The sequence below is a fragment of the Biomphalaria glabrata genome, chromosome 6 (genome assembly GCF_947242115.1).
Source record: "Biomphalaria glabrata chromosome 6, xgBioGlab47.1, whole genome shotgun sequence".
NCBI classification, from domain to species: domain Eukaryota; kingdom Metazoa; phylum Mollusca; class Gastropoda; family Planorbidae; genus Biomphalaria; species Biomphalaria glabrata.
Window position 1 is genome coordinate 49,022,454 of NC_074716.1, and position 60,415 is coordinate 49,082,868.

General features: G+C 37.2%; 1 protein-coding gene across 1 annotated transcript; it reads left to right on the top strand.

Moving 5' to 3' along the window:
- Nucleotides 1–40,804: 40,804 nt before the first annotated feature.
- Nucleotides 40,805–43,779, top strand: LOC129926886 (uncharacterized protein DDB_G0287625-like). Its single transcript, XM_056033361.1, has 2 exons — nt 40,805–40,822; nt 43,054–43,779. The coding sequence occupies exons 1-2, from the start codon at nt 40,805–40,807 to the stop codon at nt 43,777–43,779; spliced, it is 744 nt and encodes a 247-aa protein (XP_055889336.1).
- Nucleotides 43,780–60,415: the final 16,636 nt, after the last annotated feature.

Sequence of the window (60,415 nt, forward strand, 5' to 3'; positions counted from 1 at the left end):
GGTACGGTTCTCAGATAAAGTCCTCTGGTCAGGTTCCAAGGTTCCGGTTCCACTTGATGATCTGTTAGTATGGTGCTGGCTTCTGTCTTCAGGTCAGGAACATAAGTCAATACTGAGACAAGCTGGTGGTGCTGTCTCAAGAGAGGTAAAAAAAAATGACTAAGTCCAACTCTCTCTTTTGATGAATATAAATTAGTCAACTTTACAAGTTGAAGAGATGGTCACGCAGTGTGGTAGTAGGGTATACCATCACTCGTGTGTAGATTAGATTCCAAGCTCAGCAACACTGCAACAGTCAATTAATAGCTTGAAAAACAAACATGACAAGGTGACTCGATCCAACGGTCAGCTTGTTACGGCTTGTAGATACTAGATATGTAGACTCAGATGACTTTCCGTACTCACAATAAACAGATAAACCTGACAAAATGAGGTATCTTCACTCTTGAGTAGTCTTGAGGTATATATATTTAGATAGAGGTATACTGACGACGGACTGCCCTAGATCACTTACACGGACGAAATAGTTCTGGATTCAGACACAATAGATATAGTCAATATAGATCTATATATAGATCCAGGTTCAATCTAAAAATATCTAACCTGGCTGACAAAGCTAGACGCTGGTAACGGTTTCGAATTTTCTCTAATAGAAAGTCTAGATCCACTGGAACAAAGATGCCAAAATCCAGCTGCAGTCCAGATAATTAGCACAGACGTAGGGTAGATCTAGTAGAAACAAACGAATGTTAATCCAGTACTTCTCCAGTGTACTTCGCCAAGTGTAGAATTGTAGATAGATATATCCAGAACACGAAGTTAACTAGATTGTAGATCAAAATGACGCCCTGGCCGTCGTGGGTCGCCACATCTGTTGATGGTCTATTTTGTTGATGAGTATATATATGTTAATGGTGCATGCGAGTCCATATGACACAACAACAGAATGAATCAAGAATATACTTAATAACGCAGGCTGGTAACTTCAACAATTTAATAAACAATAAAAAGGGCACAGTCCTCTGTCGTCGCTAGCCTAGCGTCGTCCTCTTAGGCGTCTTGTCCGTTATTCTTCTTGTTCATAATCCTACTCTGTTCTTACTCGTCACATTACTTAGGAAAAACCCGATTCACATCAACTTCTACGCATCTTGTGTCATTACAGGATCATGGCAGTTTATGGGTTAAAACAGTTAACGATGTCTTAAGTTCTTTCGAAGACCTTCTTACAAGGAAAAAACACAGGACAAAGGCAGAGAAGCAGTCGAATCAAATAAACTGACCTGAACAAGGTTGAAAGTAAACCTTTTAACCACTTCATCAATAAATCTATTTGTATGAACACAGGGTATGATTTCAGTGGCACACCCGACAAATTCTAGGACTCACCTACTTCACTAAGTTTACAACTTAATCTGTGTCCATCACATAGTCCGTTCAACTTACTGTCAAGGTATCAAATCTGTGTCTGTAGAGCAGCGGTTCTCAATCTTTTAAGCTCGGCGACCCCTTTTTACAATATACCACTCTGCCGCGACCCCCCCCCCCCCTTATAGACACACACAGCAATAGAAGAATAGACAATAACAATCCTTATTTTTGATGGTCTTAGGCGACCCCTGGCAAATCGTCAATCGACCCCCAAGGGGGTCGCGACCCACAGGTTGAGAACCCCTGCTGTAGAGTTTGTATTGATCAGAAGATTGGTTGCTTGTTTCTGCACGCGTTGTATTAGTATTGAGTTCAGTAGACATACCTATCAAGACGATTAAAATAAAGTAAATCTACAGTTGTATATAAAATACGCTTAACCCCGAACGGAAACAGTATAGTCTCACTGACTTAGTCGCTATAATAAAAGATGTTTCTTCTATAAAAGCCTTGCTTCGACTGTCTGTCTCGTTTTGAGTTCATGTCGTCATAATTGCGCGTTCACTAGCAGTCACCTAAAGTGCGTCTCTACATTACATGCATTGTTTGATTGTAAGGCTTTCCTTAGACTTCCTCCTACCTGCTATGTTTGTTATACACTAAATACGAACAAACTCATCAAAGGAATACCCCCCACTTCCCTCCTAAGAAAGAAGTTTAAATCAGAGAAAAGCAGATAGGCCTCTCAAATTACAAAATGTTAATTAAAGTTAAGATGTTTTCTGAGTTAATTACAAAATGATCTGTTCTCCATGTTCGCTAGAAACGAGCCAGTTTTACTAGTTCATTTCAGAGTTACTATCATGTTACAAGCTATCTCCAGTGCATAAGTGCATAGATTAATTCATCAAATTAATCACATTCAGTGCACACGTGTACTCTATAAGAACATTAAATGAACGCATGTATTTACTGAACGCAAATTTAATGAATACATACATTCTAGGAATGTGAAGTGTTTGGCCGAGAGGCTTAAACCACTCGGCTACCTATGATCAAGACGAGTCGAGTTCGACACCCGGCTCCAGCAGTGTTGTGTTTACTGGGCGTTTCATATATTGCTCATAGTATACCATCCAGCCCCAAAACAATATATTGCTCATAGTATACCATCCAGCCCAAAAAAATATATTGCTCATAGTAGGCTATACCATCCAGCCCGAAAAAAATATATTGCTCATAGTAGGCTATACCATCCAGCCCCAAAAAATATATTGCTCATAGTATACCATCCAGCCCCAAAAAATATATTGCTCATAGTAGGCTATACCATCCAGCCCAAAAAAATATATTGCTCATAGTAGGCTATACCATCCAGCCCCAAAAAATATATTGTTCATAGTATACCATCCAGCCCAAAAAAATATATTGCTCATAGTATACCATCAAGCCCCAAAAAATTTATTGCTCATAGTAGGCTATACCATCCAGACCCAAAAATATATTGCCCATAGTATACCATCCAGCCCCAAAAAATATATTGCTCATAGTATACCATCCAGCCAAAAAAAATATATTGCTCATAGTATACCATCCAGCCCAAAAAATATATTGCTCATAGTATACCATCCAGCCCAAAAAATATATTGCTCATAGTATACCATCCAGCCCAAAAAAATATATTGCTCATAGTATACCATCCAGCCCAAAAAAATATATTGCCCATAGTAGGCTATACCACCCAGCCCAAAAAATGTATTGCTCATAGTAGGCTATACCATCCAGCCCAAAAATATATTGCTCATAGTATACCATCCAGCCCCAAAAAATATATTGCTCATAGTAGGCTATACCATCCAGACCCAAAAATATATTGGCCATAGTATACCATCCAGCCCCAAAAAATATATTGCTCATAGTATACCATCCAGCCCAAAAAAATATATTGCTCATAGTATACCATCCAGCCCAAAAAATATATTGCTCATAGTATACCATCCAGCCCCAAAAAATATATTGCTCATAGTAGGCTATACCATCCAGCCCCAAAAAAATATATTGCTCATAGTATACCATCCAGCCAAAAAAAATATATTGCTCATAGTAGGCTATACTATCAAGCCCCAAAAAATATATTGCTCATAGTATACCATCCAGCCCAAAAAAATATATTGCTCATAGTAGGCTATACCATCCAGCCCAAAAAAATATATTGCTCATAGTATACCATCCAGCCCCAAAAAATATATTGCTCATAGTAGGCTATACCATCCAGCCCCAAAAAATATATTGCTCATAGTATACCATCCAGCCCAAAAAAATATATTGCTCATAGTATACCATCCAGCCCCAAAAAATTTATTGCTCATAGTAGGCTATACCATCCAGCCCCAAAAAATATATTGCTCATAGTATACCATCCAGCCCAAAAAAATATATTGCTCATAGTATACCATCCAGCCACAAAAAATATATTGCTCATAGTATACCATCCAGCCCAAAAAAATATATTGCTCATAGTAGGCTATACCACCCAGCCCAAAAAATTTATTGCTCATAGTAGGCTATACCATCCAGCCCAAAAAAATATATTGCTCATAGTATACCATCCAGCCCCCCAAAAATATATTGCTCATAGTATACCATCCAGCCCAAAAAAATATATTGCCCATAGTAGGCTATACCACCCAGCCCAAAAAATGTATTGCTCATAATAGGCTATACCATCCAGCCCAAAAAAATATATTGCTCATAGTATACCATCCAGCCCCAAAAAATATATTGCTCATAGTAGGCTATACCATCCAGCCCCAAAAAATATATTGCTCATAGTATACCATCCAGCCCAAAAAAATATATTGCTCATAGTATACCATCCAGCCCCAAAAAATTTATTGCTCATAGTAGGCTATACCATCCAGCCCCAAAAAATATATTGCTCATAGTATACCATCCAGCCCAAAAAAATATATTGCTCATAGTATACCATCCAGCCACAAAAAATATATTGCTCATAGTATACCATCCAGCCCAAAAAAATATATTGCTCATAGTAGGCTATACCACCCAGCCCAAAAAATTTATTGCTCATAGTAGGCTATACCATCCAGCCCAAAAAAATATATTGCTCATAGTATACCATCCAGCCCCCCAAAAATATATTGCTCATAGTATACCATCCAGCCCAAAAAAATATATTGCCCATAGTAGGCTATACCACCCAGCCCAAAAAATGTATTGCTCATAATAGGCTATACCATCCAGCCCAAAAATATATTGCTCATAGTATACCATCCAGCCCCAAAAAATATATTGCTCATAGTAGGCTATACCATCCAGACCCAAAAATATATTGCCCATAGTATACCATCCAGCCCCAAAAAATATATTGCTCATAGTATACCATCCAGCCCAAAAAAATATATTGCTCATAGTATACCATCCAGCCCAAAAAATATATTGCTCATAGTATACCATCCAGCCAAAAAAAATATATTGCTCATAGTAGGCTATACCATCCAGCCCCCAAAAATATATTGCTCATAGTATACCATCCAGCCAAAAAAAATATATTGCCCATAGTAGGCTATACCACCCAGCCCAAAAAATGTATTGCTCATAATAGGCTATACCATCCAGCCCAAAAATATATTGCTCATAGTATACCATCCAGCCCAAAAAAATATATTGCCCATAGTAGGCTATACCATCCAGCCCCAAAAAAATATATTGCCCATAGTAGGCTATACCACCCAGCCCAAAAAATGTATTGCTCATAATAGGCTATACCATCCAGCCCAAAAATATATTGCTCATAGTATACCATCCAGCCCCAAAAAATATATTGCTCATAGTAGGCTATACCATCCAGACCCAAAAATATATTGCCCATAGTATACCATCCAGCCCCAAAAAATATATTGCTCATAGTATACCATCCAGCCCAAAAAAATATATTGCTCATAGTATACCATCCAGCCCAAAAAATATATTGCTCATAGTATACCATCCAGACCAAAAAAATATATTGCTCATAGTAGGCTATACCATCCAGCCCCCAAAAAATAGATTGCTCATAGTAGGCTATACCATCCAGCCCCAAAAAATATATTGCTAATAGTAGGCTATACCATCCAGCCCAAAAAAATATATTGCCCATAGTATACCGAAGATCTGTTTCATAGACAGCGGGATACACATTAGAGGCCAAAAGAAAAAAATCCACTGCCAAAGTGTTACGGAGTGTATGTGTGTTAGTGTGTTTCTATGGTGATTGTGGGAAGAGGTTAGCGATTGAATGTGAATGATGCACCATAGCTGGCATTGTCGTCATTGGTTTTAGTTAGGAGAGGAACGTGAGACTGGAAGGATGTGTTATTATAGCGAGTTAGAATTCCTTACAAGATATAATTACTAAAAACTTCTTCCTTTTGAGGCGCAGTGGCTGAGAGGTAAAACGCAAGGCTTCCGAATCGGGGGTTCCGGGTTCAAATCCTTGTGATGACTAGGTAACATTTTCACTTTCCTACTTCCTCTATTTTATCCCAGGTTGATTTTGTTTATATTATAATAAAAGTTGTATTTAATTTTGTTCCGTAAGAAGTTACTCAAGTCATTTCAAATTGTATTAGTTAAGACATTTTATCGATTGCGATTACAGCGGTTTTGGTTTGTCTTCACGAAGACATACGTAGTCAGTGAAAAGTGTATCTCATTTGGCTACCGGAGGACAATGGCTGCGTCTTCGCTGGATGTGTGGATGTGGCAAAATATGTAGGTTGCAGCTGGAGCTTCGTATCCACGTGAATTAATGCAATCTTCGGACTCGAATACAAGCTTTATATATTCTGCCTTTGTAAACCAATAGGAAGTCATATATATATATATATATATATATATATATATATATATATATATATATATATATATATACATATAAATTATAACTTAAAAAAAAAGCTCTTCCAAACTTGATTATTTAAAAGTTTAATTTTTGCCCACGTGTTCCAGTAACTAAGGTTACACTATACCACAGCCGTCTACTAAAGTACAAGATACACAATAGTTGGGGAGGTTGACCCCGATGGGACACAACACTAGGCAGTGACGAGGCAACTAAACAATTCGATTGGATCAATTCTAATTAACATATTTGTACATCGTCTCGTGATGAATGAATTTTGTTGTTGTCCTCTTTGAGTGTGCACTTAAATGTGTCGTTGTAATGTGCGGTTGTCACTGGGTTTGGGGATGATGGGGGTAGGGACACAGTGTCCAAATGTATTGTCTGTCATCAGTGGCGGACTGGCTATATGAGCATTTGGGCAAATGCCCGGTGGGTCGATACTTAAATGGGCCGGTAGGCCACCGAAAGTGCCGCATGGATGCCACTATGTATTAAATTGTCAAAGGTTTTATAATATTCGTTTATAAAAGCGGCATCGTGTTTAAAAGAAATCTCTCTACAGTGTAATACTAATTTGATCTAACACATTTTCCGAAATAATGTAATAGCCTACATCCGTGGACAGTGCTACTAGTAGGCTTTATCTTTATATGACCTACACACTTAGCGATTGAAAAAGCAACATAAGGCCTATATTTCTGATCAAAATATAGAGCTTATTGTATCCATGTGTACAGTTATCGATACTCAAACTCAACATACCGATTTTGAGGACATGCATGCCTATATTTGGATGCCCATCAAATAATATGCCATTTATGGGCCTGATTGAATAGAAATGCCCGGGCCGATTTAAACACCCAGTCCGCCCCTGTCTGTCATTGATTAGAGTTACATCGCAATAAGGCCACAAATAAATCACAATTAAATCACAAATAAATCACACAAATAAATCACAAATAAATCACACAAATAAATCACAAATAAATCACAATTAAATCACAAATAAATCACACAAATAAATCACAATTAAATCACAAATAAATCACAAATAATTCACAAATAAATCACAATAAAATCAAAATTAAACGAAATTTGACAACGTTCCCTAGCCAACGACTAGCTCTGATACCATGTGACAGAACTTCAGATGTCTCTTCCAACTCATTCACAATCTTCCTTTCGCTCTATTTAAAAAAAAAAGAAAGTTAACTACGAGTATGTTTATTATTACTATTTATATTCAAACTTTATGAACCAATTATATGTCAATTATATGTCAAATATGTAAAATGCAAAATAACCAACAATAGACGGTATAAATTATGAGAGGCGTATGTTAGTAAGTTATCAATTAAAAAGACGTAATGATTGTTTATATGAAAGGATGGAAACCATGACCTATATAGGCTTACAAATTCCAGGTCAGTTATGTCAATCTTTTTTAAAAGACCCCACTTAGCCGTACCCTCCACCCCCCCTTCTCTCTCTCTCTCTCTCTCTCTCTCTCTCTCTCTCTCTCTCTCTCTCTCTCTCTCCATTCCACGATGTCTCTTATTCTAACTTAGAGCAGCAATTCTTTCAAAACAGAACTAGAACAAGAGATGCTCAAATGTTTTTTGTAATTGAGCCATTCTGAACGTGTCAACCCCAAGTGCCAGAAATGTGCCGTGCCAGGGCGGCCAGTTCCCTGTGGGGTGGCGCCAGAGTAGCTAACTAATGGATCACTTTCCAAACGTCGCGTAGAGTTTCTTGTAGTCATTAAAAACAAAAGGATCTCAAATGTGTTCTGTGAGAGAAAACGGAACACATTTTTTTTTGTTGTTTTCAAGTAAATTAAAAATGTGTTCTCACTCGATGTAAGATTTTCTTGCTTTCTTCTAGTGTTTATTTTTTTAATTGATTTTGTGACCCAAAATCACATTTACAGACCTATAAGGCGTGTATTTATTTAGACTGGACGCGAAGATCCTTAAACACTAGAAAAGAAATCCTAAAACAGAGTGTTAGTTTGTAAAGTAGTTATAAGACGCAAAGATGTTGGTTTTTTTTCAGACCTAACCTATATAAGATATAATATGCATGATATAGGTCTAAGTTAGGTTAAAGCTATGAGGACGTTTAATGTTTAGATCCAGAATCTAGATATAGATCAACACAAATTATTGTTTAAGTACAATCTGGCCGCGCTCATTGTTCTGTGGAAGGGAATAGAAGAGATCGTGAGAGAATGAAAACAATGCACAATCCCGAATGTCTCCATTAAAGTGTAAAATAAATTACATAAACGTTCCGGAACATTTGGCGCACCGTCTTCAAAGTCTGGAGCTATAGACCTATCTTGAAACTAGAATCTGTCTTTTAATGTTGCCTTGTTAAGACCAACAAGAGAAACATGTTATCTGATACCCGAATGTAAAAAAGAAAATCATGAAAAATGCGAACTCCAAAAGTTATGGAATAAAAGAGCGAAGTTTTCGGTGTTATCATTTAAGGCAGTGTTTCCCAAACTGTATTCCGCGGAGCCCCAGTGTTCCACGAGGTCTGAATAGAACTACTGGACTAATTAACAATTAGGCCATCACTTGAGTTAGTCTCTCCTAAAAAAAAAAGCAAAGTGGTCCGCTAAATACTCAGAGTGTGCGAAGTGTTCCGTTCAGGAAAAAAGTTTAGGAAGCGTTGATTTAGGGAAACAGTATCATTAGACATAAAACTGAATTTCTTGCGCCTGTCTAGACACGACTATTCACCTTTTATATTGTAATTCATAGGCCATTCTTTGTATCTGATTCAACGTGAGCTTATTTATATTTAATATGAAAGACCACGTTTTCTGGTTAAATTTACATGGCCTTTTTTGTATTAAAGTTGATATGATCTTAATTGTGATGCAGTTTGTTTGACCATATTTACATTCAGGGTTTATATAACAGGCATTAAGGCAGCAGAAAATTGAAATGGAAGATCTAAATTTCTCAGGTGATAGAGTGTTAATTATTCAATCAGTTATTGATCGAATGATCTAGCCATGCGCACAGAACCCCGACGAGCATACAGACGAGCATATAAAAGCATCCTTTTTCAATAAGGGCTTTTAGGTTATAAGTTTGTAGAGACTTGAAGCTATATTTCTGCTGCTTAAAGAGTCATTGATATATTCTATCTCTTCCTCACGGTAGTCGTTCTTAATCTCTCTCTTTCTGTTTCTCTTAGTGTCTCTCTCTTTCTCTTTTGCTCTCTCTGTATTTTTTTCGCTATCTCGTTCTCTCTCTCTCTCTCTTTCTTTCTCTTTTTCTCTCTTGATCTTACTGTCTGTCACTCTCTTTCTGTCTTTTTTCTCTCTTTCTCTCTATCGCTCTTTCTGTCTCTTTATCTTTCTGTCTGTCTGTGCGTCTCTCTCTTTTTCCTATCTCTCTTTTTTCTCTATCTCCCTTTCTGTCTCTTTCTGTTGATCTGTCTCTCTTTCAGCCTCTTTCTCTTTCCCTCTCTCTTTCTGTGTCTCTCTCTTTCCATGTCTATATCCTTCTGTCTCTCTCTCTGTGTCCTTCTCTTTCTGTCTCTCTGTCTCCCTCTCTCTCTCTTTCTCTTTAATTTATTTATAATTTGAACGTTCAGACTTAAAAACAAAACATGAAAGAGAACAAAAGAATATATCTGTGGTAACGAGGTTTTTGATTTTCTTCTGCAGAGAGTTCTTCTTACGAAAAATTCAAAGTTTGACGAGATTTAGTTCTCTGTATTTTTGTCTTCAATTCGTAATACCGACCCCTACCCAACCCCCCATCCACCCTTCTTACACCATCATCTCCCCACCTTTTGAAACAAGACGCTTTTTTTTTTCTGAAAAAAAATATTTGTATCTCTCACGCGCTGTATCGTCTGCTTACATCTTTTGCTTCGCGGAACAAATTTAGCATGAATGTGTCAGTCAAAAATCATAGATCTCCATCGCATTGTCGTTGATTAGTTTCACCTCGTCACACCCTTTCAATCCTCACGCCACAATGTTACCTCCCCCCACCCCCCTTTTTTACACACCCCTCCCCCTTTCTTTACTCCCCTCATCTCGGCTTTCTGAAAGTTGGATAGATTTAGTTATGAATCATAATAAAGAATGATTTCGAACACCCCTCTCCCTTGTTATTTCCTCCCTATCCCTTTCCCACCCCACCCCCTCTCGAAAAGAGAGTGCTTTGAGTTGCTGATAGACAGAATGAGATATCCTGAGCTCGCTCCCACGACATCAAAATCTACAATGGGTGCAGAGCTTGTAATTTCTTCCGAGTCAATGACTCTCAAGCCACACACACACACACACGCAAACGCGCACACACACAACAGAAAGACAGAAAGAGCAAGCAGACGTATTAATATCTTGACCTCGTAGGATTATGTGCACGGAGCTGATACATAAGAGTTGAACAAGGATATGACCTGTAAGTTGAAAAGATAGGTCCTAAAGCGTATGACCTATACTTTGAAAAAAATAGATCTATAAAATATGACCTATAAGTTGAAAAATAGGTCCATTAAGCGTATGACCTATCAGTTGAAATGATAGGTCTATAATGCATATAACCTATACATTGAAAGAAAAATAGGTCCATAAATAATATGACCTGTCAATTTAAAATGATGAGGCCCATAGAGTATATGACATGTTAATTTGAAATTATAGGTCTACACAGACCTAGTTAAATATTGGCTCTTAAAATCCTTTCAAGTTGAAAGATAGGTCCATAAATAATATAACCTCTTAAATAGAGCTGCTACACCCATAAAGCATATGAACTGTTAATCTGAAATGATAGGTCCACACAGTTGAACATCTGTTACGTTAAATATAAGACCTTTTAAGTTGAAAAGATAGGTCCATAATTTAGATGACCTGTAAGTAGAAATGATACGCCCATCAAAGCATAAGATTTGCTCATTCGAAATGATAGGTCCATACACAGAAGGTCATTTGTTAAGTTAAATATAGGTCCTTAAGGTATAAGACTTTTGAAGTTAAAAAGATAGGTCCATAAATACGATGACCTGTTAAGATCATATGATAATGGCACCAACAGTTTATGATAGTAGAAAGTTGTGTTGACAACAAACTTCTTTATCGTCTGTGAGCAGGTAACCATTTCTAAATGGAGGGGGACCTCTTAGAATAAGTCATTGGCTCCGGTTCAGAGTTTACGAAAATAAAAGTAGCTTCAACGCCATTTTAACTATAGATCCAAATATCAACAGTCCCATCTTACAGACTTACAATACTTGTAATGATCTACATCATTATTCAAACTAGATACCACAGCATCCACCAGCACATTTGACAGAACTGCAATATTGACCATCACAATTCAAACCCAAGACATCAGAATCAACTAGTATATCCCAAAGACCATCACAATGCAAACCCAAAAACTCAGAATCAACCAGTATATCCCAAAGACCATCACAATTCAAACCCAAAAACTCAGAATCAACCAGTATATCCCAAAGACCATCACAATGCAAACCCAAAAACTCAGAATCAACCAGTATATCCCAAAGACCATCACAATTCAAACCCAAACACTCAGAATCAACCAGTATATCCCAAAGACCATCACAATTCAAACCCAAACACTCAGAATCAACCAGTATATCCCAAAGACCATCACAATTCAAACCCAAAAAATTAGAATCAACCAGTATATCCCAAAGACCATCACAATTCAAACCCAAAAAATTAGAATCAACCAGTATATCCCAAAGACCATCACAATTCAAACCCAAGACATCAGAATCAACCAGTATGTCCCACAGACTTGCAATAATCGTAATAATCTCGACAAGTATTTCTGCAGAAACTTAATTTTTGGTTCACCTTGTAAATGTGACACACTCTGTTCTCCAACATATCCAGAGTCGCCAGTTGATGTGTCCAGCTATGGCATAGATTATGCCTAATGTCAACATCAAAACGAGGCTTTTGTTTACCAAGCGCGGGATACATCTCTGAAACAAACATGCGTAATGCCACGCGGGTTACAGGAAGCGCGGCTTGATCCATTTAGCAAACGAGCCGGAACCGAGGGCGCTATTTTAACATACAAATGTTAGTGTATGAGTGGGAGATGTTTTTTTTTTCTTTCTCTCTAGTTTTACAATAAACGAAAGTGGTGGGACTACTCACTGCTGAATGCTGTTTTGGTATAATTGATGCATTAAAAAAAAATCTGGGGCCTAACCGCTCGGTTGAGCTTGTGATGGGTTAGTGTTTTATGTCAAGAGATGATTATTGGTTATATTACCATTTGTTTCGGGTTTCCTTTTAATGAATTTCTATATATTTTCCTAGAAGCTTTAAACACGCATTTTAGATAGCCCTTCCTATAATGAAAAGATTTAATAACCGCATCTAACAGCGAACTTAACTCTACAGCGCTATACTACAATTAAAGTTTAGATTTGGATCTTGTGGATACGGGGTCATTAGTTTGTACCTCAAGGCATTGAGTCCAACTAAATTGTTGAAGGTGCATATTTTATTACTTAAGAACCGGAATGATATTCAAACAAACTTCTGTCGACACAAAAATGAACTTGACTTTTATTCACAATATATTATACTAAGACTACTTGAGCTATTTCACCAAAGATGCTTGCGCTCCATCATGGACTTACGGTGGCAAGACAGCACTACAAACAGGAATGTCTTTGCGAACGCCGGTATGGACAGTATAGAGGAGCTTCTTATGGTCCGACAGTTGCACTGGGCAGGGCACGTATTCCGTATGGGAGTCGAACGTATGCCAAAGGCAGTCTTTTTTTGGTGAGCTAAAAGAAGGTCGTCGAGGTGCCCCACGGAAACGCCTTAAAGACCTGCTTAGGCGCTAACTGGCCTTAGCTGACATAGAAGAAAGCACTTGGTTGCATGCGGCCTCAGAACGTGACAGCTGGAGGTCACTCATAAAGGCCAAAAGAAAATCTGCTGCCGAGGACAGAAGCAGACGGCGAAAAGAAAATCTTAATTGACCACTGGTGAACAATGGTTATGCTTGCCCTGGAAGTGGCAAAATACGTAGGTCACAGCTTGGGTTGTGTAGCCACGGGAAATACTGCATTCTTCACTGATCTTCGGACTCGAAGACAAGCCTTATATTATACAGCCGAACTTTTACAATTCTATAAATTGAATAGGGTTTCGGCCGTCTCGATGGTCTCAGGTTCAAATCCTGCCTTCTGCCATCTCCCTTTGTCTTAAAGGAGGTTTGAGCTAGGAAGTAGCTAGGAAATATGTCTGTGAGAAAGTGTATCTGGATGTATTTGGATGTACCTGGATGTATCTGGATGGAGATACGAAGATACGAATCTATAATACAAACGTTTAGTCTGTCCTTCTATACGGTTCAGAAACTTGGAGAGTCACTAAAACAAACATGGAAAAGCTCCAGACTTTTGTTAACAGATGCCTACGCCGGATATTAGGAATTAGGTGGCCAGAAAAGATAACTACTATCGATTTGTGGAAGAGAACTAGACAAAAGCCCATAGCCCAAGACATCACAAAACGCAAAAGGAGCTGGATAGGACACACCCTGCGAAAACCAGCTACCAATGTTGCAAGGCAGGCACTTGATTGGAACACGCAAGGAAAGAGGAAAGTGGGCAGACCCAAGCAAACCTGAAAGAGGTCAGTCATCAGTGAAGCTGAGGATACTAGAATGACATGGGAACAGATGAGGAAAGCTGCTCAGAACCGAGTTCGGTGGAGAGGTTTGGTTGCGGCCCTATGCTCCCCTGGGAGTGCACAGGATTAAGTAAGTAGTTAAGTAATAGATAGAGACGACGTAGACTTAGCTCTTGTTTTAGCTCTAGTCAGCAGTATTGTACCGATAACTGAGTTATTTATTAAATTTAAAGTTGCTTTCAGTTAATTGATAGATTATCTAAGCGTCCTTATATTTTACGTAAATCTAGACTAGATCTAAACAGTACTAGATCAGAAGTTTAGGTACATCTAGATCTAGTATTAGATGACTATATGATGAAAGTAACAAAAAATAATTACACATTTACACGCTGGTACATCGAGCTGTAGGTAACGAGATTAATATTCGGCTTGAGATACATTATTTTTTTTATTATTTTATGTTATGTAATGTTAGTGGTATTCCTTAATTTTTTACAAAAATCTAGGCCTACTTTTTAAAATGTTTTTCTTGTTTTATTCCTGATTCTCAGTATTTGTATAATCTTCAGTGCTTTGTCTATAAAGCTAATCCAAGTTTTTTAAAATCCAACCTGGCCTATGTAACTGAAAACGGACACAAATACAAATGAATAAAACACAAATATTATCTGGCATTAACAAAAAAATACCAAACAATAAACAATAAAAATCATTTAAACAAAAACCACAAAATAACCCCAAAAGTGGCAGAGCTTATACACAAAGCTACCATCATAATACACTATCACAACTGTATATATATTATTTTAAAGTAAAAGTCTCCCCAGACATGACATCATAGCCTCGTTTCCACTTTTAAGGAACCATTGTTGTTCACAAATTATGGGATAGGTTTGATGCGAAAAAAAAAACACAACATTTATTGAATCATCTGAAGCGTCTATTGAACGCGGTTCTTACAATTGCATTACTACAAAAACCATGTCTCCTTAATTCGTACCGACAACCTGGCCGCAGCGCTGACCTCTCCCTGGTCGTTGGAATCTTCTAAAGTGGACAAATTGTGGAATATTTATTGCATGACCTAATTCCCTGATCACTAATATACATCAGACTATCGATGCTCAGAAAATGTCTGTATTGTCAGACATCGTCGTGAAATGTCGGGAGTTGAGTTGAATCATGGGAGCGAGCGAGGTAGTAGCAATATGTAGGGTGTAATGGGGTAGGCAAAGGTCTACATGTGGTAAAGCTAGGTCTCCATTACATCTACGTAGCACTGCTATCTCCAGTTCTTTGATGAAAAGTTCCAGAATAATTTTGCCAGACTCGAATGCACTTAACCTCTCAGTGTGATTGCCATAGCAACCCCCTACTATATTTATTGTATATAACATTATAGTTATAATTATAATTATTGTAGGCTACGTTTAAGTATAGTTATGAAATAAACTTTCCAGCATATTACTGTTTATATATAATATTGTCGAATTATAGTATTTCTTATCTTATAAAATACAGACGTTACTTCAAAAAAAAAAAAAAAATAAGATGATTACGTCCTACGCGTCATGCATCTAGTCATGCATGTTAACCAATGACTTAAATTCTGCCAAGTCATTGGTTTTCCTGGCTGGCTCAGGCAACCCATTTCATTTCAGATAGATAGATACATTGATATATATATCTATATATATACAGTGCTTTTTTTTTTTGTAAAAAAAAATAGGTGCCGGCACTTATTGATTAGTGCCGGTACTCAGTAGTTGATTGCCTAACTTTTAACTAATAAAAATTAATAATATAAGTTAAAATATAAGAAAAGTAATTTTTTTTTCAAAAAGTGCCGGTACGCCGTCACAAAAAAGCCCTTTATATATATATAAAGAGAGAGAGAGAGGGAAAGAGATAAAAGAGATAGAGAGAGAGAGAGAGAGAGAGCACTGTTTTAATACTAGTAATTAATTAAGCATATAGAGCACAACTAGGTAAAATATATTTTTTTTTTTTCATTTAGCCAACAGCCAAGTCTTCTGAAGCTAACAGAATACACAGACAAAATGAATCCAATAGAAACATAAAAATATATGACATCACTCAATGATGAATTCCGAGTAATGTATTACATCAAATAAATGGAAGAAATGTTGTATAAAATGAACATAATTCATTAGGAATAAATAACATTTGATTTCTGTATGGAGTTTTTTCTATTTTACCTCGTATTTGTTTTGTTACTTGTTGTGTATTGGGTAGAAACATTTGAACGTTTGATAGAGCTGTCATCAGATTTTAACTCCATACATGATGGATTGGTTGAGACATTTTTATATTGGATGATGTGTGATTCTCTCTGTCTCTCTTTCTCTTTCTTTCTCTCTCTCTCTCTCGCTCTGTTTGTCTCTCTTTCTGTCTTACTCTTTTCTCTCTCTCCTTCTCTCTCTATCTTTCTGTCTCTCTCTCTCTCTTTTTGTCTCTCTTTCTCTCCTCTCTCTCTCCCCCTTTCTCTGTCTCACTCTCTTTCGCTCTGTTTCTCTCTCTCTCTCTCTCTTTCTCTCTCTCTTTCTCCCATTCTTTCTCTCTTTATCCGTCTCTCTTTTCTCTCTCTTTCTCTCCCTCTTTCTCTCTTTTAATTTATTTATAATTTTTACTTTCAAACTAATAAACAAAACATGCACACACACGCTCACACACACGCTCACACACACACACACTAATAAACACACAAAATAAAATATGTCATGTTGACCAAAATGGTTTACAATTATGACCAGTAACCAGGGGGCGGACATTGTGTCAAAATCGCTCCTGACATTAGCGTACAGTCAATCCCACAAATTGCCTCCTATATCATGGTCAGGAGCCCGGGCACGCTGAGCCACTTCGTGCTTTGGTTGCTACGCCACTGACTGTAAAGTTTGTAAGGAATCTTGTATAGGATGCAAGACGTTTGCCGACTATGGCGCTGCTTGGCGCCATTTTGGTATCAAGATGTAAACCTTTTTTTTAATGAGCCTTACAACACTGAAAGCGGATCATTGCGTGTAGGCCCATGTGAATTTGCAAGGTTGCTAAGTGGAAATGTTCTTAAGCCCATCATTACCTATAAAATGATTCCCATGGCATGCTTGTCAAATAGCCTCTGACAACCAGTCCAACTCCTGACCTTCACGTGTGGTTCAGATACTGAGCCTGGCGAAACCGTTACCACAGACAGGAGAAGGGGCAAAGACGAGCAACTGGCGCCTAAACCAGTAAGCTTCGGGCAGGAGAGGCTCGTTAGCCATGGTTGGCTTCCCATCTAGGAGAAAGAAAACTCTGAATCCAAACCTCCGCTGCCTTTGCGGCTATACCCAAACGCGGAAAAGGCTTCGGGAGACAACCCCGAGGAAAAATCATGAGCTGGTGACCCTTAGGCAGATTGCGGCACACCGTGCTACAGCCTGGAAGAGCCTGCGGCGCTACAGATCAAAAACTGTATCGGATATTCCGTTCCTTTGGCTACATCAGCTGCGCGGAGAGGGGGGAACTGCTGTGTGGGCGACAACGTTCCGACCATGAACAATGCCCAGGATTTCATCTCACTTGTTCGAGATGAACCATAGTTGTTCTACCACTGAAGGAGGCCAACAGAGTGACAAAAATAGAACCTGACCCTTTTTTTTATACTTTCAAAACTAGCACACAAGACAAACAGGTTTAACGCATCCACACCCAGACCATATAATACTGTTGAGCAGTCCAGATTATTGAGAAGTTCTATATGGTTCATGGCTCAATTACACTGTTCATTGAAATACACCCGCTGGAGTTGATCAATTAAAAAGTCATATTCGTAGATATAGAAGAATGCAATTTTAGATATTGAAATAGAGGGAAAAAGCCTATAGACTATTTTAGGTTAGAAATGTTGATTTATATTTGGTTCATGAATTATATTTATTTTTCTAAATGTGTGTATTTGTAGTTTGTCTCAGCTAATTTGCTTTTTTCTTAGTATTCTTCATACCATGTTGTGAAGATCCATTTGCAATCCTCTTAGTATAATATAAGGGGCAGGTTGGCTGAGCGTTAAAGTTCTCGAATCCAGGTAAAGAACTGAGATTTTAAATTTCAACCTGGAACCGTGTCAACTCCAATGGGTGCTTCAAAGTAAAGGCGGCCGTTCGTTTATCTTTCAATCTACTTCTCGATAGATTATAAGGCCTGGCAGGGAACTCACTAAACTGCTTTACATAACAGTCCTGGGTGTACAGTCACAACCTTCTGGTGGAGAGTTGGGTTACAATTTGTCACAGTCTCGCTTGGCATTGCCTGTTGTATGTCCACCTTGGGTCAAGAAAAGCACGAGAAGCATCGGATATAGGAAGAGGATGTAAGAATGACTAGATTGACTTTTAGTCAGTAGTCACTTTTAGGTCAGTGAAGAGAGTCGTCTCTGGGACATGAGACAGTACACATACACATATTTTTAGTAATTATTTTCTGGACTTAGAGCTGGACACATGTTATTGAAGTGGATTTGTTTCCCCCCCCCCCCTATGATGTGGACGTTATTAAGTATTCTTATCTAACCAGTGACTTTTAACCTGAATGTTTTAAGGTGCAGTTTATTATTATCATTTAATAAACTTTATTAAGCGTAAAGTTCCCCTTTCAGATCTTGTGAGCTATCGGGCAGATGATGTTAAGGTCATCTGATTCTTTGGCCATCGTTTAAGAAGTAGGGTGTCATGTGGCCAGCACAACGACCAACAGCCTTTACGTTTCCCCGAACTAAAGTCAGGTACCAATTAGAGTTGGGTGGACTCAGGGCGCCAAAAATCAACGAGATTCGAACCCAGGATCCCAGGTTCGGAAACCATGCGCTTAATGACCCGGCTATCGCGCCCTCTTAAAAAGCATTGCTTATTACTAATTTGTAGGCGCGTGTTGGCCGAGCGGTAAAGCGGCTAACCTACGAACTCAGGGGTCTTGGGTTAGAATCCCGGTGAGTACTGGGATTTTAAAATTCGGGATTTTTGGGTTAATGCGGTCGAAGAAAGGCGAAAAATGAGAACAAAAACAAAATCAATTTTCGGTCTGTAACTGCTTGGCAAAATAGGTAGGTCAGACCTGGGTCTCCGTGTCACAAAAAGTATTGCACGGTTTATTTTGGGGTCGCGGTAATTGAGTGGTTAAACGCTTCACTTTAGAGCCTGGATTCGAAACTCGGTGAAGGCTGAGATTTTTATTTTCGGGATTTTTAGTGCGCCCCTGTGTCAACCCAACTCTAATGGGTACCTGAAATAATACCTTGGGGAACTAATAGAGGTTGGTCATTGTGCTGTTCACATGACACCCTCGTCAACAGTCGGTCGTATAGACAGTTCCCTTATGTTGCAGTTATTGAAAGGAGAACCATTTATCTTAAGTTATTTGTTATCATGTTGTCAATTATCTGCACTCTATTTTTTTTTTAATCATACACAATTTATTACCAAGTTCGTTTTCATACACTGTTTTATAGCCCAACTAAACATTGTTGTAAAATGACCAAGCATATCGCGTACACAATCCATGACGTGCTTAGTTATTTTAAGTGTAGGCTATAAATTACTACTCTCACTAGTGAAAAACAAAAAGAAAAAGATATAAAAGATGTGTAGTAACTAAATTTGTTATGTGCTTTCTACGTTTTATTTGTCCCCGGATGTGAATAGGCGTAGCCATAGTGATGGCGCATGTCCCAGCATGCAATCAAAATGCCTATTATCTAAGAAAGCCAACTACGTAAACTGATGGATTGATTGTTTTTAAATTTTTATACCTCGAACCAAGGAATTCCAGTATGTAGAAAGAGAAAGAGAGAACAACGCGATACTTACACTGTAATTACAGATGCATAAAATCAATCAATTGGCCTAATTTTATGAAGATAACTGCCAGTTCTATAGACGATGCAATATTAGAAATTAATGTATTGTACTTACCTAAATAAACATTTTACCGCTTGACCAATATTAAAATTGTACAGTACTTACCTATATTAAAATTGTACCGTACTCAACTAAATAAACTATATTTCAACTATATTTCAATAGTACATTATTGACTATAAGTGGAACTGCACTTACATAAATAGAAATTGTACTGCACTTGCCTATATTAAAACTGTACTGCACCTACCTAGATTGAGATTGTACTGCATTTACCTATATGACAACTGTACTGCACCTACCTATCTTATTAAACATCTGGATATCATAATATATATTCTTTATACTTCTTCTTCTTCTTCTAGCCAGCTTTATTGCTGCTGAGCTGTGAGCTCTTGTGCAGACTGTGCCAAGGAAAAAAAGTGTGCTGTTTTCTTCGGTTGTTCAGCACTGCCGTACAGGGTGTTGGTTATGTTGGGCTGTAGTGGAAGTGGGGTCTGCCTAAGGTGGATTAGGGAAGGGCATTCAAAGAGGATATGGTTTACGGTTTCAAATGGGTGGGCGCAGTGTCTGCAAAGGGGGAGTTGTGTGGAGTTCATTTTGTTCAGGTGGTAATTTAATAGTGGTGTGTGTCCTGGTCTTAGTACCATACCAATGAATATAATTTGAATTGCGTCAAAAAAATTGATTAACGAAAGTTTTTTTTTTTTTTTTTGGAGGGGTCACTAATTTTATATACTCTTAGCCACTATGACATTAAACGTAATGATTGTTCTGCTTGAAAGATTGAAGATTTTTGTATGCATTATCTAAAGCATAAATGATTGATCGTCCATCTTGCTCAATCAGGACCGCATTTATCATCCGCTGGCTGTGGGTTTCCAAAAGCATTTTAAGAATATGATTAATTTATTTTTTTGTACATGAGGTACCGAAAGGGTTACATGAGGCACTGTCTGGGGGTTTCGGACATGTACTAATAACAAACCTTAATTAATAAGTTTTATGGTACGCTCCCATTGAAGCTAAAAGCAATTTATCAATATTTTTAGGCTCTAATAAAACCCAATTTAGACGAAAGAATCTAATTTAAATCAGTGTACAGCTTTATAAGGCTTGCTTTATTTCATAGAGTGTTTAATCTGCATCTCATGCTACATTGGGGCTTCTCAAATTTTTATAGTGTTGTGGACTAGTTTAGTTAGAGAGTATGTTAGTTTTGGTATATAAATATATTTCCTTGCATCCTTAAACGACGGTAAAAGTAGTGACGTAGTCAGACAGACGAATGATGTAGCTGAATAGGTGAACAAGAAGACGAATATGGCGAGAGTGCAGAAGAAGGTTGATTAGTATTAGAGGTAGATAAATAACGACGGATAATTAGACGAGACAGACATCCCAAGTGTTTATAAGCGCATCATTTACAGTAGTAGAAAGTGTGAATCCAGTTTAAATTGTTAAATGTAATATTCTTTGGCTAATGTAGAATAGTTGAACAGAAGGGGATTTGCATTATGCCCAAGATACAAGCCAGAACAAGAGTGGATTTTATTATGTTTACAATTCGATGTGGGTCAACGTGAGTTTAAAGTGTTGGTCATTGACGACCACGTCTATAGCATGAATATCCCTTACACCCTAGACCTATTTTGTTTTCAACATTTTAAACATTTAACATTTTTAAGATTCAAGCATTAGCTGGCCAAATGGGGGTATGCGTATGTAGTAAAGTGCCCCTTTCGGACCCCGTGGTATACGAAGCAGATGATGTAAAGGTAATCTGATTCTGTGGCCCATGGTTAACGAGGGTGTCAAGTGGCCAGCACAACGACAAACTGCATTTACTTTTCCTCAACTAAAGTCTCATTGTTCTTTGATATAATTTCATTCGGATGTTCTTTCTGAAAATATTGAAGCCTGCCTGGGTGGACCTCCTCGGGGGCCGATTTTGAGTTTGTGTTTCCACACAAACTGTCTTTGTAACCTTGTTTTTTTCTATACTGACTGTAAAATTAACTTTAAAAATGTTCCGGATATTGTTTTATAAAAAATGAATTTTGTCCAATGAAATCGCATAATTGACTAATATTACACTAATATTCTTTGACAATACGTAACAATAGTTTTATTATCGATATCAAATTGTTCTGTATTTTCATCTTTAAAAAAAAATTCAAAAATATCGACAATAGGTTGTTCAGGATTTTAAAAAAAGAATGTATTTTACTAGAAACAATTATTGAAAATCCCTTTTGCTACGCTCATAGCATTTTGAATGTGTAATTTGCTTTTTTTTATATTGAAGAGGTATTTTTTTAGCTTCAAACCCCACTGGAGTTGGGTTAAGATTCAAAACCCCCTTTGGCTACACTCATAGAATTTTGAGTGTATAATTTGTTTTTTTTTTTTTTATATTGAAGAGGTATTTTTTTTTTGCTTCAAATCATGCTAAAGGTTTTAAACTCAAAACCCATTAGGCTATGCTCATAGCATTTTGAGTGCGTAATTTGCTTTTTTTTTATATTGAAGAGGTATTCTTTAGCTTCAAACCCCGCTGATAGGGGGTTTTAACTCAAAACCCCTTTGGCTACGCTCATAGAATTTTTAGTGCGTAAATTGCTTTTTTGTATTGAAGAGGGGATTTATCGTAAATTTTGGAGGGGGGTTTTAAAATCGAAATCTTCCATAACTGTGCTCTTGGAATTTGGGGATTGCCGTTTGCAAATTTTGTTTTGTTTTATAGAAGAGGGGGATTTAACTGCAAAACCTCCTGGTATGGGGTTTTAAACTCAAAACCCTCTTGGCTGTGCTTGGGCAAGTGATGGTTTAGTATTATCAATAAATAATAAATCAGTACAAAAATCACTAAATTCCAACACTCCGTTGGCTACGCCGATGATATATATATATATATATATATATATATGTGTGTGTGTGTGTGTGTTTTGTATAAAGGTTATAGACACTAAATCAAACTATCAATCCCAGACTACAAAATGTAGCCTACGTTCTGTAGAACCTTATAGAGTCCATCAACAGTCATTTCATCGTCATTACCGAGACATCATAAGTGTAGAAGCCAGTGGCGTTGCTACCAATGTGCGGGTGGTGCGGGCCGCACAGGGCACCAAGTGGAGAGGGGCACCAAAATTCCCCCAGTGTGTATTAATTTCCTATTTCCCTGAGCTTTTCACTAAAAACGACTAATTGTATGGACACGAACAAACATAAACTACTGTATTTTAAACATGAACTAACGATTTATAAACTAGTCATGACGCTATTTTGTTTCATCTCCTTGACTATTTCTTCAATACAATGTAAGCTATAGAACAATTTGAATCTAATTTACTAGATTGATTTCGGACACACGGTACATGTTGTTACTACACTGGAAGAAGCCATTCTTTCAAAAACACCAAGTCTAAAGTATTGGTCAACAGTCTACCCAATAGGTTGGATTGTAAAAATCGCGGGCACGCTGCCCTGCCTCATCGTGGCGCCCGCGTGGAAACGGCCATTTGAGGAAGTGGCTAGGCGAAATGGGTAGCAAAACAGGACTCCCGTGGGGATGCCCACGGGTAGACGAGAGTCCACCCCTTGCACGGGCGGGGTTGTAACAAAGTCCCCACAAACACGTCACCAATCCATGCGCTGTTCCTCAAAGGGACCGTTACATAAATGGCGGATCCCGCACAGTTAGCTTGGTACATTGAAGGAAAATGGCAGAAGTCCCCGGTGCAGTCCCGGCCTTCGGCCGTGTCTCTAGTCCACGTGTCGGGGGCCGAACGCATCGGTAAACAGCAATGCCTTACATAGGCATTGTCTATGGTCTCTCCCAAACAGAACTGTGTGTTCACACAGGTTTGTTTTTTTTTACTGTTTGGCGTCCAAGCAGGTTTTTTTTCAAACTTAGAGCTCGAAGAGCCTTCGGCTCAGCTCTTAGACATCAACAAGGATTGTAAAAATAGCTAAGAAAGAAATTAAAAAAAAAAAAATCATATTGGGGGGGGGGGGGAAGATGGGTAAAAAGGGGGATAACTGTTCTAGACATGATCCATAGTTTATCCACCAGAGGAACGACACTGTGCCTGCGGTTACTTCCCCTCGATCTCTGACAATAAACATCATCAAACCAGATTTTTTTCACCCCCGGGAAATAGAAATTTAATCACCTTCTTACTTCCGGTCTTCCAAACATCGAGCCTTGGACCCAACACAAGACTCAAAAGATATTCCCCCTCCCCCCTTTTTTTTTTTTGTTTTTTTCAAGCCATAGAATAAAAAGGCTCAATATCGAAAGATTGAATGATACAAAGAAGTATTGTGAAATAGAAAAGCTTTTTTTTTTAAAGGTTCGGGGGGGGGGGGGGCAAGGATGGACGTGAAAGGGGAGAAAGGCGATACTGGTCCAGTAAAAATAAAAAAGTGGACATATTTTGATCAAAGACTTGGTGGACAGGGGTCATTGTGACTTTTCTTTGTTTACTGCAAAATTTTTTAGATATGTTTTGGTAGCGTCATGCAGTGGTGTCAGCTTTCCAGAGGACCTTGGTTTGAATCCTGTCCACTTTAAGGGAAACAACGTTTGATTTACGTGTATCGGATGGTTCCCTCAGACTAGAAGTTCTTAACATCTTATTCAGACCCTGCGCAAGACAGCGGGGGGACGGCGACGGGAAAGGTTCAAATCTGGGGCCACCGATAAGACAATCCAAAGCGCATACCACACTACCAGGCAGCAATCCAACCAGGATAGGACTTGATAAGACTATTAGAGATAAGGGACCCATTGTAAAACATTTTTTTTCTTTTGCTCTCTCTTCTAAATGATTGAGAATATCACTGTAATTGTTGACATATGGCGCAGCGGTTCTCAACCTTTTAAACTCGGCGACACCCTTTTTTACAATCTTCCAGCATGCCGCGACCCCCACCCACACAGCAATAGAAGAATAAACAAAAACAATATATATTTTTGATGGTCTTAGGCGACCCCTGGCAAATCGTCAATCGACCCCCAAGGGGGTTGCGACCCACAGGTTGAGAACCCCTGGTGTATGGCCTCCTGAACAAGTGGGGACCCTAAACTATAACTTATGTTGTTGTAATGACTCCATGCTTGGACGTTTACACCTTGGGAATGATCGGGGATTTCCTTAATGACGTGATGGTACATTAAAAAACTTAGAACGGAAATGGCCTATAGACAATAACGGTAGAGACTCACTTTAGCATTGCATAGGACACGACGCGTTTGAGATCTAGCGACTTTGGACTGTGCCCTGTAGAGAAAATGTCTAATCTGAGTCTGTATAATTTGTGCTGATCAGAAGATAGGTGGCGTGTTGATGTACTCGTAGTATTACTAGTGAGTTCGTGACCGCAGACGTTCAGATCAAGACACTTCACAACATGGGCGTAGCCAGGGGGGGGGGTTCTTGGGGTTCAACCCCCCCCCCCCCGAAATGAAATCCCCCCCCCACAGGGGGGGGGAACGGAATTAAGTGACTGATTTTTGCTTTCATTTTGTTTATTTAAGGTGAGATTTTCATACTAAATCATCACTTACCACAGCACAGCCGAGGCAGTTTTGAGTTAAAAACCCTCTACCAGGGGGTTTTGAGTTTAAATGGCTTTTTCTTTAAAGTTTAAAACCCCTCCAGATGGTTTTGAGTTTAAAATTCCACTACAGAGCGTTTAGAGTTGAAAACCTCTCTCTTCAATATTATTTTAAAGCAAACTACAGTCACCAAATTCTATGATCGTAGCTAAATGGGGTTTTGAATTAAAAACAAAACAAAACAAAAAAACTCCAGAGATTTGACGAAAAAACTTTCCTTTTCGATATACAATCTAAAGCGAAATACAGGCATGTAATTCCAAGAGCATAGTCAAGAAAGGTTACACATTTCTACCAGTGGCTTGGGCTCCATTAATAAAGTGTGAATAGTCTTCTGCCGAAATTGAAAATCATTAAATGTTTCTCAACAAAGATGACTAAGACAGATTTTAGGAGTCAATTATAGAGATCGGGTCTAAATCAAAGAAATCATATGCCGAACTGTGAGTCGAATCCTTAGTAAGGTTGTGACAGAGCGTCGCATGAGGTTTTGCGGGACATGTTCTCACACAAAATGAATTACGCAAAATAAGAGTTGCGGAAACAGCTTGCCGGAAAATGTGCCGAACGGCGCGAGAGGGTCTAAGTCAGTAAGAATAGCACATTAGGTTTTTGAAATAAACTTTTTAATAGCAAGATAATGCAATGTAGATACCTCAGAATATTCATTTTGTTGGCTTTCAATACCAGAAATAGTGCTCGGCGGCGGGGCTTCGCCCCGCGCTGGGGGAGCGCTGCGAACTCCCCCAGACCCCTTGCTAGCAAGGGCGGGGAGTCTACAATAAACAATAAACGTCTTCCGAAAGGGTCAGAATGTAATAAAGATTAATTATGTACACACACACACACACATATATATATATATATATAATTTTTTTCCGCGGGGGGGGGGGGGGTCAGGGGGGAATCCCCCCCCCCCCCAAAACCCTCCCCGGAAAAAAATCCTGGCTACGCCCATGCTTCACAATAAAATCAATCAACTGGTGTATGTAAGAATATAACTGTTTAATTCAGAAAGTGAACAGTCTAGTCTCAAGCCCTATAATAAACGATGTTGCCCCTATGAAAGCCTAGCCTCAACAGTCCGTTTATCTATATCTAATCTACAGCCTCGCTTTGGATTAATGTCATATTAATTGTGCGTTCACTAGCAGTCATTTAAAGCGCGTCTCTACAGCCCTTCTTTTGGAATATATAGTTTGCGCTTTGACAAGAACAAGTTATCATCTAAAATACCAAGTACTCAGTATCGAACCACTGGCGGATCCAGGGGGGGGGGCGGACGAACTTTAGTATAGGATTCACACAATTTGTATGCGAATTTATTACTTATGTTAAAAATATATACTAATTATTTATATTTCAACATATTTTTAGATTATTTCGCCCCCCCCTCTAGTATGTTGGCCGATTTGGTGGAGTCGGGAGGGGGCGATGGTATCAATTCCGCCCCCCCTACACTTTCGAGTGGGGGGGGGGCGGTCCAATTTATCGGTAGAAATCACAGCCTGTTAACAAATCAATTAAATATCTATATCCCTGTAACTTGTTATTGATATTTTAACCGATCTTTATATTATGTCGTTCCCTGTTTGCCGATTGGTGTGTGTGGGGGGGGGGACGAATACCTATTCTGCCCTTCCCACCTAAACCCTTTGAGTGGGGGGGCGGTCCGTTTTTATGGAGAAATCATAGTTTGTGAACAAAATTAGTTGAATTAATATATAAATTTTATATTATGTCGCTCCCTTTCTGGTATTTTGGCCGATTCGGTGGGGTGAGGGGGGGGCGATTGCATGTACTGCCCTCCCCACTCTAGCTCTCTGAGTGCTGGGGGGGCGGTCCTATTTTTGTGGAGAATCATAGTTTGTGAATAAAATTAGTTGAATATATATATAATATAAAATACGTATTGATATGTGACCCATTGTAAATATGTCGTACCACACTCTAATCTCAAATTGTATCATTAGTAGCCTAAATTTAAATGAAAAAGGGTTGTACAAGGTGGGAGGGGCGATACATGCAATCGCATTTCCCCCATCGGACAAATCAATACTTTTTCTTTATGTATTATAGTTAAGAAATTACAAAATTAAAAAAATATGTCACTAATATAATTTATATAAACTATAAATTAAATTCTTATATCGAGTCGCCCCACCCATATTCTTTAATGCCAAATGCAATCTTTAGCAGAAATTAGTAAAGGAGCGAGGATTAATCGTTTTCACTCTACCGCCATTCCCATTTCCAGACAGAGTTTTTGTAATTTCACATGAAGTTATCATAAGTATTTTAAGAAAGACTTTGCATTGGAAAAGTTAGAATTCAAACGAAATTTTTCAGTATAAGAGTCATGATTGAGATGAGTTCTAAACTCAAATAACGTTTTCATAGTCGCCTTTTCCCAACCTTTACTCAATCTGATATTTTTCTAGCTAAATAAATTTGGGACTATAACTCACAATTTATACTACAGTTTTCTTGAATACTATTTATCGAATAAGTTTTTTTTCGGCGGCGATCCTCAAAGCAAAAATATAAATACGTGGGGTATCTTATCTTTTCAAGGAACAAATCGGTTTTATTTGCAATGTATTCAGGGACTATAAATTCATATTAGAATATTTTTCAAGTACAACATTATTCGAAATGTCGTTTTTTAATAGTATGAATAATGAGCTTCAGGTCAGGAGAATGCGTTTCTGCAGAGAAGAATGCAAGAAAACGCTTTTGGCGTCGGGGCTTCGCCCAGAACTTCATTTATGGGAAATGAGTTGTAGATGTCAAGAGAATGCGTTTCTGCAAGGAAGAATGCAAGAAAACGCTTTTGGCGTCGGGGCTTCGCCCCGTACTCCATTGATGAATAATGAGCTGTACTTGTCAGGAGAATGCGTTTCTGCAGTGAAAAAAGCAAGAAAACGCTTTTGGCGTCGGGGCTTCGCCCCGAACTACATTGTGAAGAATGAGCTGTACTTGTCAGGAGAATACGTATCTGCAGTCAAAAAAGCAAGAAAACGCTTATGGGGTCGGGGCTTTGCCCCGATCTCCATTGATAAATAATGAGCTGTACTTGTCAGGAGAATGCGTTTCTGCAGTGAAAAAAAGCAAGAAAACGCTTATGGCGTCGGGGCTTCGCCCCGAACTTCACCAGAGAACCTTATAGCGCTGCCCCAGTTGTTTTGTTTTTCGCCGAAGGTTGAGAAATGCTGCTTTTTTTATTCTCATATTTATATATATATATATATATACATATATATGTGTGTGTGTGTGTGTGTGTATGTGTGCGTGTGTGTGTGTGTGTGTGTGTGCGCGCGCGCACTGTATGCACGTTTATGCGTAGGGTTTAGGGTTTACTGGGCGTTAGGGTTAGGGTTTGGAAAAAAATCGCCCCCCCCCCACTCCAAAGTTCTGGATCCGCTAGTGTATCGAAGTAAATAAACAGCAACAATGGACCTCATTCACCAATCGTAAACAAACAACATTTAGCCACGTGATTCTATATCTCTTCTATACAAATTATGTAATCCATAGTGGCTGTCACATGATACGTAGTTTTCATTGTTTTATCAATATTATGACGTGGCTAAATGTGTTTATTTACGCTTGGTGAATGAAGTCCATTAACAGATCTGGCTCTAAAGCCAACGCCTGTGTAAAGAAATCCTTAAGATTCATTAACCATCTATTAAATAACTTGAGCATTCAACTGGCTGAAGAATATAATGTAGGATCGTTATGGTGGAGTGTGTGTGAGTGTGTGTTTCTAGTGGCTAATGAATGATGTCACCAAAATGTCTGCGGTACATGATGTTTTTGAAATTGGTCATAATCGTCAAAGTGAGTCTGAACACTGGCCTGCAATATCGCGACCCGTGGGCAGCATAAACCAATAGCTTGTTGCCACGTCACAGGTCTGTACAAAGTGGCAACGAGCTATTGCTTTTCCACTTTTCATTGCTCTTTTCGTTGCAAATAAATAAATTTACAGTTTGCCAACATAAGCAAAAATTAAATATTTTATTTTTAGTACGGATAAGCGAAAAAAAAAAACACTGAAATGCAACGATTTAAAAAAATGTCATTTTAACGGAAACGTCGTCAGAGCTAATTAACATATTTAGCGCGTCCTCTTCTCACTGTAAACTTTAAGTTAATTTCTCGTCTGGCTAATGACCAGCCAACAAAAGCTGTTAACTAGATAATGATTTCATTATAAACATAAAGACGTTTATATTTTACACTCTAGTGAGACGCATCCAATAATACTCCGAGGGCGTGTTCGCTAATGATAATTATTGCTAGACTTCCTTCTAGAAACTAATTAATCTAATAACGTATTGTTTCCATCCCCGCCCGCCCGCCCGCCTCCACTATCCTAGATGGTATTATTTATCCACCTACTCTCTCATCTCTACATACATTTCTCCTGTTATCGTAAGAGTAGTCTGGTTTACATAGTTAACCCGGAAGTAGTTCTTCACTATCATTGTATTCATTGATAAAAGCGAAACTTGGACCTACTTACACTTAGATCATTCCGCTCTGCTCGAAGGCAGGAAGGTGTCTCCATAGAAAAACGTCTCCATCCATGTTGTCTGTAGCCTCTTCTCAAATGGAGACCACAGCTTTTAGGTCTTTCGTTAAAGTGCGAAGGAGGCGCGGTGGCTGAGGGGTAAAGCGGTTGGCTTCCGAACCTGAGGTTCCCAGGCTCGAATCCAGGTGGAGACTGGGATGTTTAATTTCGGAATCTTTAGGGCGCCTATGGGCCCACCAAGCTTTAATAGATACCTGTGAAGAAACAAGTCCTTTTACGTTTAAAGTGCCATTTAATTGTGTAATATTTCAACATAACATATATACACGGCAACGTTATATACAGATACCGTACTTCTCTAGCTGACTTCCTCTCTTCTTGTTTACACACTCGTCACTTCCCCTAAGTCCCCTAACTCTCCGATACCCACCACTTGACCGTGTGTCACGGTTGACCTCACACAGTAACCGTGTCACAACAGTACCTGACATTAGTTGTTGAAAAGTATAGGAGGTTAATCATCGTTATCATAACTGGATGACCTTTACTTCATCTGCCTTTAGATTGTAATGTCTGAAAGGGGAACTTAAAGGTATGTTCGAGGACGACCCAGTATACTCTCTCCTTGCTTCTGCCGCCCATGTTATTGATGTCTTTAGAGCAGCGGTTCTCAACCTTTTATGCTCGGCGACCCCTTTTTTACAATCCCCCACTCTTCCGAGACCCCCCCCACACACACACACACACATACAGCAATAGCAGAATAGACAATAACAATCCTTATTTTCGATGGTCTTATGCGACCCCCTGGCAAATCGTCATTCGAACCCCAAGGGGGCTGCGATCCACAGGTTGAGAACCCCTGCTTTAGAGAGTACGTTTCATTTTGTCCAAGACAGTGTTTCTCAAACTTTTCCCTTGATGGAATACTTGGCACTTTCTAGGTATTTAGCGGAACACTTTGCTTTTTTTTTTCGAGAGATAAATTTACGTAGTGGCCAACTAGTTAATTATTCCAGTAGTTCGCGGAACACCTATTCAGGCATCGCGGAATTTTAGGGTTCCGCGGAACACAGTTTGGGAAACACTGAGTCTAAGAAAATGTTCCATGAAAAGTCTTGGCGTATTTCGGTTACCACTTAGTAAAGTAGGTGACACTTTGGGTCTCTTTTGAAAAGAGCCGACCTGAACAATTGCATGGCCATATTTTAAACGGATTGCGCGGGGCCCAATCTTTGTAGGAATGAGCATAATATCAAAGTTAAGATTTTGTATTAGAAAGTACATTCGCCTTTGCAATAAATGGCTGACAAGGCCGTGTTTTTATTTAGCGCGCATAGGATTGGCCCCCCAAAATTGAAAATTTCGTCAATTTTTCAGGAGATTTTAATAATTTCAGATTTCAAGCACTTTTTCATATATCCGACTTGAAGAAATATAAGAGTTTTCTTTCCATGATTTTTTTCATCGAGGGTTCGATAGTCGGCGTGGGTGCGTGGTGTCCCACATGGTTATGCGACGTAGAGTATAATATATAGAGAGATACATTTTTACAAAGTATATATCAACTCACTCCGTCTGTTTGTCTGTCTGGTAAAAAGCTTGAGCATGTCATTCTCCAACACCCAATCTCCGATCAATCTGAAATTTTGCAAAATTATTTCTTTTTACCTGACAAGAATAAAAAAAAATTGGTTAACTAACTATTGATAATAAATAATTTTTTGTGTATCTCGAACAAGGGAAAGAAATTGTAATTAAATAAAGTGGTGGGGTAAGCCTAATTATTCCCCTTCATAGGTTTTCGTGAAAGTCTTAGTGAACACAACATGAACAATAGGACGAGGCTATAGAAACAATAGATCACTAAACAATATCCTATGTTCATAAGTTCTTCGCTAGCAGAGTGGTTAACGTGTTGGCCTGATAAGGCTTGAGCCATGAGGTCGAATTCTGGTGGTTCCCCATTTTTTCTAATTTTTATAAGTACTTTTTATTGTTAGTTCAAGTCTATTACAAATTTAATTACACGACTGATCCAAAGTAACTGATATAGGCACATTTCATTGCATTTAATATATATATATATTTTTTAAAGTATTTGGTAATGTTTTTCTTGTTATATTTAGAATGGTATTTCTAAAATGACTTTAATTTCTTAGTGACCCAATAATGTGACGTGGATTCACTATAAATTTTCAAGTGCCTTTTTTAATACTAAATAAAAAAAAAACTTTTTTTATTCTCACAACTATTGTGGCTATGTAAGGAAGGACCCAGTGAAGTATTCAGCAAACGATGGTACATTTTATGTCTAAATAGACATACCAAACGGGACGTGCCGGAACAGTGCTATCACAAGGCTTTCTTCAGTATTCTCCCTTGTTTAAGTTGCGCGCTGGTTTGAAAGAATCGTGAGCGATGGGCCAATCCCGGCTTCGGTTACTTAAGGATATTGCAGGTCGATGTACGGAGCCTTGGTCCCTGCGGGCTTCAGTCACTTTACAAAAATATTTTTACTTTTAGTGGGGGCGGGTTTCGTAAATTGACTTTTTTTTTCTCTCTTTGAGTCTTTTCTCGTTTATTAAGTGATATGAATTGAGTCCTCTGTTTTTATTATCTTCATTTCGTAGCAAGAAAGAAACACGAAGACAAACAGCTTTAAAAGCAATCATTTATTGTTCTTTTTTTGGTGTTGAAATTTTAGCATGATTAAATTCACGAATTTAGGCTAACGAGTCCAAATGACGTGTTTTCCTCATAAGTGATGCTTATGAAGTAATGTGACATTCTTGGAGGGAGCAACTATTGACCTCTTGGGAGTGACGAGGTCGACCACCTACATCCAAGTGGCTGCTGCGGATTAGCACATGAGAATGACGACATGATTGTCCAGAGTTTGAATCACACTCACTACTATCTCATGTTTTTTTTTGGTGGTAGGGGTTTAGACATTTCGGCTAAGCCTTGATAATCTACTTTTCAAAATGAAATGATAAGTCCCCTCCCCATGCCAAATGTAGTAATGTCCTTAACGGACAACATCTATGTGTCATATAGTAATATAATAATAATAATAAAAATCAATAAACTATAACAGTTTGAATTTAAATACACATTTTATCAATCATTTTATCACATTTTATCAATCTAATAAAACAGATTCAATGTTGACATTAATCAAATATAAATAATATATTTGGATCATGGCGTCGGCCCGCATGCATCAAGGGAGAATACACCCATGTTAGGCTGTATAATAAAAATAAAGGTTTTATAGAATCTCTGCTCGGCATTGGAAGTTAAGCTTAGTAATATAATTAACATAGCGTGATACGAAATGCGCCCTTAATTCTATAAAGACATATTCACTCGCCTGTTGTTTTATATCTTTTTTTTTCTCTAAATCTAAGCATTTTTTTTTAAATTGATGTATCATTTAAATGCTAGGAGGTGCTGTGCTAGGTGGATGTATAGTAAAACGCTTGGCCGCCGAAACAGGGTTCCCGGGTTTGAATCATGGTGAAGAGTGAGATTTTTATCTTAGGTAATTTTGGGCGCCTCTGAGACCACCCAGCTCTGTTGGGTACCTGACATTAATTTGGAAAAAGTTAAGCTGTTTGGTCGTTGTGCTGGCCACATGACACCCTCGTTTACCGTGTGCCTCAGAAGCAGATGACCTTTACATCATCTGCCATATAGATCGCAAGGTCTAAAAGGGGAAATTTAGTTTTTTTTAAATACTAAATCTGGGATCTCGCAAAAGTATTGATCTTACAAGCAGGCATTATATTCCCCCAGCAGAATTAAGTAACTATTGACCTAATGGGTGTTGGGAGAGATAATAGTAACATATATATATATATATATATATATATATATATATATATATATAAGGATATAAGGAGTTTAATAAAATCATAATACATCCAATCATGATATCAGCCGAAGGGGCGCATCCCGCTGACCTTAAAGACATCTTTGAGGTCCTGAATATTTCTAGGAGGATTATTTCCCCTTCGCGGACAATGGTTATGCTTGACATCGATGTGGACAAATATGTGGGTCGCAGCAGGTGCTGCGTAGCCACGGGAAATACTGTATTTCTCATTTATCCTCGCACTCGAAGACAAGCCTTATTATGTCCCCTTCAAAGGATGGTATTGCTGCAGACCTGCTACATCATCATCACAGGTAAGGGGGACAACAATGAAATTTGTTTCCTTATAACGAATATCGACCATGACCATGGCAGTATAATAGTTCATGCATGCAACAGTTTCACTAACACATCTCATGCGAAGTGGATATCAGAATGTTAGCTTTAATACCATTGTAAAATGGCCTAAAGAACAAATGAATTCATCCTCTGTATGATAAACGTATAATCATACTGTGTCAAATGAGAGTTAAATTATATAGTTGCTTTTTTCAGCTTTTTAGCTTTTGACTTCAGTTGTCGAGCTGTTTACATCCTAGGAATCCTTGGGTCTTTGCCTCTTTTCTTTGCTTCTTTTTTGGGGCTAATGACCTCTTTATTGGGCTTTTTTTTAAACAAAAAGATGCATATTTTATTAGTAAGCGTACAAATAAAGTAGTTACATTTTAAAGTACAATGTTTGCAAGACATAGCAATGCATATAGTTACATTGCATTTGTCATAATATTTTAACGTTTTAAATTGCTTTGCATATGGCGTTATTTTTTTCCAATAGCATATTAAATTAAATAGTTGCTTTGGGTAGCACATACTTAAATAGTAACTAGTTATTTGTTACAAAATAAAGATGTTGAGAATGGAAGGACCTTAAACGAAAAAAAGACATTTCAAAATTGGTTTTGTGAATGTTTCATAAATTTTAATACCATGCCGAAACCTTTTCCGATTTAACACTTGCAAATGTATGATGACATTTCTTCACGCTTTCATTCATTGGTGTCGAAAGTGGATAAACAACATATATGTGTCAACACGCTTGCGTATACACTGAAGTTAGAAATAATTTATGAGCTCACAATGTATCATTGGTGAGAAAACACTCAAAATGCAGTTTGTATATTTTTAGATACCGACATCAAAACTTCACGCTCTAACAAAATAAAAACACAATTCAAACCTTTTTTTTTAAACAAGCGGTAGAAGACAAAAAAAAAAAAAGGGCTTATCTAAGGAGAAGAACCGCTAATTACTGCCATTATCTGTAAATTACAGGGTCTAGCTCATTTCTACTTTATAAAACGCAATGAATTAATTGGCACTAAATGGTTTACCTATTGGTTAATTTTTGGATTGTCATCGACTATGAATAATTTTGTAAAATTTCAACTTGTTCCGAGAATGGCAATCGGAAAAGGCTAGTAAAAACGTAATAAGGGGATTAAATCCATATATACATCCACATTAAGTATCATTTATCCCCCTTATTTTGATTATGAAACAAAATAATTAATCACCAATAATTAATTAACTAATTGATTTTCTTTAATTGATTCGTGACTTGTCAGGTTAGGTTTAATGAATAATTGCGCAAGGTTTTAACTTGATCCGAGAATGACAAATCGGAAAAAAAAACAACATTTTTTCAAACTTTTTAACAGTCAGACAGAATAAGCTTTGTAATTTTAAGAAATGGAGGTTTTCATAAAACGAAGGCAGCTTCATGAATAGCAAACTATAGTGCTACCGGTGTACATAAAGCGAAAGTATTGATAGATTATTATTCAATGTAAAATCTCTTAATAATCTGTTTGCGATTTCTTTAACTCTTAAAGTGCTGAACTGTTTTACAATGAGTGCATACACAATTCTTATGCTTAGAGGCTAAACTACCACACGCGTTTTAAGGGTTAAGAACTGTAGGAAAAGATGACAACACAGCGTTATACACAACGAGAGGATTACTGCGAATGTCCTTTAGTGTGAATATATCCAATGGGTAATTGACAACACCAAGTAATCAGACTGTGGAGACTGTACTCTGTGTATATTGCACTACTAGGAAGAAAATCTTTTAATAATCTGTATGCGATTTCTTTAAGAACTGTAGGAAAAGATGACAACACAACGGTATACACAACGAGAGGATTATTGCACAACGAGAGGATTATTGCACAACGAGAGGATTATTGCGAATGTTCTTTAGTGTGAATATATCCAATGGGGTAATTGACTGCACCAAGTAATCAGACTGTGGAGACTGTACTCTGTGTATATTGCACTACTAGGAAGAGGCACCTTGACAGTCTTACAGTTCTTAGCGTGAAATGTCGCTGAGGTCTTTATTAATTCAGCATCATCATCAAACTCCATTTTAGTGATAGCTTGTGGAGGCTCAAATCCTCTCTGGCAAAAGCCCTGGACAGAAACCCAGCTGTTTTTTGTGTAGTGCATACATGTATGCATACAGGTCGAGAATTTTTTGTTTCCCAGACCTGTCGAGACAAAGATTAGCAAGTCTGGGGCAGTCAAAAAGAATATGAGACACTGTTTCCTCTTCTTTCCCGCAGTGGGGGCATCGCGACTCAAGGTTTGGCCATAGCCTTGAGAAATATTAGCCAACAGGGCAGCTACCCTAACTCTGCACTGTGCTATAATAGCTTGGTCAGGCCTGGACAGCCTCCACCACGGGGAAGTGCTGCCAGGGGCGCCTCATGCGCTCCCAGACTCCGCGGGCTTTTTTTGGGGACTTGTCCCAGCACTAAAACCACCTTTCCATTTCTATTATTTGGATTATAACCAGAACATGATGAAAACTCAAAGCCTGCTCGGCATGCGGTGCTAATTAGACCCGTTGGGCCAAGGAGTCTGCAATGGTGTTATCAATTTTTATTAATTGAAAGTTTTTAGGTTTACTATGTGTAATGTAAATGCTTACATTATTTTGTGCAAGTAAGATTTTACAATTTAATTATTTGTACAAAATTATGGTTTCAATAGAGTGGTATAGATGCGCCTTGGACTTTTGAAGCTTAGAGTCAAACCCTTATTTTGTCAGGTTAAAACCACTGGCTTAGAATGTTATAATCTTCACTTTACAAATTAAAGGGGGTTTGCACCCGAATCGAGCATAGTTTCGTTTAGTGAGCGCCTAAAGGCAGCACGTAAAAACTTCTCCCAAACACCCCTCGCCCTGCTGGTCCACAAAAGAGATTGGACTGTAGCGCCCTGAGCATGCAAAAAGCATGAATGTTGCGCTATATGAAGCTAGTTTTTAAGAAAGTGAGACATTGCGAAATGTAGTAAAAGTGAGACATTGTGAAATGTAGTAAAAGTTAGACATTGTGAAATGTAGTAAAAGTGAGACATTGTGAAATGTAACAAAAGTGAGACATTGTAAAAAGTAGCAAAAGTGACACATTGTAAAATGTAGCATTTCATCCTATTTATTGCAAGTTCATTTCAATCCTAGAATGGCCAAAATGTTCTTCATGAAGTCTGTCCTGTTTTATTGCGTCATCAGAACTGTTGCTCTTGTCCAAATATGAAAGGACATCATTTTCAAATGACGTAAAATTTCGAGACAGAAAAAAAAAAGCGCTGAAGAGCTCCTATGGATTTGTTTTTTTTTTGTTATTGCGATCTTTTTTTTTCCCCCAAAACAAACCTTTATGTATTCCTCATACCTTGCGGCATTCTTCTGTTGAGGTCACGTTATGAGAATTTAAATCCATCAATCAATCGATAGTCCGATTGTGTGTGAGCCTTGTTTAGATTTGGAAAGTGGGTCTGGATTGAGTGAGTGTAGTGGTATGTACGTGTGTATGTGTGTTTCGTGTGTGTGTGTGTCGTGTGTGTAATTAAAAATAATGCGTGTACTAATGTTGACAGCTCTCTCGAAATGAGGCTTGAATGTATTCACTTCTCTTCCCAATGGACCTCATTCACCAATCGTAGACAACATTTTGCCAAGTGGTTCTCTATCTCTTCTATACCAATTACGCAATCCATAAAGGCTGTCACGTGATACGTATTTTTCATTGTTTTATCAATATTATTACGTGGCTAAATGTTGTTTGTTGACGATTGGTGAATGAGGTCCATTGTACTTTAACCAGATGCAAAGAAAGCCTTAAGGGCCCCGGGTAACGAAAAACTAGAGCCTTAACGAATTAATTGACGTCGTTATATTTAGGACTGTAGTGCTAGCTTGAAATACTGTATTCCACATTAATCTTCAGACTCGAAGACAAGCCTTATTATGTCCCCTTCAAAGGATGGTATTGCTGCAGACCTGCTACATCATCATTTCAGGTAAGGGGGACAACAATGAAATTTGTTTATAACGAATATCGACCATGGACAGGGCCGGTCTTAGGCCACTGCAACCTATGCGGCCGAAGTGGGCTCCGCACTTTCGTAGGCCCCGCGAGATGCGAATTCTATGTGTAAATTATTGACGTTAGCGTCAATAGAATAGGATAGGAGATGTTGGCTTTAGCGTCAATAGAATAGGATAGGAGATCTTGGCTTTAGCGTCAATAGAATAGGATAGGAGATCTTGGCTTTAGCGTCAATAGAATAGGATAGGAGATCTTGGCTTTAGCGTCAATAGAATAGGATAGGAGATCTTGGCTTTAGCGTCAATAGAATAGGATAGGAGATCTTGGCTTTAGCGTCAATAGAATAGAATAGGAGATCTTGGCTTTAGCGTCAATAGAATAGGAGATATTGGCTTTAGCGTCAATAGAATAGAATAGGAGATCTTGGCTTTAGCGTCAATAGAATAGGATAGGAGATCTTGGCTTTAGCGTCAATAGAATAGGTTAGGAGATCTTGGCTTTAGCGTCAATAGAATAGGATAGGAGATCTTGGCTTAAGCGTCAATAGAATAGGATAGGAGATCTTGGCTTTAGCGTCAATAGAATAGGATAGGAGATCTTGGCTTTAGCGTCAATAGAATAGGATAGGAGATCTTGGCTTTAGCGTCAATAGAATAGGATAGGAGATCTTGGCTTTAGCGTCAATAGAATAGGATAGGAGATCTTGGCTTTAGCGTCAATAGAATAGGATAGGAGATCTTGGCTTTAGCATCAATAGAATAGGATAGGAGATCTTGGCTTTAGCGTCAATAGAATAGAATAGGAGATCTTGGCTTTAGCGTCAATAGAATAGGAGATATTGGCTTTAGCGTCAATAGAATAGAATAGGAGATCTTGGCTTTAGCGTCAATAGAATAGGATAGGAGATCTTGGCTTTAGCGTCAATAGAATAGGTTAGGAGATCTTGGCTTTAGCGTCAATAGAATAGGATAGGAGATCTTGGCTTAAGCGTCAATAGAATAGGATAGGAGATCTTGGCTTTAGCGTCAATAGAATAGGATAGGAGATCTTGGCTTTAGCGTCAATAGAATAGGATAGGAGATCTTGGCTTTAGCGTCAATAGAATAGGATAGGAGATCTTGGCTTTAGTGTCAATAGAATGCAAGAAACAGATTTCAGTTCAATATAGATGTGGTCAATGTCCTCAAAGACGGTGTGACATATTAGTCGTGACGACATTGAAGACATTTTTAAAAACAAGTTAAATAAAACAAAAATACTTTTTTTTTTTTAAAGTATAGTTTGCTAAAATTGAATGAAATTTCGTAAGCTACTCTCCTGGACTTGCGACTTTTTCGCGTCTGCTGACTTCTATGTTGACAGAGTCCAATGTGCTCTAGATTGTGTGTGTGTGTGTGTTTTTGTTGTTGTTTTGTTTGTTTTGGGGTTTTTTTTTTTGGCAAAGCCGGCCTTGACTTATTGGAGGCCCAATGTGAAGTGGTCCCAAATGAAATAAACAAAAACAAAAAATAAAAATGAAACAGCGAAACAATAAAATTACGCATTTTTATTAAAAGCCTGCCAGTCTATATCTATATCAGTGATGCCCAACCTAATTCGGCCTGCGGGCCATTCCGATTCCCAACACTCGTCTCGAGGGCCATATGACCGAAAAGTTACAAAAACTAAATGAAATTGTTCTAAAACTATTTTACCAGAACCCCCTAGATTAACTCTTTCTCTCCGTAATTATTTACCACATTCTGGTGGAATCAACGTTGGTATCGTCAGTTAGGAGAGAAAGAGTTAAGTACTGCATTCATGTGATATTGGACGATTATATTTTTTTCCACTCCTAAAAAAAAACCTTTATTTTTCTAATTACATTGTCAGCAATAGTGTAGGTACCTTCAAAACCGACTCATTTTCTTGTCTCTTTTTTTGGTGAATATTCCCAACGATCCTCCAATCGCTAGTTGTAGTTAAATCTTGTATTAGTGGTCCAAACCAATAATGCCGCCAAATTTATTTTATAAAGCCTATATATATGTTGTTGGTTTTAAAAACAGCAACACTTTCTTTATAAAACAAAGATGTTGGCTTATTATCATGTTCCACAAAGTAAAGATCCACCCACTTTTCCTGGTAGATTTTACATTCAGAGTCCCTGTTCATAAATGCACAAACTTTAAAGGTCATGGTACCAATCCGTCATAGAAAATATGAGAGCCCTAAAGGAGGTGAAGATACATTTTTCAACTTTTTTTTTTGGAGGGGAGATTTTCTCCACTCTGTGCTGACGTTTTGACGGTCCGAAAGGAACCACGTCGCGGACCGGATGTGGCCCGCGGGCCGTATTTTAGTCATCACTGATCTAAATTAGTAAACAACCGTAGTAGAGACCGGGACAAGTAAACCTAGTCATAGCCAATGCATAGAGTTTGAATGTTTGTTTGACCTTCTCTGGACTTGGTGTTTGCACCCTTTACTACCTTCGGTCCTTGCAATCTATATGGCGGATGATGTAAAGGTAATCTATTTCTCTGGCCCAAAGGTTAACGAGGGTGTCTTGCGGCCAGCACAACGACCAATCGCCTGTACTTTTCCCAACTGTTCAGGTACCCACTATATCTGATTGGATTCAGTGGCGCCCTAAAGATCCCGAAATTAAAATTTCCAGTCTTAACTGGGATTCGAATCTTGACTCTTTCCGTTTGGAAGCCAAGCGCTTCACCACTCAGCCACCGTTTAACTGCTCTAATAATCTAATAGCCATGTCTTAGTTTCATTCAAATGTTTTCGCCTCATTACTGACTGTTCAACAGTTGTCGGAAGTTTGAGCCTCGTTCGAAATCTCATGACATCATAAGAACTTCCGGTTTATTGAGTTTCGGAATCTTCCCACGTGATCGCACCCTATTCAGAAATACCCTATGATGGCGCCAAACAGCATCCAAAATAACCCCAAATACAGACCTAATCTGTGACTCAAAGTTGGCAGTCGTCCCACTCTCATCTTGTTTCAACTGAACGCTAAAAGACCTCAATTCTTACAACATAAATACATTTTTATTACTCTGCTGTCAATTTAGTTGTTTTTTTTAAATCTCTTTTTTTTTTGGACAATCGTGAGCTAAAAATTCATTCAAACGTCATAATTATTGTCCGCACATTCATTAATGAACTATTCGTTTCATTTTAGTTTTTTATTTCTTGTTTCAAAAGTTTCAAAGTTTTCTGTTTTTATTCCAGTGAATGTTTACCACATACACAAATGATTCATCATGTTTGAAAAAAAGGGGAATTAATAAATTGAAATGGGCGAGTAAATAATATACTTATTCTATTTATTATATGATTGAAAAATAAATTTGCAAGCACTTTATTATTATTATAATTTATTTTATTTTTTGGTTTAGCTATAGCCTTAGTTTTCATTTTAAAATATATGAACCGACAAAAAAACGTACTTCTGATTCTAATGACATTAAGGAAGTTTGAAAGAACCAGATTCCAAACATCCATTTTTACTGTCTGGCACATGTTTCCGTTACATAAATGTACAACCCATATGACATTGAAGTTGTTTAAAAACATTATTTGCTATGGCACGAATAGGGATTAATTATTTGTTTTTGGAAATAAGGGAAGGTTTGATTTTGAGACAATGACGTGACTAGTTAAAAACAAGACTAGGTTTGGGGCAGAGCGAAATATCACCCTAAGTAAACAGACTACTTTCAGGACGCCTTAGAGATAGGAAGCTTGGTATAACCGTAGAGAGTTAGCTGACATTCGATGGTTCCCTTCATTGTTATTAAACTTCTTGCTCATTATCAACGTCGACTAACTCCAATTGATTGTTCGGCCTTACGCCGATGTTATTGGACTTCGTTGAGAGTTACCTCCGTTTGGTTTTATTGGCATTAGACACCCGCCGAAGCGCCTAACACTTTTCAAACTCAAAGTTAACAGGCGTTATGAATTATTAGATGAATCGCTTCTGTTTCTGACTTAAGACATACATCCACAGGCGTATCCATGAGAGGATATTGCTGGGAGGATCTCTCCCTAAATAAAGTACATGGATCCTCCCTCGTTTATATCTTCACGTATCGCTAGATCAATAGCCTGTAGATAAAACATAACCAGGATGATGAAATAATACATCTTCCATATTATTATGAATTTTATTTTTGAGGAAGAAACAAAAATCCTTTTTTTTTTTTACAAATGTTAGATCAACTCACGTTTCTTGTTGGTAGACATCTTGTTCGTATTATTTCTCCCACTTCCCATTCTCAGATCATGTTGAAACAATTACTTCTTGTTGATGACAATACCTGAGTCCCCCCAAAAAAAGTAACCTGTTTGATAATTAATAAATAACTAATAATTAATTAATACTTTTGCTTATATTGAAAAAAGAGAAATGCAGTATGCAGTATTGAGAGATATAGCAGTAGTGGGGTAGTTCTGTCTCGTATATAATCTTATTTTCTTAAAAAGTATTTTGCTTATTAAAACCTGTATTGATGAAAATAATTATGATTCTTTGACCATGATAGTAAATCTTGCTAAAACATTCATCAGGAGCGTGGTTAAACAAAGTGAGGGAATGAGCCGTGCTTGTCTCTTCCTGGACTGATTCGGGTGGCGTTTGACCCACAGGACTTGAGAGACGGAACTCATGATGAGAATGATGATAATGATAATAATGATAATAATGATAATAATGATAATAATGATAATAATGATGAGAATGATGAGAATAATAAGAATGATGAGAATAATGAGAATAATGATAATGATGAGAATGATGAGAATAATGAGAATAATGATAATAATGATAATGATGAGAATAATGAGAATAATGAGAATGATGATAATGATGAGAATGATGAGAATGATGAGAACAATGATAATGATGATAATGATGAGAAGAATGAGAATGATGAGAATAATGAGAACAATGATAATGATGACAATGATAAGAATGATGATAATGATGAGAAGAATGAGAATGATGAGAATAATGAGAATGATGAGAAGAATGAGAACAATGATAATGATGAGAATGATGAGAATGATGAGAATAATGAGAATGATGAGAACAATGAGAACAATGAGAATGATAATAATGATGAAAATAATGAGAATGATGAGAATGATGAGAATAATGAGAATAATGAGAATGATGAAAATAATGAGAATGATGAGAATGATGAGAATAATGAGAATAATGAGAATGATGAGAAAAATGAGAACGATGAGAATGGTGAGAATAATGAGAATGAAGAGAAAGATAATGTGTGGGAAGATGACCATGAAGATGAGGAAAAGAAAGATAATGGTGTCTATGCAATGTGTTTGATGAGTACATTATGGCAGCGGGGAAACCTCCCCTCCTACCTCTGTTGTTCAAGGCTGTTGACTTATAGCACCAGGCGTATTATATTTTCACTTCCTATACTTGGCATAACTTGAATAACTCGTTTGTGGACACAGCTAAACGTAACGTTTATTGCACTAGAGACAAAGTCAGCTTGAGATGAAATACAATAAACTGATATTTAAACAAATCTAACTCACAATAAATCTGGACTAGATCTAAGTCCTCCCGTAGAGCCTTGGCGAGAAACTCTGCTGTTAGGCGTAGTGCCTTTAAGCTCCCATACAGGTCAAGTGACTCTGCAGACAAACTACCCCGCAGCTCTCGGAGCTGAGACTAGATCTAGAATTTAGAAATAGAATCTAGAACTAGACCAGAGCTACATGTTTAATCTTAAATTACAAGATCCAGAGCTAGACCAATATTATGATCAGGATTAGTATGGGCACTTATTCTGTTTTCATCAAATGTACTTCATGAGTATTTCAAAGAAATAGAACACATTGTAAAATACTGTAAAGATAATTTTTTATTATTAAATGTAAAAAAACAAAACAAAGGAAAATGATATTGTTTCTGTAGCTTTAGAGACTATTGAAATTGTACAAACCTTTAAATACCTTGGTACTATCCTAGACAATAAACTAAATTTTACTGCAAATACTGATTATATCAGCAAAAAAGGGCAGCAAAGATTACGATTACTAAGAAAACTGTCCTCGTTTAATGTTAGCGAAAAGGCCTTGGCTATGTTTTATCACGCTCACATCGGCAATATTTTAAGTTTCAATATCACTGCCTGGTATGGCAATCTGAGCATTAAAAATAAAAATAAACTTTATAGAATCCTAAATGCTGCTGGCAAAATCATTGGCAAAAAACAAATCCCGTTTGGGCAGTTGTTTGAGACAAACATCTATAAAAAAGCTAACAAGATCCTCGAAATAAAGAATCACCCTTTGTGTCAGGATTTTGTGATTTTACCATCACAAAAGAGATACAAGACACCGATAGCAAAGACAAACAGACACAGACACTCTTTTGTTCCCCTGGCAATCGAATCATTAAAAAAGAACAACCTGGTATAAACTTTGTCACATGTAAATTATGAGTGAGTCTGGTGTGAATGTGCACTTTGGTTTCTTATAGTTATAATGTTTTTTGTTTGGTGTAATGCACAAATTGTAAGACAAATTTCCATACGGACAATAAAGATTATTATTATTATTATTATTATAAAAGAGCGAGTATTCATTCTCTTGCGAAGCCAGGGTCGAGTTTCGTTAAAGAGAAACAAAATTCATCGTAGTCCCTTTAACAGTTTCCACTGAGGAATTTTCTGGTGATGTGGCAGGTCTGCAGCAGTACCGCCCTCTGACAGGCAACGAAGATGTTCCTAGGAATGTTAAGGGCCTTGAAGGTGTCTGTGAGGTCAGTTGTTATTATCCCCTCGGTTGATATAACAATGGGGTATATTATTATTTTGGACTATTTCCATAGACGCTTAATCTCCAAGCCTAGGTTCCCATATTTTCTTTGTTTTTCTATCTCAGTTTTTCTTAAATTATGAGACAGTGGTACGGCGATATCGATAATGGTAGCGGTTTTTTCTTTTTTATCGATGAACAGCAGATCTGGGCGATTGAAATCTACCGTTTTGTCGGTCAGAATAGGCCTATCCCAGTACAGCAGATGTTCAGTAGACTCGAGAACATCTTGCGGAGAGTATTTATAATAAGGGGGGGTGTCCTTACCGATCAATTTGTACGTCAAAGCCAGGTGTTGGTGTATTAACTTTGCAACTTGGTTATGGTGACCTAGGTAGGCTGATTCTGATAGGGCTGGACATCCTGCCATAATATGTTCAATCGACTCGCCCACATTTCCACATTTTCGGCATTTGTCGACAACATTGAGTTTCAGGATATGCTTCTCGTCATTTTTTGTCCTGATTACTCTGTCCTGTATTGCTGTAACAAAGCCTTCTGTTTCAGGGTAGAGATGACCTGCTTTGAGCCATGTTAAGGAAGCAGCCTTGTCGATGTTGTCCCCATGTAATGAAGCCGGAAATTTTCCGTGGAGTGTTTTTTCTTCCCATTGGCGAATCTCATGCCCTACGTCGTCCAAACCGACATTGACATCAGCATTGTGTAGGTTATTATTATTATTATTATTATTATGCGATACTACTGCTTACATAATAAATAAATAATAATAAATCTGCACGTCTAAGCTATAAGAAGATAAGCTATTTCCTTAATAGATTATCATGTAAATTTTGTTCAAATTGTTTGATACAATTAAATCTAAATCTAGATCTACAAAGATCTAGATCTGGCCTCTATTTAGTCTTATTTAGATTGTTGTCAAGTGTATAATGAGGATATGTCAAAACTGCTCGCTAAAAAATGTAGTGTTTTTTTTTTAATTAACAATTAAAACGAAGTTCGAGTCAAAATTCTTTTTTTAAAAACAACATTTGAATCAGCATTCCATTTAATAAGTTAGTTGGTAAAGGGACAGAGGCGGACTGGCTATATGGGCATTCGGGCAAATGCCCGGTGGGCCGGTGCCCAAATGGGCCAATGAGTTGCCTCATGAGAGCAACTATGGCACCTATTGTTAAAGGTTTTATGATATTCTTTTATAAAAGTGGCACTCAGAACATCATGATTTTAAAAAATCGTTTACATTGTAGGTCCTAAAATACTAATTTAACACATTTTCCGAAATAATTTAATAGCCTACATCAGTAGACAGTGCTACTGTAGACTTCATCCTTTTAGGGCCTACACACTTAGCGATGAAAAAGCAACATAAGGCCTATATTTCTTATAAAGATCTAGATCTCTAGCTTGCGTACAGTTATTAAATTATTAAACTTAACATAATGATTTTGAGGAAACGTAGGCCTATAATTGGAGGCCCATCGTATGATATACAATTTATGGACCGGTGTGTATAGAAATGCCTGGGCCGATTTTGACACCCAGTCCGCCCCTGTAAAGGGAAAATATATTTTGTAATGATCCATTGACACTTTTTCCATTATGACCTTGGATGCAATTTCTTTTACCAATGCGCGAATCTATGAATGAAGCCTGAGTGGATGAAGAAGTCTGTGACCATTTTACAAAACTTACTTCCCATGAAGTTTTTCATTTAAAAGTGGTGTATTTGTTTTTTTTTTTTGTTTTTTTTTTTGAAAAATCTGCTTGCATATATAATTTTAAAAATTAAATGGTTCACTTTCGAGAAAGAAAAAAGCAGCCGTTGCATCAGAACTTTGAATGATCTAAAATATCATGATGTACAATTTTAATTTTCTCTTCTAGTTTCTGACAGACAAACCACACGAAACTAATAGCGTCTATTCCCCTTTCGGGGGCCGCAAAAATACACGTCTTTACACTCTGGCTTTCTGGAGTCGTCTGGCTTACTTAACACAGCTTACGACTGCGCCGCTTATCTTGCATCATTCTACAAGACAAACATTTAATGAATGCTCCCTCTCTAAAACTAACAGTAAATACTCCCTTTTTATATCACCCCGGAAACACACACTCACACACTCCATAACATCCATAGACACACACATATGTTAAGATATTCTAAAAAAAAAAAAGACAAAGAAACTAAAATAAATACTACTTGTCAACTTGTTCATTAAAGTTCTAAGCGGAAGAGGGACAACAAGAGATCTAGTGTAGTTTATGCTATTCGGACACCTATAGGCCCAAATTTGAAAGTTTTACTTTGACAGCGCATTATTTTACAATGGTTCGACATAGAAAAGAAAATGAAGTATCAAAATCTTCTTTAGTTAAAGGAGAATAAAGATGACTACTTTATTTGTACCCCTAACCTATATTTGTTATTATATTTAAGGACAAAGAGGCCGTGTGTTTTCATTTAATTCGGACAAATTTGACCCACATTATTTGATTCCGGACACAATTATTTATTTCGGACAGTCTCTATATTTAGGCCTCAATAAACTCAGATTTTAATTCTTTACTAGCATTAACTAAATTATAAGATCCCCAGGCATAACCCAACACATTAAATCATTAAGATGTTTTGGAATTATGCATAAATACGAACACAAAAAGTATAAATATGAACACACTTATTCTACCAAAATTAGGTCACTTGGATACTGACTTCTATGCCGACTTTTGGACTTACTTTATGTTTGAATTGTTTGCATGATAAGATTTGTGTTGAATGTTTGTGTTTTTTGTTTATTAATTTAATAAGTTTCTAATACAGATGTCAGATGATCTTTTGTAGTATAGTACATGTTAGGATAGCCATTCTTGCCTAACTGAATCCTCTATATTCTCTCTATATAACTCTAGATCTATCTAGTAGGTCTACATCTAAGCATTTAACTTCATTCAATGTACCAAGCTCACTCCAAACATTTGCCCATTTATTTTCTATTTAAAAAAAAACAACAACAAACGAACAAATATAATATAAGATCATTTTTTATTGATGTCCAAAACTGGCTGTCCGAAATAAATTTTGGTAAGAAATTGGAATTTAATTCGGACACTCTATTAATTTTTTATTTGTATGGAATCAAACAACTTGGCTTATAAATCAAATAAATTAGCTCCAAAAACAAAATAAATATTGTCAAGCTCATTAGTATAGACTTAGCCAATGAAAAAATATTGTCTCAACCCTAGGAAGAGGTAAAGTCATCCGGGTAACATAGGAAAAAACAACAACCTAACTAACAAATTTGAAATTCGTTTTTCTTACATAAAAAGACAGCTAAATGAAAGGAAATTGGGTCAGAATCATTGGAAAATGGACAAGCACATTATACTAGTTTTATGATAAATATAAAGATAATTATTTAATGACCACAAAAACAGCGAATGTCCGAATTCATGTAATGTCCGAAATAAATAAACTACTATATATCGTGCAATAGAAACTCATCTAAATGTAGATTTCTTTTTTAATAACGGTCATCTCAGAAGATAAAGTGGATTCCTAAAAATAGCGACCAATCAACAGCCAGAGTTTGCCATTCATGATTTTCTTTTCTTAACAAAGGGAAGCCACTTTGCCTGCATACTCTCCCCTAATGGCATTTTTATCTGTTTTCATTCTTACTACTGAGTACTAACCAAATTAGTTTTATCCACATTGTCAAAATATTAGCTCTTAAAGGTTGTAGATGGTAGTGGGTGCCACCCACTATGTGTATAGTATAACTGTGTGGCGTATTTGTTTTCTTTTTTTTTTTTTTAAATATATAAAGATTTGTAAGTTAAAAAAAAGGTTTACATAATCGAGAATGTTTTTGAAAGAATAGAGAAACGCTAAAGTAAGACAGCAGAAGCAATTAGTAACAGCGGGACGTCATTTGAAATCGCTCAATCGTCCAAACTAACAATAATTTATCCTTAAATCTGAACTTTAATTTTGTTAGCGACTTCAGTCGTTGATATATGCTCGTGTAACAAAGACGCCACAATGTGTTCAATATATCCAACGGCCTTCAGAAAGGTTTAATGATCTAAGGAACATCATGCAATGCAACGTTTTGGTGTAATGGTGTTCATTTCTATAAGACACAGACAATGACTTGCACAGTGGCGTAGCTAGGGTGGACGGAGGAGGGGGGAGAGTTCGAAAAGCCCCCCCGGGCCTCCACTTGAGGGGCCCCTAAAACTTAAATAATAAATATTACGCAAACTGCATTGCCCATAAAAAGGTCAAGCCCCCCCCCGTGCCCCCAAATGATAGAAAATTCCCAGCTACGCCCCTGGACTTGCATACATATGAAATGGAAATTAAGTGAGATTTTGAATTTCAATAAAACAATTAAGGGCAAACACTCCACATTGAAAGATATTGTTTCCTAATAGATCTAAGCCATAGCACGAAAATAAATTACTTAAAACCAAAGCTTTTATAAGAGCAAGAACTGCACATTAACAGCCATATATCTTTATCTTTTGAAATACAGACGTTACTTCAAAAAAAAGAAAAAGATTACGCCCTACTCGTGTTCATATGTTAATCTTGTCATGCATGTTAATCAACGACTTTAATTCTGCCAAGTCAATGGTTTTCCTGGATGACCTAGGCAACCTATTCCATGCTCTAATAACACTAGGAAAGAAGGATCAATACTGTAAGATTTGTTTCCCTTTTCATTGTCAACTAAAAGTAAACAAAAAACACTAATTGTTTTGTTTTTTTTATTATCCGTGTTTCGTTAGAGACATTGAATAATTGTGTAAGGTTTCAACTTGATACGTGAATGTGAAGTGAGAGAAATAACGTGTACGAACTTTGTACCAGACAGACAAACAGACAGACAGAGTGAGTTGATATAAGCTTTATAAATAAATACTTTATGTTAAGAAGGTATAAAGTGAAAAAAAAAAGATTCTACGGTGTCCAACTATTTAATAGTTTTAAAAAACATATTTTATCAATACTGTAGTAACTCCAGTGGCGGACTGAAAGGGTTAATGTGTGTGCGGCCTACGGATACACACGACTAAGGCCAATCACATAGGTCAACGGTTCAACGGCTGTCGATAGTACTGCTAGTGCACGCAAGTATGACCCGTGCTGTGGTCATGTGACAGAAAGCTTCCACGGTCGAGAGACATTGTGTAAAGAAAGGACAGTTGAATCCAGGACAGTAAGGCAGTAAGGACAGTGTGCTACAAAGTGACTCCTTGAAAATGTAGCTGCACGAGTCTAGAAGTAGACATAGAAAGACTTGCAGTGTTTACAAACATTTCTATTGTACAAGAAAGCATTCGAATTAGATGTAGCCAATTGTGTTGTATTGGCTTTTCATGTATTTGTAATTAAACCGCCACATGGTTTATTGAAGCTCTTGTTGTCAAGTTCTTGTATTAGATGTGCTGTGTTGTGTTTAGCAGTGTTTACAGAAGGCCTGATAGAGAAGATCGTAACAATACTTTAAAACTATATAAAAGACAGTAAAACACTTTAAAAAAAAAGACAATACCACCTTTAGGCAGCTCTACAGCTAGTTGTTTTTCCATTTAGAATTAATGAATATTAGATTTAATTTGTTTTTACCACACACCCTCCCCTTCCCTCTCCGAGAAAGAATCCTGGTTAAGCGAATTAACATATTTAACCTATCAATATTCCAATGATAAGCATTTAGATCTTGACCTAGGAGACTGCGCACAATTTCCTGAACATTAATTTATGAAACTCAGGAATCAATAAAGCCATACATTCGGATATTGCCGAACGCGATAGTTCTTTCAAAACCGATGTAGGATCTAGATCTAGTTGATCCAGAGTGGCTGCCTGGTCGTGCTGTTTGTGAGCTGGACTGTCGTTCAGATTTATCTGTGGTCCAGGGTTCAAACCCTGCCTGTTCCCATCCCCCGTCGTCCTGCGGGAGGCTTGGACTAGGAAGTAAATTATCTTCAAATCTGAAGGAACATCCGAAACATGTAAAACATTTTTACATTTTAGACCTAGATTTAATCTCTAGCCAAATTCACATTTATTAATTTATATTATGTAAAATTATAAAGGTCAAACCAGAGTTCATCATGTGGCCAACGAGCTAGTTATTGTCTTCTCAGCGATATACATCAACTGTTAAATTTCTAGAAAAATCTTTAAACCATTTTGAGATCAGCGTCCGCCCACCCTCCTGAAAGGAGTGACTCGAATAGAGGCTGTTTTTGAAGGATTTTTTTTGTGGATGTAAGACAAGCCCTTATTTTTTTTCAAATATTAGATCTTTTAATGTATCTACGACGGAAAAACCAGAACTTAACTTAATTAATTGAAGGCCATTGGTGAAGTGAATTTGGTGGACCTAAATGAAATAGAAAAAAAAAAAGAAAAGAAAATATAATTAAAATATAAAATTCCATTTTTTTTTAAAATCTACTGACTCCAAAAATAATACTGGGAACAAACTTTGCTATTTGTTCACTAAAAAAAAAACTGTATCGATTCCCCTCGATTCGGAAGCCCAAGGCGGCTACCTAGTTTGCCAAAGCCTAAGGCCGGTTCTGGAAAAACTTTAAATAGCTGGGGTTTTTTGTGTGTATGCCATGTGTAAAATAAAGGAAGTTTAAGTTTTTTGTTTTATTTTCTTAAAGTTTCATCACACTTTTCTGTGCGCTTTATAACAGTAATAAGACTTGTCTTCGAGTAGGATGATTAGTGAGGAAAGCAGTATTTCTCGTGGCTACGCAGCTCCAGCTGTGACCTACATATTTTGCCTCCAGCAACGCAGACATAAACGCTGTAGAAAATTTTTTTCTGTTTATTTAGTTGGAAACAGTAATGTTTTATTTTAGCGTCCTCGCTATTATAATTGTTATAGTATAACATTTCGAATTGAGCCAATAGAAAGACAGAATGGGGCATTTCCGTTTGTTCAATCACAGGTTTTCAATTATGTTTTTGTTACTGTTCTTTTTATTTTTCAACAAATTTGAAATAAAAAAAAACTTAATAGGAGAAGCGAAATTTATAATCCTGAACATGGAGAGTTTAATTGAATTGCCTTGCCGATTTAATGAATATCTACTATGGGATTTTCTCAGCCCATCTATCCATTAGTCTTGAAATAATTAGTTCCCCTTGTTTGAAATAATCTTTTAATTATTGTTTCGTCAATCAGAATTACTAAGAAAAGAATACAGGAATCCACAGAGAAATAATTTTGATGCAGGAATGTCAAGCATGTTTAAGGGAACGACACTAGGTGGCGTCCTTTGCGTGCATCAATAACTCAAGTTTGGTCCGTCAGGAGCTTAAGTGTCGTTTGTTGTCGTGATTACTGGATAATTAAAATCTGAAAAGTATTTTGTACAATTAATTACGTTTCTCATATTTTAATGGACTCAGTGTTATTTTGATGTAGTAGAGAGAGCCCAAAACGAGTATTTCCCATACATTTTTATGGACAAATCTTTCATCTTTTTCATTTTGTAACAACAGATTGGCTGTCAGCATCTTAAAAACTGGGACTCCAAAACAGTGTCATAGATATGATGGTCAAAGAGTGGACCGCTCACCTGGGAGATGTCTTGTAACAAATTTAGAATCTCATTTTTTGTTTAAGTAGACTGGGGTAGAAAGACAAGCCAATTATTTTTTTTTAAATCCTTTTCTTAAAAGCAAATCTTATGATGCCTAACGGGCGGACTGAATGTCAAAATCGGCCCGTACATTTTTATACAATTGTGCCCATCAATTGTATGCCATGTTATGGGCACGCAATCATATCTGTCCTGAAAAGCATTATGTAAAGTTTAATAGTGTATAGTTAGTAGAAAACACCAAACTGTGGGAGATGAGTGGACAGAAAAACATAGAAGTGCAGATCTTAGAGAGGAAGTGGAGATGGATTGGTCACACCCTGAGAAAAGATACCAGCAACAGAGCTAGGCAGGCCTTAGAGTGGAACCCCCAGGGAACAAGACGCAGAGGAAGACCAAAAAGAACATGGCGACGCAGTGTACTCGAAGAAGCAGAGAAGACCGGGAAGAGCTGGGACACCATCAAAAAGCTAGCAAGAGACCGTGGAGAGTGGCGTGTTTTTGTCGAGGCCCTATGTTCCATGAGGAACTCAAAGGAGTGATGATGAATAGTGTATAGAAAGTATTTTGCTGTATCAATAATTTATTAGATGATTTTGAAACTATCTGATAAGCACTATTACTAAATGAATAAAGTATGAAACTTGGAATGGTGAATCTCTTTTTATGAATATAATTTCTGCTATCATATACATTCACATAAACATTTACTTGGCATTCAAATTCAAGGCATTCAAGGCTGGCTCAGTCATATTGTTTGACACGACTCGCTGTCGAGACCATCTATTAGGAAAGTACAAAAGTAATACAATTACAAAGAAAAGCCAGCCTATAGACAATATATAGTATACCTATCTTACTAAGAACGTCTGCTAAGGATAGCGTCTAATTGGGAAGAGTAAAGAAATATTGTTACGCTTACAGGGCGGCTAACATTTAAGGGACGGATGCTTATAAAAATAGTAAAAAAAATAATTTTAATTAAAAAATAAGTATAAAACACTTTATATAAGAAAAAATCCGCATCTGAGAATCGATCACTGTACCTTTGGCGTGATAAGCCAATGTTCTACGCAACTGCCACACGACCATTAAGAACGATGAAACGCGAGATTATTTTTACGCGCTTTGAATCGAATTATCCTCTATGAGATAAATCTACAATTTTTAATTCAGTATTCTGTAAATATTGCTTAAAAATGTTGAACTTATATGAATGAAAACAATATTTCATATGTTTTAAAATATTATTAGTAAAAAGAAAGATTACGTTTAATGATAAAACTTTGTTTGACCTTTAAAATTCTAAATAAAAAATAGAAGACATTATTTTCAAACAGTCATCTACCTTTTTCGTAGTACAACTACATAGAGAACTCTGTAGGTGTTTTAATTAGAAAAGAAAAAGAAGCAATTACACAGATTTAATACGAATTTTTCTTAACTGATAGATTTTTTTCTATTCTGTTTTAGGCGGTAGACCAAAAGGGACCCACAGGGCCCATCGAAAATAGTCGTTTAATACTTTTAAAAATCCTTTCGGATCTTCCTTCAGACTTTAAGATAATCTACATCCTAGTCCAAACCTCCCGCAGGATGATGGGGGATGGCAGCGAGCAAGGTATGAACCCGCGACCATCGAGACGTCCGAACAGAAGTCCAGCGCCAATACGACACGGCCAGGAAGCCATTCACACTTTTAAGTCTCTGTCAGCGTGGTTGGATTAAGCTCTGATAATGTCCAAAAGTAGAGCAATGGGTAACTTGGTGCAAGAACCAATTAAAAAAGAACAACTACGTTGGCGCGCAGTCGTAGCAAGAATTCTAGCGGGTGTTCACAATACAGCTCATTTTGTGGGAGAAACTTTATGCACCGAACAACGGTCAGTTTTTATATAGATAGATAGATAGATAGATAGATAGATAGATAGATAGATAGATAGATAGATAGATAGATAGATAGATAGATAGATAGATAGATAGATAGATAGATAGATAGATAGTGTTATAGGTTTATTTTAATTGGGAATTTGACAAGACTATAAATAGACTATGTTAGACGGAAATAGAGAAATTATGGGATATTAACTGAATAGGAATGATGGGATTAGTTTTAATGGTTACAGACATTATAGGTAGCAGGATCGACTCACTCCTCTTAGTGACGAGACATCATCTTTAGTAACTGTCGACATTTGGATTGGATTAAAGATTGTTTATCAAGATTCATACAGTTTTCTCAAGTATGTTATAGAATGTATTATATGTTGTTTTGGTTGTAAAACGAACTCCAGGAGCTAGTAGTAAATACAACTTCATCTAGAGTCTAGACCAGTGGTTCCCAAACTTTTTTGTCTCGTAGACCCCTTGCCATGTTTTTAAGTTTTCGATAGACCCCCCAGCATTTTTTTGAAAATTCATTAACTTCAGATGTGCTTTTCTCACTGATTACTATGCGCATATATTTATTGATGACATTCAAAGCAAAATAAAATTTAATATGCATTACAAGAAGTAACTAAACAACAACAACAAAAAACGCCTATTGGTGGGCGGCTTTGATAATAAAATGTCAATCTTGGGCTTCAATTTAGTTCGGGTTAACATTCTATCTTCTCGATAAGATGATGTCTGACTGATTTAAATTTGGAAAGTAAGAAAATTTATCATTGTTATTGTGTGTTTCATTAATTTAATCCTCACATGCAACACTGAGATTATGCCTTCGTGTTGATCAAATTTAGGTTATCACATTGTAGCTGCAAGTTAACCTCATTCAATTTATGAAACAAGTTTATGAAATAGACTATGTCCGATTCCCTTTAATGTCTGTGTTTTAAAATAGGATCTTAGCAACCAAGAACTGAGAAAAAGTAGTGTCAAAGATAAGCCTTTCGAAAACTATCATACTTCAGTGTGAAGGAGCAATTGATCAAAATTTCAGGCAAAAAGCAATTCTTTATGAATTTCTTGATTCATAACAAAAATATAATAATACCACTACATTATCAGGCAAGGTTAACTAGTCCAGCTTTTTAAAAAAGTAAATCGTAATAACACGATAACCATTCATTGTCCAAAACTCATTATACCTTTGAACTGTATTGTTGCTTAGAGGAATTTTTAATGATATCAGATATAGGATTGTGTAAAACAGATTGTAAAACCTCTTCAATGGTTGGCAAAGTCAATATTTTAATTATAGTGTGCAGTTTTTTTAAATTTGATATAAGCCTAAGTAAATATATTGTAAGACGCTCACAAACCTATTCCCTTCTATGATGTTTAATCAACATTTTTCTACTGTTGCTTAATTCTGAATTTAAAAGTTTTCAAAAGTATTTCAAATCTTAATCTATTTTATTTCATGTTGACTTTTCTTGATGTTCTAGCTTCGATGGTTTCATAGCGACATAGCTTCAAACTTTGTTACATAAAAATAAAGAACAAATGCAATAGTTGTTCAACAAAGAAAGAATGAAGCCAAATTTTAAATAACCAACAATTTACGGACAACACAACATTTTATTTTATAGACTCGGACATGTAAATTATTACTTTCATGTAGACACAATTAAGGTATTTAAAATAATACATTAAAATCTTTAAATAAAAAAAAAATCATTCCACTAACAGGGTTGAAATTCAAAGGATTAACTAAGGTACAAATCATGTGTGAACGAGTCAATTTCATGAATGGACATGCTTCAATGAGATCCGCCTTCGTAGACCCCCATGAACAGGCCATAGACCCCCAATTTATTTTTTCACTTCCGTAGACCCCTTGGAAGTCCTCGTAGACCCCTGGGGGTCTATATAGACCACTTTGGGAATCACTGGTCTAGACCTAGATCTACTTTTACATCTTTTTACTAAAAAACCAAAACAATAGATAGATGGATAGATAGATGGATAGATAGATGGATAGATAGATGGATAGATAGATGGATAGATAGATGGATAGATAGATGGATAGATAGATGGATAGATAGATGGATAGATAGATGGATAGATAGATGGATAGATAGATGGATAGATAGATGGATAGATAGATGGATAGATAGATGGATAGATAGATGGATAGATAGATGGATAGATAGATGGATAGATAGATGGATAGATAGATGGATAGATAGATGGATAGATAGATGGATAGATAGATAGATGCAGGGCCGGTCTTAGGCCACTGCAACCTATGCCGCCGCAGTGGGCCCCGCACTTTCATAGGCCCCGCGCAATGCGAATTCTAGGTGCAACTATTAAATTAAACCATTTTAACTTATCATTAAAGTGTTCCTGGAATTCTCCTAAAATTATAAAATATAAGAAAAAGTCATTAAAATCTCCTGAAATCATTCAAGTGTTCTGAAAACTCATGCAAATCTTAAAACAGACAACGTTGTCATTTCGGGGTGTCATTCAATATGGATCCATTGCCAGCTTTCATTCAATAAAAATGTAATAATAAGCCGAATATTAACCAAAACAAGAAGTTCAAATGCTTAATTTACTTCAATCGTCACTGGCATATAAATATAAATCTAAATCTATCTCGAATTCTTAGAATAAAAAAAAAAGCGATATTTTGCTAGTCGATAGTAAATCTAAACGACAAATCTGAATGTTTATCGGCTTTTTGTTGGAAAACTACTATCTACTGTAGATGGCTCGTAAAATTAATTTGACAGTGGTTTTGTACATAGCAAAGTATAAATAAAATGCAAAGACGAATTTCTTTTCTAATACAAAATCTTAATGTTCACTTATTATCCTTATCACAACCCAAATTAGGCCCCGCGCAATCCATTTCGCATAGGGCCCCGCAACCTGTAGGACCGGCCCTGGATAGATGGATGGATAGACAGACCAGACAGACAGACAGACAGATTTTTCTCATCCTAGAATATATATTTTAACTTTTCTATATTTGTCGTATTTTTGCCGGTTGGGGTGATCAAAAAAAGTTCAAAAGATTAAACCTAGACTATGTACAACCCATTTAACTGTTAGAAGTTTCGACAAATGGTCCAATAAACGCATCCTTATTCGAGTGTCTCCCACTAGTAGACTCAAACCAATTAAAAACAAATCTTCATGTACATAAAAGATCGAACACACATTTGTAAGTAAAAGTGGAAGCAGTGGTGTGTTTGTTGCTAATATATATATATATATATATATATATATATATATATATATATATATATATATATACCATTTGTAAGCCTCCATGTACTAAGGCTTCGTGCTGGAATTATTCCCTTATAGCAAGGTCCAGGTGTCTGGCAGTGTTCTGTGGGGTTCGCTTGTCTCCGAGGAGAGCAAGACCCCCGCATGCACCAGTTCTGTTTCCTTCGTATCATTGAATGTGTTTCAAAGCACCCTACAGGCGTTGAGGATTCTTTTCCACTGTCTCGTCTTCCGTGTGGCAGTGTCGACATCTGAGATCGTGATTCTCTCGGATCCTAGCGAAGTAGGCTCCTATCGGACAGTGTCGACATCTGAGATCGTGCTTCTCTCGGATCCTAGAGAAGTAGGCTCCTATCGGACAGTGTCGACATCTGAGATCGTGCTTCTCTCGGATCCTAGAGAAGTAGGCTCCTATCGGACAGTGTCCACATCTGAGATCGTGATTCTCCCGGATCCTAGCGAAGTAGGCTCCTATCGGACAGTGTCCCTTGCGAGACAGTGCCAAAATTGCCTGATCCTTTCTGTCTAGCTGCCACCACTCGCCTTTCCTTTGGGAAGCGTGGTCGAGAGGCTAAGTGCGCTATATAAAGGCCATAATTATTGGGTGTTTAAAAAACTTCCGAACTTCCCGTCCCGTGCTACAAAGGTCCCAGGTCTCGTACCGCTTGGACTTGATCCATTCACAAATCCTGGCTTTTGCACTCTCGTATGTTTGCGGCTCTTCTGGTGGGTCTAGAAGCGTCCCTAGCTTCGCCAAACTGTCTGCCTTCTCATTTTCTTTGATTGATTACGTTGGCGAACAATACATATACCAGCAGTTTATGTAGATCTTCTTAATAAGCGACTGTTCATTGCGTAGATGATATCGTCTGCTAACATTAGAAACAGTTACCAAACAGCATGTTGCAGTTGAAAAACAAAACGCTTAAGTGTTTCTTTATTGAAAGTATTTTTTTTCTCTGGATCCTCGACCTACTCCTAATTAGTATGCACATTGTAAGGTCAGAGTTGACTCATAATAAAACTGTCAGTATTAGGTTTCATGATATTTGCTTCACCTAGGTCAGTAAACGGACTAAAACTCGAAGATATCTGAACACAGGTTTGACATTCAAAACTTTGTTATAAATTAATTAAAGTGGAAGAGATGAACAACAAAGATTTAACTCTTTCTCTCCGTTATTATTTAACACGTTCTGATAAAATCAACGTTGGTATCGTCAGTTAGGAGAGAAAGAGTTAAAACATAACAGTTTACGTAATGGTTCTGATAGCATTGGTATTATTATATTGTCACCTTTAGCCCGCTATACATGAGGAAGAGGGGAGGGGGTGGTATTACAGTGGCCTTCGGCCACTTATGGCCAAGGAGAAAATGTTTAAAGAGATCCGAGACGGTAACTCATTCCAAGTATAACAATGGAAGTCGGTGGTTAATATTCCATTTTTTGTCTTTATCTTTCAACTAGTACTTGTTGTTTCATTACAGTACCCAGGGGCGGACTGGCTATATGGGCAAACGGGCAAATGCCCGGTGGGCCGCTACCAAATGGGTCGGAAAAATATATATAATATATTGCAGAAGGGGGGGGGGTGTTAAAAAAAAAACCTCCACCGAAAAAAATCCTGGCTACGCCCATGATATGACATGCCATTTGTGAGCCGATTTATATGGTAATGCCGGGCCAATTTTGATACCCAGTCCGTCTCTGACAGTACCCAAGGAACTTTAATGCCAAGTTTTATCAAGATTGGGCCAAACGGTTTTGATTTCTCTTCGGCACATACATACATACATACATACATACATACATACTATACATACATACATACATAACATACATACATACATACATACATACATACATACATACATACATACATAACATACATACATACATACATACATACATACATACATACATACATACATACATACATACATAAACATACATACATACATAACATACATACATAATACATACATACATACATACATACATACATACATACATACATACATACATACATACATACATAACATACGTACGTACGTACGTACGTACGTACGTACGTACGTACGTACGTACGTACGTACGTACGTACGTACGTACGTACTACGTACGTACATACATACATACATACATACATACATACATACATACATACATACATACATACAATACATACATACATACATACATACATACATACATACATACATACATACACTACATACATACATACATACATACATACATACATACATACATACATACATACATACATACATACATACATACATACATACATACATACATACATACATACATACATACATACATACATACATACATAACACATACATACATACATACATACATACATACATACATACATACATACATACATACATACATACATACATACATACATACATACATACATACAT